This window comes from Tenrec ecaudatus, assembly GCF_050624435.1.
Source record: "Tenrec ecaudatus isolate mTenEca1 chromosome 1 unlocalized genomic scaffold, mTenEca1.hap1 SUPER_1_unloc_14, whole genome shotgun sequence".
Taxonomy (NCBI): Eukaryota; Metazoa; Chordata; class Mammalia; order Afrosoricida; family Tenrecidae; genus Tenrec; species Tenrec ecaudatus.
In genome coordinates, this window is record NW_027457554.1 from 1304122 (window position 1) to 1375102 (window position 70981).

General features: G+C 51.0%; 1 protein-coding gene and 1 pseudogene across 1 annotated transcript; both read left to right on the plus strand.

Moving 5' to 3' along the window:
- The first annotated feature begins 21645 nt into the window (after positions 1–21645).
- On the plus strand, positions 21646–43559 carry LOC142435772 (bifunctional peptidase and (3S)-lysyl hydroxylase JMJD7-like; annotated as a pseudogene).
- Positions 43560–44774: 1215 nt separating this feature from the next.
- LOC142435773 (cytosolic phospholipase A2 beta-like) lies at positions 44775–52969 on the plus strand. The gene is made up of 14 exons (XM_075539915.1): positions 44775–44780; positions 45933–46005; positions 46235–46371; positions 46464–46595; positions 48136–48190; positions 48475–48605; positions 48709–48770; positions 49712–49811; positions 50594–50730; positions 51016–51238; positions 51362–51479; positions 51774–51866; positions 52264–52443; positions 52767–52969. Exons 1-14 carry the CDS (start codon positions 44775–44777, stop codon positions 52967–52969), a joined length of 1650 nt encoding a protein of 549 aa, XP_075396030.1.
- The last annotated feature ends 18012 nt before the right edge of the window (positions 52970–70981 follow it).

Below are 70981 nucleotides of genomic sequence, written 5' to 3' on the forward strand. Positions count from 1 at the left end.
ATAGCATGGTAAGAGGCCTGGTCAGGAATGTGCTCATTGTTTCCATCCCCTTCTCCGGGAAGCCAATGCTCTAGGGAGAAAAGGCAGGCCCAGAGACAGGGAAGGGCTAGGGAAGAGGGAGCGATAGGAGAGCAATAGAAAAGACAGGTTACTCTCCCTCATTCCCAGTATAGCTCCTCAAACCTCAGGTAAAGCCTCTGATTCTGAGGCTTATAATAGGATCAGACTGAACATTTAATCCCTCAAGCTGCCTGGAAAGTGTGGGAGCTGATTAAGATGGCAAGAGATGAAGAAGGAAGGAATCTACTGGTTACAGAGGTGAAAGCATCTGTTAGTGAAGCCTTCTCAGTTTCTTATTGCCTTATCAATGTCATCAGTCCACTTAATGTACTCACTTTCCAAACGCCTATTAACCAATTGTACATACCTTGAGTTCTTTCTAGGAGGCAATATTAATATTCTCATTTCCGAGTTGAGGCCACAGAAGTTTGGACAACTTCTGGTTGTTGTTGTTGCTGGCAGGTGCTCATCAAGTTGGTTCCAACTCATAGCAACCCCCGTGCATACCAGAAGGGAGCATGGCCCCGTCCTGTGTCCCCCTCTCTGGAGGGCACTTGCCTCAAATCTTTAAATTCAAAGCTTCATGTTTTGTCAAATGAAATCATTTCTTCAGTCAATCTCAGAAATCTTTATGTAAAAACGTTGGAAACGCCTTTCACTCAAGGTCTAGGGAGGCTGAGTAAGGTGGGAGAGGCTCCAGGACAGATGGTGGGAATCACTCCTGCAGGTGGGTGGTAGGTTGGCGAGGCCAGTCTGACTTGCCTCCCTGGTGACTGACCTCAACCAGCAATGGGCAGCTGGACACATGGCATGAAGTGACCTCTGGTCTTCGTGGCAGTGGATGCCAGTACACCGTCAGGTATGGGAGACCCATGAGAAAATAGGTTACTTTTCTCTTTCTCTCCAAGTTTCTCTGTGATCTCTTTATGCTGCCTGAGCCCGCATGCATACTGACAAAGGCAGACATGTGCACACACATGGCAAAGTAAATAGAGACGCCCACATTCACAGACGTATCCATCCATGTGCAAATAGGCACATATGTGCACATGCATGCCAAAGCAGACACAGGCATCCATGAATGCACATGTATTCGTGAAAGCCGATTTTCATGGGGAAAAAGATCAGCTCTATCACTGTCAAGTCCACTCCAACTCAAAGCAACTGTAGAGCACAGAGGACAACTGCCCCATTGGGTTTCCAAAGCTGTCATCTTGTCAGACACAGTCAGCCACCACTTTCTCCTGCAGAGCAGCTGGGGTTTTCCAACTGCCGACCTTTCACTTAGCAGCCGAGCACTTGCTGATTTTCATAGGAGTCTGGAAATCAGTTTCATTTCCTGCTAGTCACACCTCCTCTGTGAGTTAGCACAGCCTGGTAAGCTTGGAAGGAGAAAAATCTTCCTTCCCGAGGTAGTTGAGTGGTTTTCCCCTGAGGAAATGGTTCAGAAAAAGATTTCCTTCAAGAAATCAGAACACTCTTGAAGAGAAATTTCCTGCCAAAACATTTGTTTGCTTGACACTGAGACAAGTGAAGCAGCCCCTTGACTTCCCCCTTGGGTCCTCTTTCTCATCATGACTGCTCTGCTTAGCTACAAGGCTCCAGGACCTGGGAGCAAGTGTGCCCTTCTATTTGGAACCTCACAGGGCTCTACTGTGAGTCAGGGAAAGACCTGGAAACTTGAGCATCCTGAAACGGGGCCTGCATAGCAATATCATCTGTCATCAGGCTCATCTTTTCTCTCATTTTTAGTAAGATCATTGAGCCCTTGGAAACCTGAGAAGTTCTCTCAGAGGAAGCCATCCTCCTCCCATGAATCCAAGAGGGACTACTTAAAGATTGTTGTCTTCTACTTACAGGAATACCAGCAACCAATTGCCATTGAGTCAACTCGGACTCATGGAGAGCCCAAGTGTGTTAGAGAAGTCTGGTCCCTAGAATTTTCCATGGCTGGCGTGAGTTTTTTTCCAGAGGCATATCACCAGGCCCTTCTTGGTAGGCACCTCTGGGTGAACTCAAACCTTTAACTCATAGTTCGCAGCCTAGCTTATGAACAATACCATTCAAGGACGGTACAGTTACTTGCTAATGGTCACCTGCAGTAGATGAACCAAGGTCAAGTAACTGCCTGAGAAACATCAACCAGAGGAAAGCAGAGTGAACCCCAGGGTTCTTGGGAAGAGGGCCAGAGAGAGAAAAAGGAGAAAACAGCTTTCTCGGGACATCAGAAAGGAAAGGACTCCACTTTGTGGATGCCATAGAACAATCCCAAGCCAAGCATGGGTGAGAAACAGACCCCACCCAAACCCAGCGGGCTGGATTCTGTCGCCAAGTGTTGAACACCAGACATGGATATGACAGAGCCGCTAGTCGTCCGTGGAAAGAAACTGTTTGCCCATTGTCTGGTAGTTTTGCAGCATTTGAACAACCAGGCCTCTGCTGCCTCTTCTGGCCTGAAATATAATTGCAGCCATAACCCCCCAGTGTTTCAATGGGTAGAACTCCCTGGGGAGGGCTAACTACCCAAATCATTTGGGAGATCATTTTAGGATTGTCCAGGAGATCTTTGGCTGTGTCTATTATATGAACGATGGTGTCTTTGTTTTAAAAAAAGAAACTTTTTATTGTAAGGTGGGTTAAGATTTACAGAGAAAATCAGCTTTGCACGTAACAATTTATACACGTTTTGTTATGTGACATTGATGACAATCTCCTGCAATGTAATATCACTCATGCCATTGAAACTCTGCTTCCTGTTTTCATTCACCCTTCTCCCCTAACCTTGCCTGCCTTTTGAATTTGGCCTTGGGCAAATACTGCCTATTTGCTTTTGAATGGTTGATGGTTCTGAGGAATGTGTGCTCCTCAGTGCTATGATTCATTTTGGTGTAGTTGTTCTTATCAGATGCCATTGAGCCAGTTGCAACCCACATTGACCCTATGCCAAACAGAAAGAAACACTACCTAGCCCTGAATTATTCTCCTAATTGTTCCCAAGCTTGAGCCCCTTGTTTCAGTCACTGTCAATCCATCTCCTTAAGGGGCTTCCTCTCTTTCACTGTCCCTCTACTTCACCTGGCATAATGTCCTTCTCCAGGGACTAGTCTCTCTTAATAACATGACCAAAATATGTGAGAGGAAGTCTCACCATCCTTGCCTTTAAGGAGCCCTCTGACCATACTTCTTCTAAGACAAGTCTGTTTGTTCCCTTGGCAGTCCATGTTACTTTCAATATTCTTCACCAGCACCACAATTCAAACATATCAATTCTTCTTCAGCCTTCCTTATTCAATGTCTAACTTTCACATACTTATGAGGCAATTTAAATTACTATGGCTTGGGTAAGGTGCACCTTAGTCCTCAAAGTAACATCCTTGCTTTTTAGCACTCTACAGACATATTGTGAACCAAATGTATCCATATGCAATGCGTCATTTGATCTCATGATTGCAGCTTCCAAGAACATTGATTATAGACCTCATCAAGACAAAAATCCGTGACAACTTCAACAAATAACAACAAATAAAAAAACAACAAACTTCTCCATTTTTCATGGTACCTATTGATCAAGTTGTAAGGATGTGTGTCTTCTTGACATTGAGTTGTAATTCATACTGAGGGCTGCAATCTTTGATTCTCATAAGGTTCACTTTATAACTTGTCTATTTTTCAGGGGGTTGAATTCAGTTCCAGACCTGAACGGTGATGAAGGACCACTAGTCTATCTAACCAATAAACCTCATCTTTTATCATCATTATTATTATTACTATTGGTAGTAGTAGTATGACTTTCAGTTTGCTTACATATTACTCCCCACTCTATCTGGGATCATGTACCATGATCCCTTTCAGAGCAGCTGTTTGTGATAGGCAGGCACCATTTAGTTCTTCTGACCTTAGCATCATAGAGGCTGAGGTACGCATAGTCCATTACTGATTTGGACTAATTGTTGCCAGGCATCTTGATATTCTTCACTGTTATTTGCTCCAGACAGGGTGCAATAGTTTATTGTGCCAGCCTGGCCGATAAACACAAGTAGGATTAATCGAAGGGCAGAGGGATAAATGGCTTCGTGAGCCTCGCCTTGCTTGTTCTGTGCCTCAATTTAAAGGGGTACACTACCTGTGGGATGCCTAACTTGTGGACTGTGTCGCTGTAAGTTGAGGTCCATTTAATCCCCCAGGATTGGAATGTTCGTCTCTGGATCTGGGGACCGACAGTTGGTGACAGTTGGTGACTTACCTTGCTGTTTGCTGCCTGTGTATATATAGCCCAGCTCTCTCTACAGAAAGGGACTGGCAACTGGCGGCTCTCAAGCCTTAAAGGACTGCTAGTATCTCACTCTTTTATAATTTAACTGTTAGTTTCTTGTGTTATCTATCTGTATATAATTTAGTGGTTCATTTCTTGTATTGTATATCTAGCTTTATAAATATATTTATCTATAATTACTAGCAATATGGTTTTGTCTCTCTAGAGAACCCTGTCCAACACATAGGGTGAGACCAAGAACCAACTTTTAGTTTGCTACTCACTAGCTTTTGAAGACCCCAGTCACTTCCCTGATGGATACAGAACATTGTCTTTGTGAGCTAGTTTGTACCAATTGATCTTGAGGTCTCTCGGAGCTATGTTCCTGATCCCCCATATTTAGGACACGCTCCCTCAAGGGGTTTTGTTATAGCTAAGACATTTTCATAACTATGCCTCCTGGATGCACTATTATATTCATGGACATATTTGTAGTATATGCTAATATGTATATAGAACTATTCTCTGGCAAACCTATATTTATTCATGGGGCTAGTCCCATTCTTCCCCCAACTGCTCAGATTTTGTGGTTTTTCTATCTATCTATTTATCTCTCTAGCTATCCTTGTATGTTATTGTTATTATTGGAGTATTTATCTCTGTTGCCTTTAATGCTTGTAGTCTACTGAGAAAGGATAGTGTTTTGATGTTCCAAATGTTTCCCCATTTTCTGGGTTACATGACACAAACCAATAGAAGAAGAGAAAAGAAAAAAATTTAACCCAAGTAATAACACCAACAATAAAACCAATTTAGTCTTTTGGTTAAGAATTAGTCAGACTTTCCCACTCCTAGGCTAACCCTTGAAAGAAAAAGAATGAGATAAAAGACCATAGGGAGGAAGAAAGGAGAGTGGGAGGCAAGGGAATAAAGAAAGAAGGTGGCAGGGTTGTGTGAACAATTTATGTGGACCTTCTTTGATGTGTGTTGAAAATAATATTGACTGGTTTTTTCAATACTCACCAAAATTATTTATATCAATCAAGAAAACCTCACTACCCTGGAATCAATTCTGACATATAGCAACCCTTTGGACAGAGTATAGAACTGCCCCTGTAGGTTTCCAAGGCTGTAAATCTTTACAGGAGTAGAAAATCTCATCTTTCTCTTGTGGAGTGGGGGTGGGGGGAGTTTCGATCTTCTGATCTTGCAGTTAGAAGTCCAACTCATAATCTACTTCACCAACAGGGCTCATCCTTTCATCATTAATCTAGACTGTTTGACCTTCTTGGCTTACTGGATTTTATTTTCTCGCTTTAGAAGACGTGGTATCAAAATACACACCATTTCCTAGCCCCCCAAAAAAATCAAAAGTAAGCAAAAACAAAACAGGAAAAACTAGCAACCCAATCCAAACCAACTAACCTATTTAGCCATATAGATAAAGGATACTTGTAGCCAACCTCTGTGTTGGGGGCAATAGGGATGGATGGGGACTGTGATTAACAGGCACGTGTCAGCTCATCCACAGGGGACATTCAAATTCTAGCTCCAGACTGTTGTTGCCTTGGGGAAATGCAAGGATTTTAAGGCCTGATTTTCTGTTTGTAACTGAGATGCTGAGAATATAAAATTCGATGTGAAATCAACTTTTCAAATATTGGATCACATTAGTTAACAGCACTTTTCAGGCTGCTCATCATCATACTAGCACATCATTAGGCTAAAATCATATAAAAGACATCTGGTTTGTCCCCTGTGCCCTTTAAGGACAACTGAAACATAAGGACGGGAATGTGACATCCATTCTTCCTCTAGTCCCTCACCCTTTGCCTCCATCGGCTGGCGTTCATAGAAGAGGCAGACGGTTTTGTTCAACTTCAGCATAATCAGAGTCCTGAGAGTTAAACACAATACATATATAATTTCATACTAGTCGTTTTAATATTAGCCCAAACAAAACCAACAAAAACCCAACCCGTTGCTGTTATGTTGGTTCTGGCTCCCGAGGACCCCCTGGGTGCCAGGGAGAAACTACACATCACAGGATTCTCAAGCCTGTGGGCTTCTAGAAGCAGGCCATTAGTTATTTCTTCTGAGGGGTGCAACTGCCCACCTCTTGATACGTTGAGTCCTTAACCATTTGTGCCACCCAGGGTCTCCCAGTCTTTGTATGTGACCCCCAAATTCCTTGACAGGCTACCTATAGGAAGGTAGAGTCTATGCCCTTTCCCCTTAAATTGGGATGTTTCATGACCTCTGTGACCAATAGATTATGGAGAAGATGACACTGCGACATCTAGTTTGGGCAACCGCCTTCCCTCCCCCAAAGTGCTTCACAGCTTCTGAAAAATCCCTTCAAAGACTTCTTCTTGAGTACTCACCCTTAGAATGTCCAGCCTCCACGTGCTACCTCTCAGGACACTTCTCAGCACCCGGACACTATGCTGAAAGAAGCCTGAGCCACCTGGAAAGGCCATGTGGAGACACTCCAACCAACAACCCAGCTAAGCACCCAGCTAACGGCCAGCTTCAGCTGCCAGCCCTCTGAGTGCACGTGTAGGCACTGGAGTCACCAGAGGCCCCTGCCCCAGCTCCCATGTGACTGCCAACTCATGGGAGACTCCAAGCACGACCCAGTGGCCTCCCAGCAACCACACGATGATGGTCCTTGTTTGAAGCCACTGCGTTTGGGGAGGGGGCGTTTCTTGCCCAGCCACAGGGATGAGAACCTGCATCTCAACAACATGCAGGTGGGTGAGGGGGCCGTCTCTCAAGCAAGGAAGCCTCACCTTCTTGTCAACTCCTGGGGATTTTTGTTGTTCTTGCCACTGCTGCCCCAATTCCCCAGGAGCTAGAGGAAGGCAGGCAGCAGGCCTCAGGTGGCGAGGAGGCAGGAGCCTCTGTGGGATGCAGTTACAATGGGAGACATAACCTTAAAGGCAGGAGCCTGACTTTACCTTTGCCTCTTGGAGATTTGGGATGCAGAACACCTGTCAAATCCCATGTTCTGTCCAACCCTGATCATATGTCTGTCTTATGTTTGCACACAGGACGCAGACTTGTGAACACCCAAAGAACAGGGTCTGGCGCCAAGAAACCAGCGCCACAAGGAACTGATGTTTCTCCAGCAATGGGGAGGGGTGGGATGAGAGGAAGAAAGGAATACGAATCACTGGATGAAAACAAGGTGGGGAAAGGAAGGAGCAAAGGGAGAGAGTGAAGGAGGGAGACTGGGAGGCTGAAGGGAAAAGGCAGGGAAGGAAAGGAGAAAGGTGGGGTTGGGGAGAGAGGAGCGAAGAAGAAATGGATGAGTGCGGGAGGGAAGATGGAAGGTGAAGGCAGGCAGGAAGACGGGAGCAAAGGGAGTGAAGGAAGAAAAGAGAAAGAGAAGGGCAAGAAGAAGAAAGGAAGGTAGGGAAGAAAGGAAGAAAACGAGAAACCTAATGTCAATGGCACCCTCTATGTTTTTATTTCCTGTTTTTCTGAGGTAGCCTCTTCAGCAGAAGCAAATGGGCTGAATTGCCTCAAACTCCACCTAGGTAGAAAGCACGGGTTTCATTTCGCCAGGGCCTGTGAAAATGTTTGAACTGAGCAGCATTAACACAGAGACAGCGATTACCCCACGTGGCTGTTGCGCTCTGATGATACCAAGGCAACGGGAATGGGGGCTCATTATTTCACCAGGTGACAAAAAAAATTGTATTTTGACGTTTCACCCTGAACGTGGGGAAGGGGGGCATGGGGGAGGAAGCAGGGGCCCTTTGTGGGGTCTCCTCTTGCCATTGTGATGCCCCTTGGCCTGCCAACAACCTAAGTCCTGCACGCTGCCAGTGAGGGGCTTGGCTGCAGGCCCTAGCCCAGCATTTCTTATCAGATTTACTGTGACAAGTGATGGGAGAAAAGCAAGATGCTGTTAAGAGCGCATCCGTTCAGACCCTGCTATTTAGAAATTTGGATTTATATTTTGTCAGAGAGAAGTAGCACTGATGTTAATCTTTGTACTACCATGGAAAAAAGTCATTCATAATCTTATAACAATAATCCATAGTATTTGTGGAGCTCTGAGAAACAAGGGATGGTCAGAAGCATTTTTAGACAGATGTCTCATTTCATCTTCAAAGCAACCCAGTGAGGAATAAGAAAAGTTGGCTTATGACTTCCCTTTTGGAAAGTGAGTCTTTGGAAGCACAGAGAGGTCCAGGTTTGCCCAAGGTCACATAGTCAATAAGTTAGCATTTTTAGACAGATCTCTCATTTCATCTTCAAAGCAACCCAGTGAGGAATAAGAAAAGTTGGCTTATGACTTCCCTTTTGGAAAGTGAGTCTTTGGAAGCACAGAAAGGTCTAGGTTTGCCCAAGGTCACATAGTCAATACATTAGAGAGCCTGGATTTGAACCTGAGCGGTCTGCTGCCAGAGGTACTTTTTTTGCTCATGTTTATTAAGGCAACTTGCAGCTCTGGCAAGGATTCAGATAGAATTGAGGATAATTTTTTTAAACAATTTATTAGGGGCTCATACAACTGTTATCACAGTTCATACATATACATACATCAATTATATAAAGCACATCTGTACAGTCTTTGCCCTAATCACTTTTTCTCCTCTTTTCTTTTTTTTACATTTTATTAGGGACTCATACAACTCTTATCACAATCCATACATATTCATACAACAATTGTATAAAGCACATCCATACATTCCCTACCCAAATCATTCTCAAAGCATTTGCTCTCCACTTAAGCCCTTTGCATCAGGTCCTCTTTTTTTTCCCCTCCCTCTTCATCGCCCCCCTGCCTCATGTGCCCTTGATAATTTATACATCGTTATTTTGTCATATCTTGCCCTATCCGGAGTCTCCCTTCCCCGGTTCTCTGCTGTCCCTCTCCCAGGGAAGAGGTCACATGTGGATCCTTGTAATCAGTTCCTCCTTTCCAACCCACTCACCCTCCACTCTCCCAGCATCGCCCCTCACACCCTTGGTCCTGAAGGTATCGTCCACCCTGGATTCCCTGTACCTCCAGCCCTCATATGTACCAGTATACAGCCTCTGCCCTATCCAGCCCTAACAGTGCTTCTCTCTATCCTTGTGGAGCCCTGGTGATGGGCTGGGCTGCTAAGTAGTAGGTTAAACAGGCTTTCCCCTCCTGTGAAAAGTTACACTCTCGGGAAACTCACGGGTGCCAGTTCTTCCCTGTCCTCCAGGGTTGCTCTGAATCAAGGTCAACTCAATGGCAGTGAGTTTGGCTTTTTTAATGTCTCTCCCTGTTGTTGTTGTTGTTGTTGTTGATAGTTTGCCATCCAGTTGGTTCTGGTCCATGGCAAACCTATTCACAGCAGAATGTAACAATAACAGCTCCTCCTGCATCCACCCAAGTGTTCCTATGCTCAGTCCTCTTGTTGTAGTCACTGTGTCAATCCAGCTCTTCAAGGGCCTTCAACCTTTTTTTACAGCCCTTCCATTTTTCTAAGCATGATGCCTCTCCAGGGACTGGTCTCCACTGACAACATGTCCAAAGTCTCACCATCCTTACTTCTAATGAGAATTCTGGCCGTATTTCCAAGACAGATTATGTTTGTTCTTTTGGCAGTCCATGGTACTGTCAATATTCTTTGCCAGTACCATGGTTCAAATTCATACAGTTTACCTGGGTCTTCTTCACTCAATGGCAAGCTTTTCACATGCAGATGAGGCAAATGAAAATACCATGGTTTGGATCAGGTGCACTTCCTGCTTAAAGTAACATCCTAACTTTTCAACATTCTAAAGAGCTCTTATGCAGCAGATCTACCCAGTGCATTGTATCTTTTCATCTCTTGACTGCTGCTTCCAGGAGCATTGCTTGTGGATCCAGAGAAGACAAAATCCTTGACAACTTCAAGTTTTTCTCGATTTATCATCATGTTACCTATTGGTTCAGTAGTGAGGATTTTGGTTTTCTTTGTGTTGAGTTGTATCCCACATTGAAGGCTGCAATCCTTGATCTTCACCAGCAAGTGCTTCAAGTCCCCCATCATTGTCAGCAAGCCAAACTGTGTCGTCTGCATATTTTAGGTTGTTAATAATATTTCCTCCAAATCTGATTCTGTGTTCTTCTTCATATAATTTGGCTTCTCTGATTATTTGCTCACCATACAGATTGAAAAAGTGTAATAAGTGGGTGCAACCTGGATGCACACCTTTCTTGATTCTTAAACCATGCAATCTACCCTTGTTCTATTTGTGCTGCTGCTTCTTAATCCATGTACAAGTTTCACATGAGCAAGACAATGTGTTCTGGAATTCCCTTCTCAAAAGTATGCATGTTTTGTTATGATCCACACAGTCAGATACCTTGGGTGTTAATAAAACATAAGTAAACATCTTTTGGGTATTCACTGCTTTCAGGCAAGATCCATCTGATATCTATTATCCGTTGTTCCACATCCTCTTCTGAATCTGGCTTAAATCTCTGGGAAACCAAACTTACTGCCTTGTAGTTGATGACAACTCATCCTGACCCTATAGTATAGGGTAGAACTAACTGCCCCTGTGAGTTTCTGAGACTGTAACTCATTATGGGAGTAGAAAACTTGCCTTTCTCCCACGGAGTGACTGGTGGTTTTGAACTGCTAACCTTGGGGTTTGCAATCCAACCTGTAACCACTGTGCCACGATGGCTCTTGAATGCTGAATATGGTAACTTTCTGTCAATGAATTAATGCAACTGTTGTTGTATTAGCTTCAGTACAATTTGACTCACATGTGATGCCAATGATAGTGTTACATAATTTGACCATTCCGTTGGTCTCCCTTCTTTGGTATGTATACACATATGGATCTCTTCCAGTCTGTTAGCCAAGTAGCTGTATTCCAAATTTCCTGACACAGATGAGTGAGTGCTGCCAGTGCTTTATCAGCTTGTGGAAACATTTCAATAGATATTCCAGCAATTCCTGGCATCTTGTTTTGGGCTAGTGCTTTCCATGCATATTGTATTTCTTCTTTCCTGACCATTGGTTCTTGCTCATATGTTACCTCCTGAAATGGTTGAATGTTGGTCTATTCTTTTTGATACAGTGACTCCATATTGTTTCCATCTTCCTCAGATGTTTCCTTCATCATTCAATATTTTGCCCATAGAATTTTTTAATATTGCACTTCGAGACTTGACATTTTTCTTCAGTTCTTTCAGTTTAAGATATGCTGACTATGTTCTGTTTTGGTTTTCTAACTCTAGGCCTTTGCACATTTTGTGATAATATTTTACTTTGTATTCTCGAGTTGTCCTTTGAAATTTTCTATTTAGCTCTTTACTTCATCATTTCTTCCATTTGCCTTAGCTACTCTCTGATTAAGAGTAAGTTTCAGAGTCTCTTCTGACATGCACTTGTATTTTTTCTTTATTTCCTTTTTTTAAAAAATGACACTGTGCTTTATTCAGAGATGTTCTCAAAATTTGTTGGGTTATTATCAAGGTTGTATATTGACTCTCGTGTACTTGTTTGCATTTTCTTGAACTTCAACTTGAGCTCACATATGAACAATTGCTGATCTGTTCCACATTCAGCCCCTGGACTTGTTTCAGTTGCTGATATTGAGCTTCTTTTATTGTCTCTTCCCACAGGTGTAGTCAATTTGATTTCTGTGTATTCCATCTGGAGAAGTCCACATTTATGGTCACCTTTTTTGTTGTTGATCATATGTTTGAAGAAATCTTTAATCATGCAAAATTCTAACATACAATCAAGATAAATTGGTAATTATTGGTGATTGGAGTGCAAATGTTGGAACCAAAGAGGAAAGAACAGAAGTTGGAAAACATAGTATATGCTATCAGCAATTTATTGGTCTTGCAAACTCTGTCATGCGATCTCCAGCTTGGTTTCTATCACCAAGACCATATGTTTCAACTACTGATCCTTCCTCTTTGTTTTCAACTTTTGCATTCCAATAGCATTTTGATAGCAAGTCTGACAAATTTGGGACTGAATATGGTGGTAGAATTATTCAGTTTCTGCATCACCAGCTTTGGGTGGCTGGTGCATAAATTTGAACAATAGTTGTATTGATTGGTTCTCCTTGAAGGGGGCTAGATAGCATCCTATCAAAGATAGCATTGTACATTAAAATAGATCTTAAAATGTCCTTTTGATGATGAATGCAATGTTGTTTCTCTTGATTGTGTCATTTCCAGCAGAGTAAACCATAAGATTTTCTGTTTCAAAATGGTCAATATCAGTCCCTTTCAGCTAACTAATGCTTACAATATCAATCTTTATGTATTCCATTTCCTTTTTAATGACTTCCAATGTCCCTAGATTCATATTTCATACATCCCAAGTTTCAATTATTAATGACGATATGAACTGTTTCTCCTCATTTTGAGTTGTGGCCCATCAGCAAATGAAGGTCCTGATGGCTATCCTCGATTTGCATCATTATGGTCGACTTGCCTATGAAAAGTCAGCTCTTCCTCTTCCTCAGCCGTATTTTGAGTACTTTCCAAGTTGAAGAGCTCATCTTCTGGCACACGTTCTGACAATGTTCTTCTGTTGTTCATGGGGGGTCTAGTAACTGACAGTGTTGCTGCTATCCATAGGGTTTTCAATGGCTCATTTTTCCCACGCGGGCAGCCAATTCCTTCTTCATTGTCTGTTCTTTGTCTGGAAGCTCTTTGGGTGACCCTGCTGGTATATGAAATGCCAATCACATAGCTCCCAGTATCACACAAAACAAAAGTCACCACAGTACCACAAAATGCCAGACAAGTGATGGACCTCTATTCTTAGTGAGGCGTGGCCTGGTGGGAGGAGTGGGCCCTTAGGTGGTTCTGATCCACTTACTGGAACAAATACTGTTAGTTCTTATTTCATAAATGTGAAATACATAAAAGAAACCCCCCAAAATATCCTCCAATTCAGACTTTCTGCCTTTTAAAAGAGGATAACCCACTCTGATTCAAAGTCATTGAGGTGTTTTGTTTTCCCCTCCCTCTGAGGCTACAGAGACTAGACTAATCACAGCTGAGGTGGAGCGACTGAAATGACTTAAAGCACCAGCTACAGTCAACAGCTACAGACTGACAGAGCTGCTCAGCCAAGAGCTGAGGGTTCTCAACTCCCACTTCTACTGATGGGCACAGCCAGTGGCCTCTGGGAGTTGACTGGAACCCAGCAGCCAGCTGTGAGGAGCAAGCTAATTCATCTCAGCCTGGCCCAGGTCATCAAGTCACTGAAGGAGTATCGGGAAAGAGGGAAGAAATTTGGGGTCCCACATTTGGCCACAGACAAAAGTTGTTCTGTGTTTAGACAGTAGTTCTGGGCCTGAGTTTGGGGCAGGTGTGATGAAGGAAAGTCAGCTCCCTCCCTGCATCTGGGAACAGATGGTGGGGCTGCCCTGGAAACAGCAGGCCAGTCAGCTGGAGCAAAAAAGGCTTGGACTCTAAAGCCCTGGCAGGGCAGATTGAAGCTACCTGGAATGTTTTTTCTTAACCCAATGGCTCCTGATACCCTCACCACCCCCAACTAGGTAAAAGGGAAGAAAGATGCATTTTCTTTACAGAGGCAACTTTCTAGAAAGGAGACCAGCCCACCAGCTGTGAAAGGTCCCCTTAAAACATTTTACTTTGAGCAGGAGGAAGAAATGTTGAGATTACCATAGCCACTTGGAATTGTGGATCCTCTAGTTTAGGTTCCAGTGATGCCAGATCAATTTTTCTAAAGAATGTCAAAATTCCTATTTTCTTAAAAACCTCCTGATTTTTTCAATGGCGATTCAATAACATTGGATAGAAGCCAGGTAGGCCAAAGAGCCTTGATGGCACGGTGGGTTATGTGTTGTGCAGCTAACTAGAAGGTCAGTAGTTTAAAACCACCAGTCACACTGGGGGAGCGGGGGGTGGGGGATAGCTGTGGGGGGGCTGTGCAGAGATGAGACTTTCTACTCCATATAGATTTTCAGCCTCGGAAAACCACAGGGGCAGTTCTGCTCGGTCTGTGAGTTGGAATCTTCTAGATGGCAGTGAATAAGCAGGCCAACCAGAGTCCACAAAGGTCCTCATTTGACCATGGGAGTCCCCAGTCTGTGACCCTCACAGAATCGACCTTTGTGTATCGATGTTACAAGTGAGATCCAGAGAAGGGAACGCCTGTCCCCTTGAGGAGCACCGAGTTGACCTTCCAGTCTCCAACCTGTAGTAGACACTCCCGGTGCTCCTTCTCTTCACTCCCAAATTCCTGATTCCATGTACTTGCCTCAGTCACCAAGGGACAGCTCTGAAGGTCCCTTTGCTGGTGCTGGCTGAATGTGCTGAGGAACATATGCCCCTGGGAACAGCCCTGACGAGGCCCCTCAGTCCTTGGATGGCAAAACTCTGAGAGGCGTGTGCTATACCTACCCCTGGAGACTTCCTAAGTGATTAAGCAGCAGGTTCCCAGGTTTGTAATTGGATTCACAATCTATTTGTTATCGGTGGCCTTCCCTCCACTGGCTCACAATGCCACTTCATTACCTGCATGCTCAGAGTTTCCTAAATAAGCTCATTGCCTTTAAGTCTTTGTCCAGGGTCTGCTTCAGTGAGAACCCAAACTAAGCCCAGGTCTGAATCATTATGTGTCCTTCCTGCCATCCAGTTGATGCCGACTCATGGCGACTCTATAGGATAGGGTAGAACTGCACCTGTGAGTTTCTGAGACTGGAACTCTTTTTTTAAAAAAACATTTTATTAGGGGCTCATACAACTCTTATTACAATCCATACATATACATACATAAATTGTATAAAGCATATCTGTACATTCTTTGCCCTAATCACTCTCAAAGCATTTGCTCTCCACTTAAGCCCTTTGCATCAGGTCCTCTTTTTTTTACCCTCCCTCCCGCTCCCCACTTCCTCATGAGCCCTTGATAATCCACAGATTGTTATTTTGTCATATCTTGCCCTATCCGGAGTCTCCCTCCCCCCCTTCTCTGTCGTCTGTCTTCCAGGGAGGAGGTTACATGGGGATCCTTGTAATCTGTTGCCCGTTTCCAACCCACTCACCCTCCACTCTCCCAGTATCGCCCCTCACACTCCTGGTCCTGAAGGTATCATCCACCATCGATTCCCTGTGCCTCCAGCTCCTATATGTACCTGTGTACAACCTCTGCCCTATCCAGTCCTGCAAAGTACAATACGGATCATGGTAGTTGGTGGGAGGAAGCATCCAGAATCTGGGGGAAAGCTGTGTTTTTCATTGGTACTACATCGCACCCTGACTGACCCATCTCCTCTCCTAAACCCCTCTGTGAGGGGATCTCCAGTGGCCAGCAAATGGGCTTTGGGTCGCCACTCTGCACTTCCCCCTTCATTCACAATTATGTATATATATATATATATATATATATATATATATATATATATATATATATACCATATATATACCATATATATGTTATATACATATTTTGCATAATGCCTTATACCTGGTCCCTTTGGCACCTTGTGATCGCACAGGCTGGTGTGCTTCTTCCATGTGGGCTTTTTTGCTTCTGAGCTAGAGGGCCGCTTGTTCACCTTCAAGCCTTTAAGACCCCAGACACTATCTCTTTTGATAGCCGGGCACCATCAGCTTTCTTCGCCACATTTGCTTATGCACCCGTTTGTCTTCGGCAATCGTATCATGGAGGTGTGCAGCCAATGCTGTGATTTTTTTGTTCTTTGATGCCTGATAACTGATCCCTTTGGGGCCTCATGATCACACAGGCTGGTGTGCTCTTCCATGTAGGCTTTGTTGCTTCTGAGCCAGATGGCTGCTTGTTTATCTTCAAGTCTTTAAGATCTCAGACACTATCTCTTTTGAAAGCCGGGCACCATCAGCTTTCTTCACCACATTTACTTGTTCACCAGCTTTGGCTTCAGCAGTTGTGTCGGGAGGATGAGCATTGTAGAGTGCCAATTGAATAAAAGAAAGTATTCATGCATTGAGGGAGTGCTTGCGTTAAGCCCCAAGGTCCTGCCGCCACCTTAACATTAAACCTATAAATATAGACCCATAGATCTATTTCCCCATCCATATATATATTTATTTATTTATTTATATATTTATATATATATATATATATATATATATATATATATATATATATATAATTTGCATGTACATGTCTTTGTCTAGACCTCTATAAATGCACTTTGACTCCTAGCTCTTTCCTCCATCTCCCTTGACTTTCCTCCTCTCCCACTACCATGCTCCGTCCCCACCTGGGTTATAGCTATACCTCTTCTTTACGTAACCTTACCCTTGAGCATTCCCTACCAGGCCTGCCACTTCCCCCTCAGTACCATTTTGAGTCCCATGTTGTTCCCTTGTCCCTGTGTTTGTTAACACCACTTCCTTACCTCCCCCGCACCTCCCCCTATCCCAAGTGCCCCCGGAACTGTCGGTCCTGTTGTTTTTCCTCCAGATAGTTCATCCAGCCTGTCTTATTTAGACAGACCTGTGGAGACACTAACATGCACGAAAACAAGACAGAGGAAAACAAAGCAACAGTATACAACCAGACAACAAAACAACAAAAACAAACCACTGACAAAGAACAAAACAAAACACATCAAGAAAGAAGAGCTTGTAGTTAGTTCAAGGATCATTTGTTGGACCTTAGGAGTGTTTTCCAATCCAGTCTGTTGAGGCACCACAACCTGGCCCCAAAGTCCACTTTCAGCATTCCCTGGGGACCTTGCCACTCCATTCCCTTGCTGTTCCACTGCACTCCACCACACTTTGCCTCGGTGTGGTGGAATCAGGTTAGGTGCCATTCGCACACTGTGTCTCCAGTGCTGTCCCCTGTATCACCCTTGGTCACTGAGGGGCATCATGTCTCATAGTGGGGCCAGCCATGTTGTTCTCTTTGTCTGCTCTGAGACTGGAACTCTTTAGGGAAGTAGAAAGCCTCATCTTTCTCCCTTGGAGTGGCTGGGGATTTCAAATTTGCCATTTCAGACATTGCGTTTAGCAGCCCAACACATAACCCCTATACCCCACCATAGCTACAGAAAACAATAAAGAAACAAAATCCAAGAACACTCATTGCCATTGGGTGCATAACAATCCTATCGAGAGAAAATACTCCGGCTTCCTGGGTTTCCAAGGCTATAACTCTTTGTAAAAATAAAAGTGTGTTATGTTTTCAGTGAAAGTTTACATAACCGATTAGATTTTCATTTAACAAATTCTCTACTTGTTTAGTGACATTAGTTACGTTTTTCAATAAAAAGGAAAGCAGAAAATTAAAAAAAGAACAAATGGAAAATGTGTTAAGAGTAAAGACAAATGATAAGATGTTAATTTTTAACCTAATCATATCTGCAACAATACACTTTCTGATGTACTGGCGATGAGCAGGGTTTAATCCCATCCCTGGTGAATGGTCCCAAGGGATTTAATGGAGGCTTATTCTCTGTGGAATCTCTGCCAATGCATTTTGAGTTTTTATACTCTTTATGGGAGAAGAAAGCCTCATCTTTCTCCCAAGGAGTGACTGGTGAATTCCAACTGCTGACCTTGCAGTTAATAGCCCAACACATAAACCATTATGCCACCAGAAGAGAGATTTGTCTCTAGGTGCCTTCCAATGGAAGCACTACAATTATGCAAGGAGGATATTTTTTTCTGTACTGGAGCCAGGTCAAGTCAGAACCAGTGTGTCCATGGTTTGCAGCGAAGTCAGAGGAAGAAGAGGGTAGACTGTCTATAACTTCTCATAGTCCAGGGAAATGCTAGGCCTGGAAGGGGGCATGCTGGCTCAACCATATTCAGAAAATCTGCACACTAACCTCCCCGGCTCAAATAATTACCAGCACCATGTCTCTGAATATCACCTAAAAGCAAAATAGTGAAAGCACCATTTCCATTTCATAATACTTTTACTAAAAGTAAAGTTCAATTCAGTGATGTGAAGAAGCTGGGAAAATTATCTTCTCATTTCTTTCTTTTTCTTTCCCTCCCTTTCCCCTTCTTCTCCACAGAACTTAGAGGCAGAAGGAATAAAGGCAGCATGGCACCAGCTGGAGGACACCGTGGGATCAGGGTCACCATTTAACTCATGCTTCTCCAGTTTGGAGGGGCAACTGGATGTCCTCGTTTGTGAATTTGCTTATTAATCTTTTTGAGTTAACAAGGTCATGGTAAAAAAGGATTGTTGGTGTTTTTGTTAGGAACCTTCTAGTCCAGTCCAACTCATAGTGACTCAATGCATCAGTGCAGAGCTCTCTAGACCAATGGTTCTCAACCTGTGGGACCCTTGCACAGGGTGACTGTAACAAAATTATAGTTATGAAGCAGCAATGAGAATATTTTTATGGTTGTGGAGGTCACCACAACATGAGGAACTGTATGAAAGGGTTGTGGCATTAGGAAGTTTGAGAACCACTGCTCTAGGCTTCTCTATGCTGTAATCTTTACAAGAATGGGTTGCCTGTTTTTTCTTCCAAGAACAGAGCAACTGGTGGGTTCAAACCTTCAACCTTTTGGATAGCAGCTGAGCACTTAACCATTGTGCCTCCAGGGCTCATTGATAAACTCTATTAGAGGGTCTTAACCATTGCAACCCCATGGATCCTTTTGGCATTTAGGAAAGGCTATGGAACACCTGCCCACTCCCCAGAATAATATTTCCAAATACCTCCAATGAAATACAGAATCACAAAGGCACAAATTGTATTGAAATGCAGTGATAAAAATAAAAGACATTGGATTTGTGGCAAATATACATGTTAATAAATACATTAAATATGATCTGATGGTGTGTCTAAAAAACCAAACCCACACCATTGAGTTGATCGTGACTCACTGTGACCCTATATAAAATTCCTCAGGCTAAATCTTTACAGGAGCAGATCATCTCACCTTCCTCTCAGAGAACAACTGGTGCCTTTGAACTGCCAACCTTGAGGTTACCTGCCTAATGGCTCACCCACAGCGTCACCGTGAGTTCTAGATAGTGATGAGCATGAACTGTACTCAACGATGGCTGCAACGACTAGCATGGGGTGTGAAAGCATGTAGAATTTCTCTCGGTGGTATTTACATGGCTCATCTGAACACAGCTGTGGACATGCTAAACTGCCCTGCAAGCTTAGGGAAACTAACTCAACCAGGATTGTCCCCCATCCAATTTTACATTGCTCCCCAGCCTGCTGGGGCTCAGTGGCTCAGTGTTAGGGTCCCTTGTCTAGATACCAGGGCTGGCATGGAGAAAGTCATTCCTCTGCTGCCTTCTAGTGTGTGGGGGAAGATATTAGTGTTATGCCTTGGCAGGAAATTGCTGGATTTTCCTGGCAGCCACATTCTTAATAACCATTTACTGGATACTTATTATATTCTGAGGGTAAATTGGTGGTTCAGTTGTAGAATTCTCCTTTTCCATGTGGGAGATCTGGGTTTGAGTCCAAGACAATGCAACTCATGTGCATCCAACACTCATTTGTCAGGGGGATGCTTGGTTATTGCTATGGTACCAAACTGATTTCTGTGTTGCTATGATACTGAAATGGCAGGGGTCGGTCCTAGGTCTTAGTCATCTTGGTGCTGTGAGGGGTGGGAGGGCAGCGGCCTTCCCACCTGGGGAAATGCGCAGGCTGGCCCTCCCATTTTCGAAGCCATTTGAAATTACTGCACGGATCAGCTAGCTCCCTGGGGTGGAGCATACACAGGGTATTCTGTGGGGTAGAGGTGAGAGGTGGGAGGGTCGTCAGTACCCTTCCGCAAAGGGGAGCTTCACTTCTACCTCCACTTCCCCTCCCAAACCAGCTGCACTCGCCTGGCTGCAGAGCAGTCCAGGGGTTCGCCCCAATTCTTCACAGCCCACTGACCCTCCGGGGCATTCCTTGCCTTTAGGAGGCCCCGGTTGGTATCAGGGCCCGAGCCTCCACATTCTACTCCCATGTCCCCTTAAGAGACCCCTAGCATTGTCTGTTACCGCCCCCCCTCCCCACCCCCACCCGCGCACACCTCAGCCAGCCCTGGTGCAACCACCTGTGGACATTGCTGCAGGACAGTAAGCCCTTGGCTGGGCAAACATAGCAGCCTGACCCCCTTTCCTCAGGCCTCCCCCTCTTCTCCCACCCTGGTCCCCACCAGGCTGCTGTAGTCTAGAGGCTACCTGCTCTCTGTATCCTGAGAGAAGCACAGTCAGAAGCTTGTGTGGGAATTTCCTTATGGTTTACAGGGCGCCGGCCCACCTTCTAAGGACCTTGGCTATGAGATGAAACCTTCCTACATGCAGACGCACACGTGCACACACACGCACACGCATGCACGTGGCTCCATGTTCTTTGCTTGAGTACTTGAATGGCTGCTGTGTGCTTGATTCTGCCTCACAACCTGCCCCAGCTTCACCACCTGGCTTGTGTACAATTCAATGATTGGCACAGAAGAGATGGGATACACCAAACCCAATTCTGGATTCTTGGTGTCCCGCCCTAGCTAGTGGGCGATGCTTCGGGGGAACCTGGTCTGGCAGGCAGGAGCCTGCCCAGGTGCTGGAGGTTGCATAAGAAGGCCTAGGGACCAAGAGAAACACTGGAAAGGTGGGAAGTGGGCCAGGTAAGTGGCAGAGGTGTGAGGCTAGATTAGTATTGAACGGGTGGGGCAGTGATTAGAATCAAGAGGGGACAGACGTGAAGTACGGTAGGCAGCAGAGAGAGACCAAGTAATGAGCATTGGTTGTCAGAGTTGGGTGAAGATTGTGTGTCTCTGGCCCCTGTGGCTTCCCTCTGCCCCCGAAAGGTCAGGGCAGCTTTAGCACAGCTTCAGGCTGCAGAGGCCACTCACCACCAGCTTGGATAGCCCTCCAGACCCTGCTGACTGCATAGGCGGAAGGGAACCGGGCACTGAAGGATGCCTGGCCCTGTCACATCAGCTGCTCTGCACCTGACAGATAAAAGCCTATGTCACCCCACTTTCTACCACCCCAGTCACCTGCATGGGCAAACTGCAATGAGGCCGCGGCCTCGGGCCCTCATAAAGGCCAAAGTGGTCCCTGCAGGGCTGCCCCTGCCAGCAGCCCTGTGAGGGTTGGTCATTCCTCAGCTCACAGCAGCCACATCCTACCCAAAGTACGGCTCTAGCCTCGCCCTCTGGGCTTGCCTTTCCCCATCCTCAGCCACCCTTCCCTGTGCAAGGAGGGGACTATGCTCATACAAAGGACTTGTTTTAGAAGGTGGGTTCCTTTCCCCTCCCCCTTGGCTAGGGTCAGGCTGGCGCCCATCCCCCTCTGAACGTCTGAGGCCCCTGGCAAGCGCCACCCCTTCCAGATTTGCCCCGCCCAGGATTGAGGGCCCTTACTTATAACTTCTCCTTCGTCCTGGCCATGGCGCTTTCCTCCTCCTCGGGCTCGTATGGGCTCCGGGCTGTTTTTAACGTGTCCGTTTGTATTGATGTATGGAATTGTCAATAAACACAATCATTTATTACTTTGGGATGCCGGCCTGTGAAGCAGAAGGAGGTCTTGCTCCCAGGGCGGCGCGGGGGCGGGGCCTTGGGGCGGGATGTCGCTGTGGGCGGGAGCTCGGTGATCTGGGGGCGTGGCCTTGTGGGGGCGTGGCGGGGCCTCGGGAGGGCCTTTCCGGACTCTTGGCGGCAGGGTCATGGCGGAGGCGGCTTTGGAAGCCCTGCGCAGGCAGTTACAGGAATTCCCGGCCGCGGCAAGGGGTGAGTGGACTCTTCGGAGCGCTCAACGTCCTCGCCTCGCCCGCGGAGCTGCTCCGGGCCGCGGGCGTGGCCTTAGGCTTAGTGGGGACCGGGCGCCAGAACCGGGTGCGCCCGTACCGCGACCTCAGCTCCCAGGCCACGCCCGCCTAGTCACTGGTTCCCCTGGTCCCTTCGCCACTTGCGCGGGCTGCTTGTGGCCCCACCCATCGCTTTTCGGGTGCGCTCTCCCTCCTGCCCCACATGTTCACAGTGGTTTCCGGGGGTGTGGACGTGTGTGTAGTGAAAATACCACAAAACCGTTTTCTACTTCAACAGTATGTGCTCAGTGACGCTAATTACATCCATTACACTCGGCGACCTTCACCACTATCTGTTTTGGAGGAAATTTCCACCACACTGCACAGCAGAGCTGTGAGGGACTTGGGGCCTGTTTTGAGCCCGGTTCTGTCCTGTTGTCGTTCTTGCCTTTCCTGGCCTTTCCTGACCTGAAAGCATGTCCGGTGCCTCTGAGTCGGTTCTTACTCTTAATGACCCTCCATGTACAACAGCATGAAACACTGCCCATCCCGGACCATCATTCAGATGCACCCAGGCTGCTTAGAACAGGCCTCCCTGTTCTGTGTCCAACTTTCACCTGCTCAGGAGGGGATTGAAAATAACACGGCTTGGGTCAGGTGCACGTCTGTCCTCAAAGTCACATTCTTGCTTTTCAACATTTGAGGGGTCTTGTGTAGCAGATATACCAATGCAATGCATCATTTGATTCAGAAATGCTGCTGCTTCCATGGGCATTGATTGTGGGTTTGAGCAAGGCGAACCCTTGACCTCTTCAACCCTTTCTTCATTGATCATGACGTTACCTATTGGTCAGTTTGTGAGGATTTTGATCTTTACATTGAGTAGTAATCCACCCTGAGGACTACAATCCTCGGTCTTCATCAGCAAGGGCTTCAGGTCTTCCTCACTTTCAGCAAGCAAGGTTGTGTGACCTGCATATCACAGGTTGTTGACAAGCCTTCTTCCAATCCCGATGCAGCTTTCTTCTTGTAATCCAGCATTTCTAATTACTTGCTTGACATACAGAATGTGTAATTATGGTGAGAGGATACAACGCTGACACACACCTTTTCGGAGTTTAAACCATGCAGTATTCCTTTTGTTCTGCCTCTTGACCCAAGTCCAAGTTAAGTTCTGCATGAGCTCAGGGAAGTGTTCTGAAATTACCCTTCTCAAGGATACCCGTAGGTTTTTTTTGAACCATTTTATTGGGAGCTCTTACAACTCTTGTTCCAAATGATACATCAATTGTATCTGACATATTTGTACATATATCCCATCGTTCTTTTCTAGACATTTACTTTCCATTGAGCCCTTGGGATCAGCTCCTCTTTTCCCTCCCTCCTCACCAACCCCCAACCCTGTGGCCCCTTGATAGATTATAGATTGTTAATTATTTTCAGACTATCCATACTTTTATATGATCCACACAGTCAAATGCATTTGGCATAGTCAATAAAACACCAGGAAACGGACTCGTCTGCTTTCAGAGAATCTGCACTGTTCCTCGTCCTTGTTCCAGGTCCTCTTCTGAGTAAGGCCTAACCCTCTGACAGCTTCCTGTCACAATGTACTGCTGCAACAGTCTTTAAATAATATTCAGCAAAATTTTACTTTCTTATGATATTAATGATACTGTTCTATAACTTGAGCATTCTGTTAGGTCACCTTTCTTTGGAATGAGTACCAGTAGGGATCTCTTGCAGTCAGTTGACCAAGTAGCTGTCTTCCAAAATATATTGACAAATTTTATTATGGTGAAAGATATATAACCCAAAATGCCATTTTTAAGAATACAGTTTGGTGACAGCAACATTCATCAGGTTATGCTATCACCACTATTCATTTAAAGTTTTAAGTTATTTCAAAATAGAAAATTGGTACCCCCCTCAACGGATTCCCTCCCTTACTTAAAAAGAAAACAACCCCAAACTAATTCACTGCTGTTATTCTCTTCAGAACACGGAGGACAAGCACCCCTTTGTGTTTCCGAGACTTGCACTCATGACGGGAGCAGACAGCCTCTTCTTTCTCACACAGAGCAATTAATGAACTTCGGTTTATGTGAATTTACCTAGTCTTGATAGGTCATATAATAACATCTAGCATCTTTGTCAGTTAACATGTTTTCAGAGTTCATCCATGTGATAGCATGTAGCAGGATGTCCCTTCTCTCTATGGCTGAATGTGCAGATGAGTGAATAAACAAGACATTTATTCATTTAATGGACATTTGAGTTGTTTTTGCATTTTGGCTCTCCTTTTTTAAAAATCATTTTATTGGGGGCTCATACAATTCTTATCACAATCCATACATCCATCCATTGTGTCAAGCACATTTGTACATTTGTTGCCATCATCAGTCTCAAAACATTGCTTTCTACTTAAGCCCTTGATATCAGCTCCTTATTTCCTCCCTCCATCCCGCTCATCCCTCCCTCATGAACCCTTGATAATTTATAAATTACTATTGTTTTGTCATATCTTCCACTGTCCAACATCTCCCCTCACCCACTTTTCTGTTGTCCATCCCCTGGGGTGGGGGGTTATATGTAGATCCTTATAATCAGTTCCCCCTTTCTACCCCACCTTCTTTCTACCCCACCTTCCCTCTACCCTCCCCGTATCGCCACTGTCACCACTGGTCCTGAAGGGATCATCTCTCTTGGATTCCCTGTGTTTCCGGTTCCTCTCTGTACTTTTGGCGCTTCTTAATACTAAAACAGGAATATTGGCAACACGTGTCTGTTTGAGTCCTTACTTTCAAGTGTCTAGGCTATGCTGTATACCTAGGAATGGACTCGCTGGGTCCATGTAACTTTTGAGGAACACAGAGGCCGTCCCATTTTACATTCCCACCGGCAGTACAAAAGGGTTTCAATTTCTCCATATCCTTACCAACACTTGTTAGTTGACATTTTTTCTTTCTTTCTTTTTTTAAAAATCATTTTATTGGGGGCTCGTACAATTCTTATCACAATCCATACATACATCCATTGTGTCAATAACATATGTACCTTTGTTGCCATCATCATTCTCAAAACATAGTTGACATTTTTTCCTGACCAGATCTATCCTAGTGGGTGTGATGCAATATCTCATTGTGGTTTTAATTTGAATTTCCCTAATGTCAATCTGTGCTGCATCTCGTTAAATAATTGAAAGGCTCCCATGCGATTTTGAGGACTAAAGTGTTCCTGACCCAAGTCAAGATGTTTCAGTCGCCTCCTATCCATGTGAAAGCAGGACCCTGAAAAGGAGGAAGACCCCAGAAGCATCTGCATTTGAACTTGGTGCTGGCCAAGCATATTGAAAGTGCCATGGACTGCCAAAATAAGCAAATAAGTATGTCTTGAAGGAAGTATAGCCCGAATGCTCCTTAGATTCAGGGATGGAGAAGCTTTGACCATGTCGTCAGGAGAGACTAGTCCTTGGGGAAGGGCACCCTGCTTGGGAAAGTAGAGGGGCAGAGAAAGAGAAGGCCTGCGACCAGATGGGTTGACACCGTGGCTGCCACCATGGGTTCAGACATGAGAACAATTGTGAGGCTGGTACCGGACTGGGCAATGTTTTTTTCTGTGGCACACGGGGTTGCTATGGGTTGGGACTGACTGGCTAGCCCAGCAGTGACTAATGAAGGAGCCTTGGTGACTGAAGAGGTTATGAATTGGGCTGCTAATTCCAGGGTCAGCAGTTTGAAATCACCAGCAGCTCTGTGGGAGAAAGATGAGGCTTTCCTCTCCTGTAAAGGGTTGCAGTCATGGAAGCCCACAGAGCCAGAATGTACTTGATGTCACTGTGCTCAATGACTGATAAAGGAGCCCTCATGTCGAAGTGGGTTAGGCCATTGGGCTGTGACCTGCAAGTTATGGTTCTAACCCACCAGCCACTCCTCCAGAGAAAACGGAGTTTTTCCAGTCCAGTAAAGAATTACAGTCTCAGAACCCCTTGGGCCATTCGACAATGTCTGATAGGGCGATAGGGTTGCTATGTTTGTGTTTATGAGTGACTTAGCGACCAGAGCCATGGTGGCATAGTGAGTTATGAGTTGTTCAGTGGTTCAAAACCACCAGCCTATCCAAGGGAGAAGCTTGAAGCTCTCTGCTCCCATGAGGGCTTAGAGCCCCTGAAGCCCACAGGGTTTCCAAGATGAAATCTACATGAGCGCCACCATGTCATCTTTGTCCGGTTTCAGAGCTGGTTGTTTCAAACCGCTGACCTTCCCTCCCCATTAGCTGCCAGGCTGTCTTGCCCCAAAGAGGGCAGCCGAGGAGACCCGACGGGGCAGTTCTGCTTCGTTCCATACCCACCCAAGCCCACTGCTGTCACCGCAGCTCCCACTCCGGCGACCCAGTGCGGGGTCTCCAAGATTGCTGGTCTTTATTTATTTTTATTTCAGTCCTATAAGATTTTCTTCTTTTTAAAATTTATTATTTTTATTTTTAAAATCATTTTATTGGGGGGCTCGTACACCTCTCATCACAATCCATCCATCCACTGTGCCGAGCACATTTGCACATGCGTTGCCATCATCATTCTCAAAACATTTTCCTTCTACTTGAGCCCTTGGTGTCAGGACTGTCAGTCTTTCCTGGAAGCCTCATCCTCGCCTGGAACAGGAGGTGGGTTTGAATTGTTGACTTGCAGGCAGTCCAATGCCTATTCCACAGCCACCAGGGCTCCTGAAAAAAGAAAGAAAGAATCAAACACAGCCATGGAGTCATTTCTGACTCATGGAGACCCTGTCGGACGGAACAGAACTGCTCCTGGAATCTGTACTCGAATACAAAGCCTCACCTTTCTCCCAACAAGTGGCTGGTGGTTTCAAACTGCTGACCTTGAGGTTAGCAGCCCAACGTGTGACCCCCTACATCAACAGGGCTCCTTAGAGTTGCCGTCAGTTTGCGTCGACTCCATGGCACACATAAAGAATACATGGTTCATGCTGTCGGTCAGCTCTCCACGTGCTGCTTGGCCATGTGTAGATAGCCTCTTGGTAGAAATCACAAGCTTGAGTCTTTGGCCGATTTTGACTGTGGGTGGATTGTCTTTGTTGTGAATTTGTAGGGATTCTTTATCTATTCTGGATATCAAACCCTTATCATTGGATACAAGATTTTCAAATGTTTTCTTCCTGTTCTACAGGTTGTTTAGGTTTCTTTCTGCTCTATAGGTTGATGAAATCTTTACTTTTTTCCTAACAGTTTTATTGGCATCTACTCACAGAAACAATGCAGTAAGTTCAATCACAGTTGTGCAATTATCACCACAGGTTTAGGGCATTTTCTTTAGTCTAGTACCCATCCTTATTAGCTCTCCATTTCCCACCACCCTCCCCTGCCATACCCCCAGGAACCATTAATCCAGTTACCATCTCTAGATTTACCTATCCTACATTTCTTATATAGAGAAACATTAAAAATCAAAAAAGCTAACAACAATAACAAAGTTATAAAACATATAAAAACCTCAATTGTAAATTAACAGGGATGTCTCTAAGGTGAGCCAGAGCCAATTGCAAACCATAGATCATGAATGGATTTTGGGTTCCCACTTAATCGTAGCTTCAACCTAAGAGCAATTAGTTCTTGCATCATGGCCCCGCTCAGTACTCACCCTCATGAAGGAAACACAGAAGACAGGAGTGCTATAGCAAAATTTCTGTGGTGCAGAAATTTGATGGTACCCGGCTATCAGATAGAACAGTGTCTGGGGTCTTCCAAGCAAACAGCCATCTAAGTGAGATATCTACTAAGCCCACCCGGAGGAAGCACACCAATATATGTGATCCTTGCAATGTAAATTATCGAATCCAAATCCAAAGAAGAAGAGAGTAGTATCCGAATTGAAATGGTGAGACCCTGACTTGCAGGAGGCTGTGGATGGCAGTGGAAGCCCCAGACACATTTGCAGGATCTACAATAGGGACTAAGCCTCCAGTGCTTGCCCTCTTGACCACCATGGAGACAGGGGGATGACCTGGTTACCTGACAGAGAGTGTTGGAGGAACGACTATAGTAGATTAAAATGATAAATTCAATTTGAACAGTTCAAACCTTGTCACTCGATCCCCTCTGTGATATATTTTGTGCTTGATGGTTTTTAATATTTTCTGGTGTTTTTTTCCCCCCATATTGGGATTTATCTCTGTTGTAGTTTGTTACTGTGGGTAGCAATCTTGGCTCTGTGTTTTTAACTGTTTTTCAGTATATGAAAAGACAGGATTGATGAGCTCATATCAAGGAGTTCAAGAAGGAAGAAAATGTTTTGAAACTAATTTTGGTAGCAATTTTACAATACTGCTTGATGTGACTGAACTACGGAATGGTTGTCTGGATTAGCTCTTAATAAAATGGTTTGAAAAGAAAAGATAAGAAGCTCAATTGAAAAGAAAGCAGAAGATATTAAAAACTAGAGTGAATTTACATGGATCATAAGGGAGATCAAATGATAGGGTGCTAGATTTTAGCCTGACTGCATCTGCAGCAGTCCACCTTCCAGTGCACCCTGCGTGCCAGCAGGCTGCTCACATCCCTGTTGCAGGCTCAGAGGGGATTATTCAGGGGCTTCATCCACATGTATTTCCTCTTCACTTAAAAATAGCAAACAAACAAATAGCTTTGAAATGGTGGACAGGGGATCAAATGATCAGAGTTTACATTTTAGCCTATGTACGTTGGCCATAACTGACTTTATAATGCTCTCTGGCTGATAATAGGGCTAATCATATCCCTTAACGGTGATAGAAGGATGTTTTCGGAAGCTTAATCTATGTGTGGACCCTGCAGAAGGAATTTGAGCTTTCACCGTCATCCATAGCCTTCTGCAAACCAGGTGTTCACAATTTAAGCTCTAATGCCAGTCCCTCTTTAGATGTGAATTCTATTATTGACAGTCCTTGGATCACACAGGCTGGTGTGTTTTCCATGTGGATTTAGTTGACACCCATTTCTTTACTTTCTTAATGAACTTTTTTTCTTTCATTTTGATGAAATCTAACATGTATTTTAAAAATCATTTTGTATTTTTTTATTTAGTAAGGATAAAACAATAGTAATGTAAAGATAAAAATACAAACAATGGGTAAGAAAGAAAAGACCATCACCAATATGTTAAAGGTCACGGAAGAAACTTTTGTCATGCAACAAGCAAGAGATCCTTGCACCTAGAACAAAATTCAGGTTGGGTCTAGACTCTCTAGATGGAGGTCAACTAGCCAGCTATCAAGTTTGACCCAGCACAATCAGCATTATAGTGTTCTATGTTTGATAGTAAGGCTGTTCCAGACCTTTGCCAGTGGCTAGAGGGGATCTGCCAGGGGCTTAATCTGACTAGACACTCTGCAGATGGGTTTGGAGTTCCCGCTGCCCTCCATAGCCTGCCACAAATTGAGTGTTCACAGTTTTAGCTCTGATAATTTTCCCTTCGTCATCTCTGGATCACACAGCTGGTGTGCTTCTTCCATGTGGATCTAGTTGACTCCTCACTTAGATGGCTGCTTGCTTGAATGTAAGCCTTTAAGACCCCAGACACTATTGCGATCGATAGCTGGGCACCATCTGCTTTCTTCACCACACTTTGCTGTAGCACCCTTATCTTCAGTGATCATTTCCTGAAGGCATGTATCCTGCCAGGCCATGTGATCAGAACTAACTGTTCTTGGATTGGGGCTAAGAGTTCAATGGGAGCCCAGAATCCATGTGCTCCCTCATGGGTTGGTTATACATGACTCTGGTTTATTTTGGAAGTTGTCTTATGACAAAATCAAAACACCAACAACAGCAGCAAATCCACTAGCAAACAAACAAAGGGGGAAACAAAACAGAACACTCAAAAAAAAATCCCCCAAACAAGAAACAAAAAACACTCAAGGTAAAGGCAGGAAAACAAAAACCCCAGTAAACAAAAAGTACATTGTCAATCATGCCCCTGGGGTGTAAGGCGATTGAACTGGCAACTAATTAATTTTCCCAATGACCCCCACTGTCGGTTTGAGGAGTCTGTGGGAGAACAGATCCACTCTGAGCTGCCATGAGTTCTTGCCTGGCAGTTCAACCCCCGTCTTGGTGTTAGGGGCAGCCTTCCTTGATCAGTTCTTCCAAGTGCAGGTCCCAACACAATAGATCCAAACCTGTCGTGCCACTGTTAGGGAGGCATCGAGGTACTAAATATGTGGTGTCCTTTTCCATTGGACATCTGACTGCTGCTTCCCCAGCCCAGGAGCAGCCCCTCTCCACTTCCTCTCCCACCAGAGTACCCTCATCCCTAGTCCAAGGGTGCAGGCAACTTGGAGGCAGAGCTCAGTTCATTCAGCAGGACCTCTATGTTAAGCCCCTCTGGTGCAGCCTCTGTGTTCTGCCGTGCTGCCTGCACGGTCGGCATCCAAGGTCATCATGGTGTTTAGTCCATGGTGTGGTTCACCGAGGGTTGGGTAGAAATGTATTTGTAGAGTCTACCCAGGAACAGGAAATCAGGTCCATTGTCCCCCTAACTTCTCTTCAATCTTTGTTTAGCATCCCTTCCCAATGTGAGTTGACTTCTCCCCAGTCACCCACCACACTCACCAACAGAGCTATCAGGGTCTCTTCCAAAATGTAGATGCTCCCTCCCCTGGTCTTCGTTTGCTTTTCGGACAGGAGTCTCCTCCCCTCCTGTGGGGCCCATTGGTTTGCCCCAGCCTTGTCTCGATGCTGTACAGCCTCCTGTGGATGGCCATCTCCCATCCCCCCTCTTCAGGGGGTCGACCCCAGACCATGTGAGGTCTCCTAGCTCCAGGTGGCTCTTGGGAAGTGCATGAAAGGGAGGTGATGTGTGGTTCGTGGCCGGTAGGTAGGTTTCTCCCCTTTTGCTCAGGAATTGGCTTCTAAGATTTGTTTAATTGGGTTTCTCCTTATATTAGTGGACTCATACAATGTTTGTCCTTTTGTGATTGGCTTACTTCACTCAGCACAATGGTTTCCAGGTCCTTCCATGTCATGTGGTGTTTCGTGCTTTCACCACCGTTTTTCAGGGGGGTGTAATATTCCATTGTGTGTCTGTACCATAGCGTCTCTATTCTTCCACTGTTGGGCATTTGGGCTGCTTCCAGTTTCTTGCTATTGTGAACTGTGCTGCAATGAACATGGGGGAGCATTCATCCACTCGTGTTGTGTCTGTATTTCTTTAGGGTATATGCCTAAAAGTGGTATCGCTGGATCACCTGGGATTTCAATTCCCAGTTGCTTTAAGTATCTCTATATCATTTTCCCCAGTAGCTGTATGTATTGACAAGTCCACCAACAGTGCACTCGAGGTCGAATCTCTCCATGTCCTCTCCAGCACTTGTTGTTTCTGGGTTTGTATTTTTTTTTAAATTGGGGCTAGTAGCTTATGTATTTTGAAAATTATGTGATTTTAGAATTTTGCCCAGTTATTTCATTAGCTCTGGCAGCGTTTTTGAAGGATCCCTGGTGGCGTAATGGTTAAGAGTGGGCTGCAAAGTGCAAGGTTAGCAGTTCAAAACCATCAGCTACCACTCAGGAGAAAGATGGGGCTTTCTACTCTTGTAAAGAATTACAGTCTCCGAAACTTCCCAGGGCAATTCTACCTTGTCCCATAGGATTGCTCTGAGTTGTCATTTGGATGATAGTGAGTTTGGATTTTTTTTAACCATAGTTTTATTGACATCTTACACAATCCAGTATATCCATTCATGTACAGTTCTGTGGTTCAACCCCATCATCAATGCTGTCAGCTCCCCATTCCCTCCCCACCCCTTCCCATACCCTCAGGGACTTGTTACTCCTATTAGCTGTTTCTGAAGAGTTATCTATCTTGACTTCCATGTCTGAACAATCTTAAATATGCAAATGGACATATGCAAATATAACAATTAATGAGGTAAAACAAATAAAAACCTTAGTAGCAAGGGGATAAAATCTTAACTAGAGGATAGTTATGTGGTTCATCATTGCCACACTGCTCTCTGGATTTCTCTTCCATTCCATGTGGCCCTTCTGAGAGAGCCTGTCCAATTCTTGGTGCATTTTGGGGTCTTCTACATCCATTCCCCCTTGACATCAATATGGTTGCATGTTTTTGAACTTCTGATACCTCTTGCTGTTGACACCTTATGATCACACAGGTTGGTGTGCTTTTCCCATATGGACTTTATTGCTTTCCTGCTAGATGGCTGCTTGTTTAACTACAGGCCTTTAAGACCCCAGACGCTCTGCCTTTTGATAGGTGGGTACCGTCAGCTTTCTTCACCCCATTAGCTTATGTACCCTCATCGTCTTCAGCAATCATGTCGGAAAGGTGAATATCATACAGTGCCAAATTATTAGAACCAACAGTTCTTGTACTGTAGCAAGATTCAAGTAGAGACCCAAAGTCCACCTGCTTCCTTGTTACGTGTGTATGTATATATGTATATATATATGTGTGTGTGTATATATATATATATATTTCCCCTCGCATCCAATTTTTTGGAGTAGCTGTTATGAATTCTTCAGAATTTTCTGTGTACACAAGCTCATGTCATATGCAAATGGAGATTATGTTTGTTCTATTCTGATTTAGATGCCTTTTATGTCATAGCTAAAAATTCATTGTCCAGAATAAGATCTTGAAGCTTTAGCTTTGCTTTCTTCTAAGGTTATATGATTTTAGTTTTACCTTCAGGTCATTGATCCATTTGATACATGTGGGGGGGAGGGCCAGCCTCCCACAACTAATGGTGGGTTCGATAAACGCAATTGTACAGTTAAAATAGATTAAGATTATAGTAAAGTCCTAGAGAACATGAGAGATAGAAGACAGATTGAAATAATGGAGTCAGACACATTTCATAGTAGCATGCTCACCTCAGCCTCACTTGGTGGTCCATGTGGAGATAGGGGGAGGGGGGGAGGACAAGGGGAAAGGGAACAGGGGAGCCAGAAAAGGGGAGAGGGAAAGGGAGAACTGAGGAGAGGCTAAGAAGGGAACCCAAGACAGCTCTTTATTGCTAACCCAGGCCTATATATCTTTGGGGGATGTGCAAGACCAGTAATTACAGGTAAAGACATACATCACAGGAAGGGGTTGCACTATAGGGTATACAGCAATGAGAGGGGGACAATCTAGGGATATACACAATAGGAAGAGGAGGGATTGGGGGCACACATGTGACAAGGGCGGATCCTAGATTCAGGATGGCAGCCTAACTTTGAATGTCACTGAGCTGGTTTGACCTGTTTTCTGGGTCTCCATAGAAACCATTATCAGTAGGGTGTAAACTATGGGAACCAAGCTAATGGTCACAAGCATTTAGGGAGAACTAGCCCATTGTCCTTAACAGCAGGGAGGGGGGGACCTCTACCTGCCCTGGGAGCAGGCAGTTGTCTGGCCAATGACTGCCTTCAGGGAGGATGTCTCCAAGCATCTGGCCTCCCACCATATGCTGGCAAATAGGCTCTAGTGTTTGACATGTCTTTGGGGAGACAAATCTGGGGAGAAGTCTCTTTATAATTCCACATACATGATGTAAGGTATCGGTCCATTTGCCTTCATTCCTTTGCATGTGGCGACTCAGTGGTCATAGCACTGTGTATTGAATAAGTGAGTCTTCCCCCATTCACATAATGGTCAAATCACAAGTTACCATAGGTGTACGGGTGTATTTCTTGATTCCCATTTCTACTCCTTGGCCTGCCCTCTTAGGAGTAACACACTATTTTGATGATTGTGGCTTTGTTAGATCTCTCGGGGGATCGAGTTGTACCTCATTAGAAAGAATTCATGCCGGAGCCTGGTTCATGATCCAAGTGAGTTTGATGAGAGGTAGAAGAAGTTTCAGGTTTTACACAGCACCCATAGGACTCCTCCCGACCATGCAGCCTGGCTGAAGCTGCTCAGCGTCACGCAAAGATCTCTCCTTCCCTGCGACTCTCTGTTAGATCTCTCTCTCTCTCTCTCTCTCTCTCTCTCCCTTCTCCCCCTCCTCCTCCCCCACCCCTCCCTTTTCGTGGATTCCAGGGGGAGGCGTGGTGGACGACCCCAGATGGACCCCATTGGCTGAATTGAATTCACCTGGCTCAGGTGGGCCGATCCAGGTTTAGCACCCACCCAATCCCACTGGTGGGAAACCTGAGCCTCTGAGCATGTGCAGTGTGCCGCTCTTTGTTCCCTTGCCTGGCTCTCTGGGCATGGCTTAAGGGACATCCCATCCCTGCGCTAGTCTGCCTAACAACGTTACAGTACATTTTTAAATTGGAAAGGATGAAACTTCCTATTTTTAAAAATTTATTTTTTATTTTATTTTGAAACCTCCTATTTTGTTCTTCTTTTTTTCAAGATCATTTTTACTATTTGAGGCCCTTTGCAATCATGTGAATTTGAGAATTGACTTTCCGTTCCCCTAAAAGGAACATAAAAGCTGTTGGAAATTTTATAGGGATTGCAGATCACTTTGGTCATATTGTCATCTTAACAATATTAAGCCTTCTAATTTATTTATGTCTTCTTTAAATTCCCTCAGAAGTATTTTTAGTAGTTGTCTCCCTCATTAAATATTCCTCAGTCCCATCTACATGTAACCTCCTTTCTGGGAAATGGGCAATGCGACGGTGGGTGAGGGGAGACGCGGGGCAGTGTAAGATAAGATAAAATAATAATTTATAAACTATTAAGGGTTCATGGGGGAGGGGGAGGGGGAGCGGAGAGGGAGGGGAGGGGAAAAAAAGGAAAAATGCTGATTCCAGGAACCCATGTGGAAGACGAATTTTGAGAATGATGAGGACAACGAATGTATAAGGGTGCTTTACTCAATTGATGTATGTATGGATTCTGATAAGAGTTGTATGAGCCCCAATAAAATGATTTATTAAAAAAATTATTCCTCATTCCTTTAGTTGTTTAGATGGTATTAGAAATGGAATTGTTCTCTTTCTTTCCTTTTCCGATTGTTTGCTGCTGGTGTATGGAAACACAACATATTTTTAAAGAATCTTTTTATTAGGGACTCATACAACTCCCATCACAATCCATATACACATCAATTATGTAAAGCACATCCGTACATTCATTGCCCTCATCGTTCTCAAAACATTTGCTCTCCACCTAAGCCCCTAGCATCAGGTCCTCATTTTTTCCCTCCCTCCCTGTTCCCCCCTCCCTCATGAACCCTTGATAATTTATAAATTATTATTTTGCCATATCTTTCCCTGTCCGATATCTCCCTTCACCCACCCCTCTGTTGTCCGTCCCCCAGAGAGGAGGTCACATGTAGATCCTTGTAATTGGTTCCCCGTTTCCAACCCATCCTCCCTCTACCCTCCCAGCATCACCACTGACACCACTGGTCCTGAAGGGATCATCTGCCCTTGATTCCCTGTGTTTCCAGTTCCCATCTGTACCAGTGTACATCCTCTGGTCTAGGCAGACTTGCAAGGTAGAATTGGGATCATGATAGTGGGGGAGGAGGAAGCATTTAGGAACTTAAGGAAAGTTGTATTTTTCATCATTGCTACATCGCACCCTGACTGGCTTGTCTCCTCCCCGAGACCCTTCTGTAAGGGGGTGTTGTCCAGTGGCCCACAAATGGAGTTTGGGTCTCCACTCTGCACTCCACCCCTCATTCACTATGATATAATTTTTTGTTCTGATGATGCCTGATACCTGATCCCTTCAACAGCTCGTGATCGCACAGGCTGGTGTGCTTTGTCCGTGTGGGCTTTTTTTGCTTCTGAGCTAGATGGCTGCTTGTTTACCTTCAAACCTTTAAGACCCCGACTCTATAGCCGGGCACCATCAGCTTTCTTCACCACATTTGCTTATGCACCCATTTGTCTTCAGCGATCAAATCAGGGAGGTGAGCACACAATGATATGAATTTTTGTTCTTTGATGCCTGATAAGTGATGGCTTCGACACCTCTTGATCACACAGGCTGGTGTGCTTCTTCCATGTGGGCTTTGTTGCTTCTGAGCTAGATGGCCGCTTGTTTACCTTCAAGCCTTTAAGATCTCAGATGCTATTATCTTTTGATAGGCGGGCACCATCAGCTTTCTTCACCACATTTGCCTATTCACCCGCTTTGTCTTCAGCAGTTGTATCAGGAAGGTGAGCCTCATAGAGTATCAATTTAAAAGAAGAGAGTATTCTTGCATTGAGGTAGTACTTGAGTGGAGGCCCAAAGTCCTTCTGCTACCTTAATACTAAACCTATAAATATATGCACATAGATCTGTAAGGTCTCTCTCTCCGGGACTAGATTTCAGCCTTGGTCCTTGGCTCCGCGCGAGAAAGATTTTACGCTGAAGCCGGCCTCGTGATCCAAGTGAATTTAATGAAAGTTCAAAGAAGCATCAGGTTTTACGCGGCACCCATAGGATTCCTTTGACCATGCGGCCTGGCAGAGACTGCTCCGGGACACGCAAGGATCTCTCCCCTCCCACGGAGATGACCAGACCCTCTCCCTCTCGATTCCTGCCTTCTTAAGGGTTCTTGGGGGAGGCGTGGTGAACGACCCCAGGTCGATCCCATTGGCTGATTTGTAGTAACCTGGCCCAGGTGGGCTGCTCCAGGTGTAACGCCCATCTCCACCCACTGGCGGGAAAATCCAGCTTTGTCCTTTGCTGGTTCTCCTGGGCATGCGTAAATGGACTTCCCAATTACCTAGGCTAAGCTACCTAACAGATCTATTTCCCCATCCTCATATATAAACATATTTGCCCATGTACATGCCTTTATCTAGACCTCTATAAATGCCCTTTGCCGCCCAGCTCTTTCCTCTATTTCCTTTTTTGACTTTCCTCCTTTCCCACTATCATGCTCAGTCCCCACCAGAGTTTCAGCAATTCCTCTTGGTTACATTACCCTTGATCATGCCCTACCAAGCCTCCCACACCCTCCTCACCACCGATTTGGGTCACTTGTTCCTTTGTCCCTGGGTTTGTTAACACCACTACCTTTCCCCCAACTTCTCCCTCTCCCATGTCCCCCCGGAACTGTTGGTTCCATTGTTTTCTCCTCCAGATTGTTCATCCAGCCTATCTTATTTAGACAGACCTGAGGAGGTAATAACATGCACAAAAACAAGACAGAGCAAAACCAAGAAACAATATACAGCAAAACAACAGCAAACCAATGACAAAAACCAAAACAAAACACAATAAGAAAAAAAAGCTTGTAGTTAGTTCAAGGATTGTTTTTTGGCCTTTAGGAGTGTTTTCCAGTCCAGTCTGTTGGGGCACTATGCTGGCTCCAAAGTCCACCTTCAGCATTCCCTGGGGACCTCGCCACTCCAATCCCTTGCTGTTGCACCCCTTTAGTGTTTTGCCTCAGTGTGGCAGGATCATATTGGGAGCAATTCCCACACTGTGTCTCCATTGTTGTCCCCTGTAGGGCTATGAGTCAATGAGGGGCGCCATGTCTCCTAGTTTGGCTGGCCATGTGGTCCTCTCTGTGAACTGGCTGTTCTAATTGGAAATATCGTCCCCATGGCCTGGTGGTCCAGGATGTGCTCCACTCTCCTCGTTCCCCTTCCTCTGCTCCCGTGTGCTCCGATCAGATATGTCCCTCTCCCGGAGCTTCAGATTCAATACCGCCCTTTGAAATAAATTCTTCTGGGGGGAGGGGCAGGTGTCCATTTAGTAGTTGGGATTGGGACCGGCCCCCCAAACCTCTCCACTGGTTCCCTACTGCATGCTGGCATGCTGCATTCACATCTTGGAGCATTGGGTTGAAGTCTGGTCCCTCTTTCCCTGTGGAGATAAAAATAATACCCGCTCCCCTTGGGTGGGTTAGTGAGGCTGAAATTCTTTAAGTGAGCAGACAGCGTCTATTTTCTCTTGAGGAGTGGCCGATGGGTTTGAACCACTGACCTTGCTGTTAGCAGCTACCGGGGTTCCTTACAGTTAGCCGTAGGCACACTAAATGAAGAGACAGTAGGTTAGAAGATAAATGTGGGGAAATCAGTTAAGTGCAATGAGGGGCTCCGGGATGGAGGTTCAATAGGGTGAGTAGAGCGGGCCTCAATGAGGAGGTGGCTCTTGGGCACAGACTCACGGGCGGGGAGGGAGGGAGTGTGCAGACACATGCGGGGGCAGTTCACGGAAGGCAAACACCCTGAGCCGGAGAGAGGATGGTGCGCTCGGGAGAGGGAAGCGTTTTGCCCATGTGTATTTTGGTTGGTTAAATTCCTAGCAGAGTAATTTTGGGGTCAAAGGAATTGTCTAGATTCAAATTCTCTCGTTTCAAAGCCCTTGGATAGAAGAGTGACCGTACCCCAGAAGAAATCTATTCAAATGCAAGAAAATCAAAATGGAAGAAGAGTAAAAAACATAAAGGGGCTAAAAATAGCAGTTACCACCTCTGTTAAGAATTTCTGTGAGAATGTCAGGGGTTTACTGAGCCTGAGTCATCTTCCGGGGTGCCTGTTACAGTGGGCTGGCACAGCTTGGCCACGTGTCACCCCTCCGCGTTCCTGTGTCTACTAGGCAGGATCCTTCTTGCCTCTTTGCCAGTGACTTTCAAGTACCAATCAGCTCTTCCCTTTCCACCTTCACAGGTCCCCTGGGACCTTCCTATTCAGCTCCAATTTCTGATCTAGCTAAAGACATCCCCACTTTCCCACTGACCGTGAGACTAATCGGATGACTTCACCGGAGGCGCGCGACCTTGTGGTTCAGGGGGAGGGCAGTGGCCTTGAAGCACAGGGGGGACCTTCCGCTCTACCCAAGGGAAAGAATGGAGGGAGCTGCAGGGCCAGGGTGCAGGGAGGGTGTGTGGTAAGGGGCCGGCTCCAGGCAGAGGCTAATCAGAGGAGAAGAATGGGTTGGGCCCCATTACCAAGGCCAGGCAGACTTTATTCTCCAAGTGGTAAGTCATCAAAGGAGGTTTGCTCAGAGTGACAACATGAGGCTGCCTTTCAAGAAGATGTCTGGAGCTGGTGTGATAAATGCTTTTGGAAGGAGGGGAGTTAAGCCAGGGGAACCAGTTAGTTCACTGTGGCAGGAGATATTGTAAGCCTTTAATCCAGTCATTAAGCCAGTGTGTACTGGGGATCATGGGCGTGCTGGGCACTGTGCTCCCTCCTGGGAAGGCGTAACCCACACCCCCACCCTCATGGAGATCACATTCTAGCCAGGGACAGAGACAGCTATCCAGTGGAAATCAATTGAGTAGATAGTATATTAACCTGTTTGCAAACCTGTCACTGGAGTCGTAGAACTGCCCCGTATTGTGTCTGAGGAAACAGATTGGCCACCACGTCTCTCTCCCGAGGGGCACCTGGTGGACTGAGATCAACCCCCTCCTGGTTAGCAGCCACGTGCTTAAGCACCGTGCCACCACCAGGGCCCATAGATAGTGTGCTTGACGGTGCAGGTGGTCAAGAGGACATGCACGCAGGAAGGGAACGAGGAGTTTTTCAGAGCCCCGGGGTGGTGTCCATGGTTAAGCATTTGTCTTACTAATGGGAAGGTTGGTGCACTTTGCCTCCTCCTAAAGGACCCCCAACAAAATGCAATCCTTTTCAGAAAAGTCAGGGCCACAAACTGTGGAGCAAAGGTCCATTCTGACATCCCGGGTCACCAGGAACCAGAATCGACTCAAGGGCAACACTTTTTGTTTACTAGAAATGGTTGTGGGCTGGGGCCGGCAGGGGGTGGGCGGTGGGTATTGTGGTTCACAAGTTCCTAAAGAAGAAGGATAGCCAGCTGGGGGAAGGAAGGCTCTTGAGGTGACTTGTGAGTGGAAGGGCCCCAAAGGAGGTGGCATGGGAGAGGGAGAAGGTGAGGGCGAGGGAGGTTGGGAGTGTTTGTAGGTAGACTCGGTGAGACGAGGAGCCAGCCAGGAGCACAACAGGGAGTCAGTGATGTTTATGAAGGGTGCGATGAAGGGCAGCAAGAGAAAGCCACCCAGGCAGCACACAGCACGGTACCATCATGGAAGACCCAGGGCGTTCAGGTTATAGGCATGTCTCCCCGATGAGGCTGTCAGCATCTTGAAAGGACCCATTCACACTGGCCAAGCCAAGTGCTGAGCACATTCCAAAATATTCAGTGAATATTCGCAGTTGGAAGGCATTCTTCCTTCATCTTGCTGCCCCCAGCCACGGGGAGCTTCCTGCGTGGTGCCTGAGGCTGCTTTTCTATACTTCGCAAGAGGTCCGCCACCGCAGCTAGGGAAGCTAACCAAGGGTCTGGCCCCAGGGAGGACTGGGGTTTGGGCCAAGCAGGAGTCCCGCTGTGTTAGCCCCAGTTGACCAGAGAAACAAATTCATAGCCACTTATATGTGTTTTTAAAGAGAACTTTATATCAAAGAAAAATTGTACATTAAGAAAACATCCCAGCCCAGTCCAGATCAAGTCCTTAAGTCTGATATTAGCCCATATGTCCGATACCAGTCTATAAATCCCTCTTCCTACTCACGAAACACAAGCAATGATGCTGATGCAGGAAGATCACAGGCCAGTGGGTGGAAAGCCTTGTGGACCCAGTGGTGGTAGAGGCATCCCAGCGCTAGCAGGGGTCTCCAAGTGAGCCCTGCGGCTCCTGGGCTCTAGTGTAGCTCTGTGTGTCTTGTCAGCAGGAATGTCTCACAGGAAGGGAGCTATTGATTTCCGTGGGCACCTCCAAATGAGGTCATCAAGCTGCAACCTGAATGACAGCTTAGACTCCACCCCTCCACAAGTTGACACCAGAGTATGTTGCTCACGTGCTCTTGGGCTGTGTGGCCCCTCCTGGAGTAGGCGTGCGGCAGCCTCCTCCTTGAAAATCCCCTTCTATTTCTGGTGGTCCAGAGTCTCTTGGTCCCTCCCCAGTGAGAACTGCCCAGTGATACCCTGTGGCCTGCCCAGAGAGGGCATCTCATCCGTAAGTGGCTGGGTGCTGTTTATGTCAACATCTACCTCCCACCCCACTTAAGAGCTTGGCGTGCCTCCAACCGTGCCCTACCTGGATGAGGCCCCGATGCCACTGCACTTCTACCGGGACTGGGTCTGCCCCAGCAGGCCCTGCATCGTGCGCAATGCCCTGCAGAAGTGGTCGCTCCCCTATCTGAGGTGGGTGCAGCCCTGGGCTGGTCTAGGGTGATGGGCGAGCTGTCTTGTGGCATGTGGGCATGCTCTTAGAGTCCCTTCCCCTAGGGCCACGGTGGGCGCCACGGAGGTGAGCGTAGCGGTGACCCCAGATGGCTATGCTGATTCCGTGCGCGGAGACCACTTCGTGATGCCACCCGAGCGCCTGCTGCCCCTGTGAGGTGTGTTGGATGTCCTGGAGGGCAGGGCCCGGCACCCTGGTGTGCTCTACGTGCAGAAGCAGTGCTCTAACCTGCTTACTGAGCTGCCCCAGCTGCTGCCTGACTTGGAGCCCCACATGCCCTGGGCCTCCGAGGCTCTGGGTGAGAGGGGGCGACTGGGGCAGAGGGCAGTCATTGAGAATACACAGAAGAAGTACACACCAAGCTTCTACACTGACAGCTCGGTGACATTGATTGTCTTGGCCCACACCCACCACCCCATGGCCAGGGTCAGGCCCTGCCGCCCTGGAAGCCTTGACTGTTGACCGACTGCAAAGGATTAGTGCTCTAACTTTTGCCTGTGGGGGGCTGGGCCCACTCCCCAAGCCCTCCAAACCATGGCCTCTTCGCCACTTTTCCCTGGGATGCCCCTTGCTCTCGCGCAGCACCCCTGCCCACATCCTGTTGGGTGTTATCCCAGACCCAACCTGCCAGGGACAACCGCTCCTAACTCTCCTCCTCTGTCCTGCAGGGAAGATGCCAGAGGCGGTGAACTTCTGGCTGGGGGAGGCGGCCGCAGTGACGTCCTGTAGGTGTCTCTGGGATGCAGGGACAGGGAGGAGCCAGGATGGGGCAAGGGTGGGAGGCTGGCCTGGAGGGTCGGTCTACAATTCTGCGAACAGAGGAGGAGTGGCGTGGCAGCGTGGTGGGTGGGATGACTTTGGTGTGGGGACGCACTAGACATCTCTCAGAGGGCACGTTGGCCCCGGAGGTGAACTTGGGAGAACCCTATGCGTGGATATTTACCTCTTTGGAGAGATGACCTGCATGGGGCGTGTGGTGTGTGCCAAGTCCCTGGTGGCTGGGATCTGGAATGCCCTCCACCCCAGCCCCCCCTGGGCATCTCCTGGAGTCTGGTTTGACTATGTCGTTGAGAATACACAGAGCAAAAGCAAACACCAAGCTTCTACGCTGACAGCTCAGTGACATTGATTCAGTCCCTCTAGTTGATTCAAACGTTCTCACCCTCCATTCCCGAGTTCTTCTCCCTGAGGGAAATGAGGGGGCTTCAGAAACTGTGTAGAAAATAATGGGATTCCCCCTCCCCCCTTATAAATTCATTGTCCTCCAGGATCCTGGCTGTTCTTTGAAGAGGCTGTTTTCAGTCTGAGCCCGAATGGAGTTTAAAAGAGTACCATGCTCATGGCAGAAGGATGGAGATCCTTTACTGGCTAAGTTGAACTAGTACTGGGCGTAAAGGAGACATCAGGGGACACTTTGGATGGAAGGTTGAAATCTTTATTCGCAGGACTTTCTCGTTTTTACACCCCTGGCTGTCTTGAGGCGCAAGGCTCTGGGTGGGCAGGTTCTGCCTCTCATGTGCCCTGCTCCACCAAATCTGCCCAGGACCTTCTTTGTGTTGGCAGTGCACAAGGACCACTACGAAAACCTCTACTGTGTCCTCTCTGGAGAGAAACATTTCCTGTTACACCAGCCCAGCGACCGACCCTTCATCCCCTATGGTAGGGCTGGGGCCTGCCTTACGCATGGGCCCCAAACCAGAGGAAGGGTAGCGAGGATTCCCTGCCTGTGTCCCTGGGGCCAGGCAGCCAACAGGAGAGGCTGGGAGGAGGTGTGAGGGGCTGAGAGCACTCTTTGCTGAGCTCCCCCTTTTTCTCTGGCATCAGAGCTGTACACCCCAGCAACCTACCGACTCACTGAGGCGGGCACCTTTGAGGTGGTGGATGAAGAGGCCATGGAGAAGGTGTCCATCTTGGCCCTGGGCCTCAGGGAGGGGCGAGCTCATCCATCTCCGAGGAGCAAGCGGGCCCCAAAGGTCTTGGGAAGGTGGCCCCTTCCTCCGTAAGGTCCCGCCTTCTGGGACTGGCTTCCCAGGGCGGATGGAGGGGGACCTTTGGCCCTTACCGTTGGCAAGGCCAAAGGCCGAGTTCCCCGGTCCTGCTCCGTCCCCAGGTGCCCTGGCTTCCACTGGATCCCCTGACACCAGATCTGTCCCGGTACCCACAGTACCATGGGGCCCAGGCCCTCCGCTGCACCATGCAGGCCGGCGAGATTCTCTACCTGCCGGCCTTGTGGTTCCACCATATGCAGTAGTCCCAGGGCTGCATTGCTGGTGAGGAGCTGCTGGCCTCGGCCAGCGGGTGGGCTGGGGAGGCTCTGGGTCAGAGCTGGGCCACCCACTCCTGTGCTTGCTCTCCCCACAGTGAACTTCTGGTACGACATGGAGTATGACCTCAAGTACAGTTACTTCCAACTGCTCGACACCCTCACCAAGGCCTCAGGCCTGGACTAGTGGAGCCCCCAGGGAACGTGCCCCCCCACAGCTCAGGGGGCACTCTGGCTCCTCCCCAGATGGGCCCCCACAGAGACACCCTGCAATCTGTCTGACCCAGAACCCCGTTTGGGTTGGGACCGACCCTGTAGACTATCGTGGGTGATAGGAGGAGGACCAGGAAGTGCCAGGCAGGTGTCTAGTCAGGGTTCCCAGAAAGCTGCCACGCAGGTGAAGCAGCCCCGTGGGTGGAGGCCAGCTGCAGCGTCCTCCCTCCTCTGTAAAGCTGTGAAGTGGATATAATGATGGTCCCTACCTTTCTGGCTGCCCTGGGGAGTGGAGAGGGTTTCTGTAAGGGCCCGCTTGCTCGCTCAAAGGACATGCTCAATAAAGCCGGGGAGGCTCCATGTGGTACCTGCTCCTTGTGGCTTTCTGTGTCTCCAGGAGGGCGGGGAGGGTTAAGATGGAAACGTCAGAGAGAGGAGCTAGCTCCCTGTCTGTCCAGGGACCACAGCTTGTACTCCGGTCTGGCCGGCAGGCCAACCCTGTTTTAACTCTCTGCCAGGGCTCATTGACTGGGACTCTGGTTTACTTTGCGATGGGGTTGGTTGCCTGGAGACGAGCCTGTGTCTCCTAACCAGCACAGGGACCAGGGGACAGAAACTGCCCCACCCCCACCCCTGGGCTGCTCCTCTGCAGAAGGAACTGGCTTTCTCATGCTGCCCCCACAAAAGGGGAGATGAGCCCCCTTCCCCTGGGTGCCCACCTGGAGCTCCAGTCCTGGCCATCTCTGGGGACCCAGGTGGCCCAGGCCCTGGCTTTGAAGAGCTGTTTTTAGTAACAGCCACTCCCCTGCTGTGATGATAGGCTCCGGATACACCCCTCCTCCGGGTCTGCTTCAGTGGAGACTGGGCATTCCTGTCCTACTGGTACCTGGATGTTTCTACAAGCCTTGTTGGTGGGGACTCTGCCCTTGCCCTACCTCTGGCGGCTGCCCAGACCTGTGGCCCCTCCAAGCCATGCCTTCCTGTCCTGCTCACACGGGTGGTTGGTGAGCTGTCCTGGAAGCAGGACCCAGCTGGGCAGGCCCAGGTGGTGTCTGCTGGGGGCAGTGGGTTTTCCAGGAACCCAGCAGGGGTGGGGGACCTTGAGCCCATGGGAGGGTGTCAGAAGCCCCAGTATAGGCTGAGGTGCCTCATTTCTTGGGCAGGGTGTGGGGCTTGGGCGGAGCGGAAGATGCAGGTGGGAGGGGCTAGGGAGGCCAGTTGGGACATACTTGGATTTTGGCTTAAAACCCCACAGTCCTCGGCCCAGTGGTTACTGCTGCCTTTGCTCGCCTCGCCTGGGACCCCCAGCCTCATGGCTCTGGTAAGACTGGCATGGCACTGGAGCCCACTCTGACCCTTGCTCCCCACCTGAGTCCTGGCTAATGCTTTCTCTGGAGGGCTGTGGCCGCGGTGGTCTTCAGTTGTAGGGGGCGTGTTTGCCAGCTTTGGGTAGGGGCATGGCAGGGCTGGGGATCCACAGAGCTTCTAGGCAGGGAGAGGCTCCTGGCTGCTCCCCTGCTCCCTCTGAGTCAGTTGCCTGGGCTGTCGGGTCCTGAGACTGATGAGATGGGTGACTTTCCCGGGTTCTTCCTCTGCCAGGAACCCCTGGGCGCATGCAGCTGGGACTTCCAATGGCAGCTGGGAGGCCAGTGAAAGGGTGTGCTGACACACGCTCCCTGGCCCCAGCGCACCTGGCAGGGCTTCAGCCCAGAGCCCGGGGTGGTTTGGGATGGAGTCCTGGGGTCCTTTGTTTCTCTGCCCTCGGAGAACCTGGAGGGTGCAGGGCTTGGCGCCCATGGTCTGCCTGGCCTGGTAACCTCCCACCTGCCCCAGCACAGAGGTGGCTTCCAGAACTGCCCCCTGACCAGGGGTGGGATGCACAGGGAGGAGCGAGTGAGCAAGCAGGAGCTTAGTCCTAGCAGGCCGCTCCCTCCATGCCCTTCTGTATGCCCACCCAGAGCTTTGTAAGCGAGGGCATGGGCTGGGGCAGACAGGTGGCAAGATGGGAGCCTGCTGGTTCCAGGAGAGGGAAGCGGAGAGCACAGCGATCCTGCCTCTGGGTCTCCGGCCAGTTGCTGGGTCACCTCTCCATGCCTCCGCCTCCTCGTGAGGCAGCGTAGTAGTCGGCTGAGTTAATGTATGGATAGCCCTTGGGACAGACCTGTCATGGGCATTGTGTAAGTTCCTATGGACGTGCCCTGTCTCTTCTAGACTCGGGGTTCTGGGTGGCCTTGGCCCTGTTGGTACAGGGTGAGCCCTCACAGGTGCCCCAACCTCCCTTCCATCGCCTGCGGCCTTTGGTCATGTCATCCCACAGCAAGCTTGTCCCCTCCCCGCTGCTCTGCAGGCCAAGTTGCCCGGGACCTGCCTGCACACCATTCATGTGCTGCAGGCCCACAGCCTGCCTGCCAGGGATGAGGGTGAGTTGACCGAGAGAGAAGGGAACTGAGGTTGCAATTGGAGCAGGGCAGGGACGGTGGGAGGTGACAGGAGGGCTGGGCCTGCGAGGTCCTGGGAGGAGGGCCTGCAAAGAGTGACGGGCAAGGGCTGGTGATGGAGGGTGGGGCTTGGTGCGTCCCCAGGGATCCCTCTGGTGGTGAACTCTGCGTGGCTTGGGGAAGAATTGGCCCTCATTTCTTCTCCTCCAAGGGACCCACCCTGACTTCTGTGTGACCCTGTGGCTGCCCATGGCCTGCAACCACCGGCTCCAGACGCGCACTGTCAACAACTACAGAAACCCTGTCTGGAACCAGAGCTTCCACTTCCGGGTGCACAGCCAGATCAAGGTGGGCCTGCCTCAGCCCGGTCCTGCGTACCCCCAGTGTCACCCCCACCCCACCCCCCAAGCCATGGCCCTGTCCCGCTGCTCCCCTTCCAGAACATGGTTGAGCTGAAAGTCTTTGACCAGGACCTGCTGACCAGCGACGACCCCGTGCTGTCAGTGCTGTTTGACGTGGGCACTCTGCTTCCTGGGGAGTTCCGGCGCCAGAGCTTCTTGCTGAGCCTGCAGGCAAGACTCCACATGGGCGGCCACCCTCGGTACCACCAACGGGATGCTGCTTAAATGCCCCTCTTCAAAGAACTTGTTTACAGACAATGAGGTCAGGTTTCCCTGGTGCCCGAGGCCCTTGTCAACCAGGACCTGCTTCCCGAGGAGCGGCCCCCTCCTCGGGGCTACATTATGGACAGCAGCCCTCCCCGCATTGGCACCACTGGCTGGCATCTGGGTTGGAATCTGCACATACCCACACTGACACACACACTCACATTCATACCCACACGCAGCCTCACACACATACACAGGTACACTCACACGCAAGCACACGCACTCAACCACTGCCACACTCACACATGCACAGCCATGTGGATACACATGCACACACACTCACATGTGCACACAACCAATCACATGCATGCCCACATACATGCACACGTCTTACCTTTATAACTTGCTTTTTCAGGGTGGGGAGCGGTTTGACGTTGAATTCCGCCTGCGGAGTGTGTGAGTTGGGGGTTGCGGGGGTCAGGGGAGTTGGGGGTTGCAAGGTAGGGAGAGGGACTCTGGGTCAAATCTGTCCCTTCTGGAAGGAGACAGCCTCGTGCGCTCAGGGTTGGTGTCCTTCCCCGGGGACCCTCTGTGGTTGGAAGGACTGCCTAGGCTTCCTTGGGGGCAAGAACCTGACCCCCGCTCATGGCTTTTCCCAGGACAGACTGTGCGGAGCAGCTCACCAGCAACGGTGTCCTAGTGGTGAGTCAGATCATTGTAGTGATTGATTCAGGATCATAGTAGTGATTCGGGATCATAGTGGTGACTTGCGATGGTAATGGTGACTTAGGATCATGGTACTAATTCGGGATCATAGTAGTGATTCGGGATCATAGTAGTGCTGTGTGATCATAGTAGTGATTTGGGATCATAGTAGTGATTTGGGATCATAGTAGTGCTTTGGGGTCATAGTAGTGCTTTGTGATCATAGTAGTGCTTTGTGATCATAGTAGTGATTTGGGATCATAGTAGTGCTTTGTGATCATAGTAGTGCTTTGGGATCATAGTAGTGATTTGTGATCATAGTAGTGCTTTGTGATCATAGTAGTGCTTTGTGATCATAGTAGTGATTTGGGATCATAGTAGTGCTTTGTGATCATAGTAGTGCTTTGGGATCATAGTAGTGCTTTGTGATCATAGTAGTGCTTTGTGATCATAGTAGTGCTTTGTGATCATATTAGTGCTTTGGGATCATAGTAGTGCTTTATGATCATAGTAGTGATTTGGGATCATAGTAGTGATTTGGGATCACAGTAGTGATTTGGGATCATAGTAGTGCTTTGGGATTGTAGTGGTGAGTGACACACCCTCCCTCAGGCCATCTGCTCACCTGCCCTCCTGGCTGCAAGTCTGTCTGGACCAGGAAAGAGCAAAGTGGGAGGGGCTATGATTTCCAGAGGACATGGGACTGAGGAGCAGGAACCGCGGGCTGCAGGGGAAAGGGTAGTGGTGAGGTATCCTTGCGTGGGAGGGGCGGCATATGAATCTTCTCTTCCCAACACAGGCCCGTGAGCTTTCCCGCTTGCATGTGCGGCTGGAGGAGGCCGGGGACCAGAAGGGTGAGTCTCCCAGGTCACCATGACAGCCCTGGCCCTCAGCCTATGTCTTCCCCCTTCCTCAGCTACCCATCCTGGAAGAAGCTGCCAGCCACCTTTAGCCTCCGAAGGCTAGGGGCTGGGGGTGAAACTGCCCGGGCTTACCAAGACCAGGTCTTTTCCCATGACCCTGCTCCGAGGAGGATGGGCTGGGGGTAACTCCTCCCAGCCTCTGCCAGCCACAGGGGCGGGAGACACCTCACGGGCAGGGTACCCCCTCCCACCCCTACCTCGGTTCCTTTCTCCAGAGTCAAAGGGAAAAGTCCAGCTTGTGGTCCTCGGGTCCTATGAGGGATCTCAGGAGGCCACCGTAGGCAGCGACTCCTTCCGTTTCCACTTCCCCACCTGCTGGGAGCAGGAGCTGAGTATCCACCTGCAGGTAGGGTGTTCCCCCACTGACCCCCTGGAATTCAGGCCCACAGGGCCGGGTGGTACCCCTGCTCTGAGACTCGGGTAAGTGTACAGTTTTTGTCCCCTTGCAGAATGCCTCCCAGGAGCAACTGAAGGTGCCACTCAGGGCCCTGCCATCAGACCAGCTCGTGAGGCTGGTCTTCCCTACGTCCCAGGTACTCTTCACTCAGAGGAAGAGACCTTGATGTAGGGGTGGGACAGGACCTCAGGCCAGTGCGGGGGTGGGGGCAGGGGGTGACTCCTTCTCTCCCTTTTCTTTTGGGCCAAGGCCCTGGGCTGGGCTGTGGGGGTGCATCCCTGTGGAGATGACTGGGGCATCCCAGGGCCGAAGTTGGGGTGGAGGTGCCAGCCTTTCTGAGTGGTGTTTTGCTGGTTTGCAGGAGCCTCTGATGACGGTGGAGCTGAGAAAAGAAGAAAGGTGAGAGGCTGGGCTGGGGGAGAGCAGCCGGGGGAGGGAGGGCGCTACATGCAGCTGGGTGGCCTGGAAGACCGGAAGCAAGCGGGTGGCTGCAGCAGGGAGCTCCCAGTCTTGGGAAGGTGCTCAGAGCAGAGAGGGTCCTTCCTCAGCCTTGTAGTCTGCATGTGGCCTCACTGGGTGGGAGAGAGGTGGGGGCTGAGGAGAGTAACACGCCTGGTTTGAGGAGCACAAAGACCAGAAGGAAGCAACCTTTTGGGTAGAAGCAACGTGGCTGGGCCTTCAAGAACTTTTGCTGGCCCTCAGTGTCTAGGAGCATAAGCAGCCCCAACTTAAAGACCTTTGTTCCTTCTCAGCCCCTGTGCCCCCTTCCCTGTGTAGCCCTGGTCCAGCGTTGCAGGGGAGGGAGAAGCTGAGACTCAGGGCCACCTTTGGCCACAGGGACACCCTCATCTGCCAGCTGGCCTTGCTGTCATGCCGGGCGTGTTGGTGTGGCTCTGGGCCCACCATCCCCACCTCACTCTCCAAGCTTCAGCACGCAGGCTGAAGGGAGAGAAGAGATAGACGTGGATCTTGCAGGGAGATGGGCCCAGTGTCCTCTTTTCTGACGAGGATGAGCACTGCCTCACTGTCCGTCCATCCCCCCACCCCACCCCCAGACCAGGGGAGCTGGCCGTGCGCCTGGGCTTCGAGCTGTATGCTGAGGAGCAGGTCTTCCTGAGCAGGAGGAAGCAGGTGGTGGCCAAGGCCCTGCAGCAGGCCTGCAGCTGGAGGGAGACCTGGAGGAGGACGAGGTCTGTCAGGCTTCGCAGGAGTGTGGGGGTCTCAGGCCGAGTGTTGAGCTGAGTGGGCCTCCACACTTCCATTGCCCGACCAGGGTTGGTTGTAAGGCGGACTTGTGTTTGCCTCTCGTCTGCCCACCTACCCCCCTTGTACTTCCCAGAGCTTTCTTGATGTTATCTTGGGCCCGTTGCGGCTGAGCAGTGTCAGAACCACGGGCCCCACCAGGAGTAGCTACCCTTCTCTGGGCGTTGGCCCTTGTCCTGGAGCTGCTTTTAAGACTGGGCCTCTCAGACAACTCGGTGGACATCTGGCCAGGCCTCTCTGCTGGTTGGGCTGGCTCCTAAGGAAATGAGCTCCTTGCAAGGGGAGAGGGACGCTGATTTGGGGGTTTTGAGGTGAGCCTGCGTCTTTTAAGAAGTGACCGCCGTACTCCTCAGGCTGGGGATGGGGAGATAAGGCCTGTGGCCTGTACGCTCCCTGGAGTTTTCAAAACCCGAAAGGACCCACCCTGCTGAAGGAGGTTATCCTGACATGACTCTCCTCAGCTGCTCTGACTCAGACCCGCTCCATGGGTCCCCACCAGACTCTGACCTACGCTAACTTGGTGGTGGGGCCAGGGGCAGGGGACTGAGTGGCCACTTGACTTGCTGTGTTCTCCTCCTGTGGTTTTTACTGCCCGGCGCACCCTGACCTCCCCTCCACCAACTGGAAGTCCCCGCAGGGCCTCCCTTGAGCCCAGCTGTACTCTGCCCTTCCAGGTCCCAGTGGTGGCAATCATGGCTACTGGTGGAGGGGTCCGGGCAATGACTTCCCTGTATGGGCAGCTGACCGGCCTCAGGGAGCTGGGCCTCTTGGACTGCTTCTTCTACATCACAGGGGCCTCGGGTTCCACTTGGTGAGCAGGCTGAGTGTGGGATCTGGGGGTGAGTGGGCAGAGGCAGGGGTGCCTGTGGTAAGGCTTCTCCAGTGCCCCCTTGGCCTCCATGACTAGATTGGAAGGTCTGCGAGGAGGCAGGTGGCAGGTGCGATATGCCCAAGGTGCCCCATGGGCTTCGGCTGTCTCCATGGAGCTGGAAGGCACCTGCGGGCTGCTGCCCTGGGAGAGAAGGTCCGAAGGGGTGTGAGGTCTCGGGGGACTCTTAGAGGTACCTGTCTGCCCCCGACCTCTGGCTTTGCCTAGGACCTTAGAAAACCTCTACAAGGATCAAGAGTGGTTGCAGAAGGACCTGGGGGGCGCCACCGTACTGCTGAAGACGCAGGTGACCAAGAACAAGCTGGGCATGTTAGCTCCCAGCCAGCTGCAATGGTACGACCAGGAGCTGGAGGAGCGCGCTCACCTGGGACACCCGGCCTGCTTCAAGAACCTCTGGGCCCTCATCAATGAGGCCATGCGACATGATTGGGTACAGAAGGGCGGCCCACGGGGAAGGGCCTAGACCTGGAGGCAGCCCTGCTGGGTAGCAGGGCGAGGGGAGATCTCCAGAGACCAGGCAGCAATGGTTTTACACGGAGGTATCTCCCTACAGCCTGATGACCACAAGCTCTCGGAGCAGCGACAGGCTCTGAGGCAGGGCCAGAAACCTCTCCCCATGTACTATGCCCTCAACACTAAGGGGCACGGCCTGTCCACCTTCGAATTTGGAGGCAGGTCGAGGCAGCTGGTTGAGGCCCCGGGCGGCCAGGGGTCGGGGAAGGGGTGGTTGGGATGGTGTGGGGAGGCAGTTTTTCATGCCCTTCTCCTTACACTCTGGTCCGGGACCCGAGTGAATCCAGACACCCATGACCCCAGAGTCACTTGGACTGGAGGGGAGTCGCCCTGTCCTTTGTGGCTGCCCTGCGTGGGTTCGGGTGGGCAGGAGGGTGGTGGCCAACAGCGGTCCCTTCCCAACGCAGAGTGGTGTGATTTCTCCCCCTACGAGCTCGGTTTCTCCAAGTAAGGTGCCTTCATCCCCTCCGAGCTCTTCGGCTCCGAGTTCTTCATGGGGCGGCTGATGAAGAGGATGCCTGAGTCCCGCATCTGCTTCCTGGAAGGTGAGGGGGTCTTGGAGAGAGAATGGGGGAGGGGAGGATGTTTCTGGGGGAGCCCCATCACTGAGGCGGGCAGCAGGGAAGGGTCAGGCTGTGACAGGAATGGGGGCTCTCGTCCCCTTGTATCTGCGCTCCCAGGTATCTGGACCAACCTATATGCAGCCAGCCTCCAAGACAGCTAATACTGGTCCTCGGAGCCCACTCCGTTCTGGGATCGCTGGGCTCAGACCCTGACCAGCTTGGGTAGGTGCCCAGGCTCCGGGGCTGGTGCTGGAGGTGGGCATGTGTCTCCCAGCTCTGTGTGTGTGGAGGTGGGGGCACTGGTCTCAGCTCTTTCCCTCTCCGGGGTCACTGCCCTCAGACTGGGCTAGCACCCACGCCCCACTCCCTGGCTGTGCAGACAAGGAGCAGGTCCCAGTGCTGAAGATGGAAGTGCCACCCAGCCTGGCTGGGAGGATCAGGGAGTTGTTCTCTGGCCTCCTGACGTGGCGCCCGCTTGCCCAGGCCACCCACAACTTTCTGCGTGGTCTCCAGTTCCACAAAGACTATTTCCAGCACCCTCACTTCTCCTCCTGGAAAGGTAGCTTCTCCCACCGGGGTCCAGCCCCCTGATGTCTTCCCAGAGCTGTGGGCCTTGGCTCCAGGCCCCTCCTGGGCCCCTCACCTCACGCCTTGGCTCCAGGCCTTCCATGTGTGGCACCACAGGATGTGGGGAGTAGAGTTTCCTGCCTTCTCCTTCAGCTTGGGCTGGAGGTTGCTTCAGGGCTGGGGCCAGGTGGGTGGGGCCTGAGGGCGGAGTCTTTTTCCAGGAGCAGCCAGTGACTGCCACTGACCAGGGGAGCAAGCGTGGTGTCCTCAGCACCCGTGCTCAAGGCTGCCCTCCCACCCTGCCCACCTCTCCAGACACCAAACTGGATGGACACCCTAACCAGCTTACCCCTGGGCAGCCCCGCCTGTGCCTGCTGGACGTGGGCTACTTTGTCAACACCAGCTGCCCGCCCCTCCTGCAGCCCACCCGGGACATGGACCTCATCCTGTCACTGGACTACAATTTAAATGCCGCCTTTCTGGTGGGGGAGCTGATGAGTGGCACCCGAGGATGCTAGGGCGGCTTCACAGTGTGTGCCTTGCTGGCTTCCTCCCAACCCTACGAGATAGGGACCCACATGCTATGGGCTGAGCAGCAACACTCCTCTGTGTAAAAAGAAAGAGCTTTAGATCAAGAAATCATTTTAGATCAGCAAGGCATCCCAGCCCAGTGCGATTCAAGACCATGCTAGTCAGAACCTTCCTCAGCCTCTGTGTAGCTGCAGGCAGATAATGTCCAGGCTGGCGTGAACACGGCCGAGTCGGCGGCTCTCCAGGTTGGTGGCCCCATGGGGCCGTCCCTGGAGACAGAATCCCAGAGAGGAGGAAGAGGCTCATAGCATCTCTCCTTCCTTCCAAGGAGGGATCACCAGGCTTCCACCTGAGTGACAGGTGGGACTCCACCCCTGCACTTTCACGCAGGTCCAAGTGGACATAATATCTAACCACCACACCATGTCAAAAGAACCAAACCAGGATCCCCACCATGGAGTCCATGCTGACTCACCGGGTCCCCCTTGGTGTGTTTCCGAGATCGAAATGCTTACGGGAGTAAAAATGCCCACGGAGCAGTTTGTCACAGGAAACCAGCCTCTAACAACCAATGGGTCAGTAGACACAATTGTATGGCGATAAAATAGTAAAGGTCTAGTAAAGTCATAGAGGCTAGGAGAGATAGGGGAGCGAGAGTACAATAAAGGAGTCAGGCACGTTTTATGATAGCATGCTCACCTCAGCTCCTCTTGATGGACCACTTGGAAGTGGGGGAAGAGAGAGCATCTGTATTATCTTGGGGTAGTTACAGGTAGCCTTAAGACATGCATATTCAGTAGTTACATATGCCACAAGGTGGGTGGGATCAACAGTAACGTCCTGAGCTCACAAGTGAGGAAACCTAACAGCTGCATTGGGGGAAGCTAAGAGGGGGGCTGGGCGACAGCAGGAAGAGAGAGCCAGAGGATGTCTGCCTCTGTAGGGAGATCAGACCAGCCATGTGCTCACTTGAAGGCAGCATGGCTGTTAAGGGAGAGTCTGTGGCTACCAATGTGGAGGCACAAGTTCAGGAACGTGGTGCTCGGCCCTCTCTCCATGGAGCAGCGGGTGGTTTCCCAGTGCTGACCCTGCAGAACCTCGTCCAGCACATAACTGCTTCACCACCAGCGCTCCCTGTGAAAAGAACTGGGGTTTCATTCACGCTCCTTCAGGGGGCTTTCTCCGCAATGGAGAGAGGATGTGATGGTGAATCTGGTTGGCTGCACCTGCACCCCAGCTGGTTGCAGACCGTCGACACCCCAGCGTTTAGTTTCTGTGTTAATTTAGTGAGAGGTGTGTGCCCTTCATGGCTGGCCTCAGCGATGGCTACAGTCCGTTTGGTGGAGCTCTGAGGGGCTGCGGCACGGCTGTCCCATCCGACTGATGCTTGGTCCTGTGTGACGTCAGTGTCCAGGACCAAGGGAGCCCGAGGCTAGCCCTCTCCTGCCCTCTGTGCCCCTGCAGCAGCTGCAGTTGGTGGGCCGCATGTGCCAAGAGCAGGGCATCCCGTTCCTGCCCATCTCTCCCAGCCCCGAGGAGGAGCGCCAGCCTCGGGAGTGCCACAAGTTCTCCGACCCCGGCCGGCCTGAGGCCCCAATCATTCTGCACTTCCCCCTGGTCAACGACTTCTTCCGGGACCACTCGGCCCCTGGTGAGCCAGCTCGCCGCCACCCCCTTCCTGGTGTCCCAGCTTCCCCGACCCAGCAGACCCGCCCTCCACCCCAGCACCCTGCCCCTCCATGCCCAAGATGTGTTCTCTCTGCACAGGGGTCCCGAGGACGCCTGAGGAGCAGGAGGCCGGCCAGGTGAACCTGTCTCCGTCTGACTCCCCCTACCACTACTCGAAAGTGACCTATAGCCAGGAGGACTTGGACAAGCTTCTGGGCCTGGCCCACTACAACATCTGCAACAACCAGGAGCCGCTGATGGCTGCCCTGCGCGAGGCCGTGCGGAGGAGGAGGCAGCGCTGACAGCCCGCCCCAAGTGACGCCATGGAGGGACAGCGCTGCAGCTCTGCCCCGCCATGCCTCAGCCTCAGAGAGCCATCCACCAGTGTTCTGGGGCCTCGGAGGGCCTGGTTGGCCCCTGCGGCACCCTTCCTAGCCTTGGGTGTATGCCCTGGTACCCCAGACGGGGCAGGAGCTGACAGCACCTCAGAGGGCCATCTGCACTGTGAACCGAAGCTGTGACTGCGGGCTTGCCACAGCTCAGCAGCTGCTCTGGTCCTGGGCCCTGGGCCCTGGAGGAGGCCACAGTGGGCCTCTTCTCCAAGCACCGGGAGAGGTGGGGTGCAGAGGTGCTGTGGCAGCTGGGGTGCAAATGGGGTGGGGTTGGGGTTCTGGGTGGCTGGGCCCGGTGTAGAGTGCTGGTACTGGGGGGAGAGTCCCAGGCTCCCCCGCCCTGCTGCTCTGAATGCTGTACGCAGGGACTCGGGGGCTGCACACATTACAGGACTCGTCCCACCAACGGTGTCATTGCTGCTACGAATGGGGAGACCTTTGGTACCACCATCAAAGACCAGTTTAGGAAACAAGACAAGGACACATCTCCCTGGCCCCGCAAAGAGTTGCCAGCCTCTTGGTGCTGTGCCACCCTTTCCCAGCAGGAAGCCCCGTAGGAGGTGTCTGCTTCGGGCACCCCTGCCCCACCCTCCCAGCCAGTAGCTGCCCTCTTTGCCGGGTGGGGGTCAGAGCACCTTGAGGAAGAGCCTAGGAAGGTGTGACCTCGGAAGGGCTGCCTCTTACCAGGAGCTGCCCGTTCCCAGGGTGCTGCGTGGTGGCCTGGCTAGACTGTGGTGAGCCTGCATGGGCAGTCTGTGGCTGGTTCCATGTGGTGACCTGGATGGAGCACGTCCTCACCTACAGCCCCAGGGTCACTTCTGGGCCCACCCACTCACCTACAGCCCCAGGGTCACTTCTGGCCCCACCCACCCCTGTGGAGGAGCAGCGAGGCCCAGTGAATGAATGTTGGGTCCCTGGGCCACACCTGCCCCACCACCACCTCCCTGACAATACCCCACGTTCCTCTAGCATTAGTAACCACGTGGATTCCCATGACACTCCCCTTCCCCCTTCCCCCCAATGCATGGCTGAGTGACTCCCAGGTTGGGCACAGAGTGAGAGTCAGGGCAGGAGTGACTGCTCAGTACCCCTGTGTCCAGGATGAGGCTTCACACCAGCCATTCATCCCATTCATCCCATTCATGAACTGGACCCCATGGGAGAGTGCGTGGAGGTGGGCAATTACAGCAGAGATGGTGCCCCAGGATGTCTCCACTGGTGGAGGGTGGTGGGCTCAGGGGTGCTGCACATTCTGGGGGGTGGGAGTAGGGGGGAACAGTGGCTCCTGCTTGCACATGTGAGAGAGAGAGAGCCTTGCCCTGCCCTGCCTTCTCTGCCTCCACCTTCTGACCCCTGACTAGATTCTCTTTTCCCCTTGGAGGGCGACGGGGCCTGTGCCTTGGGAGAGCTGCAGGGGACTGTGACAGCAAGGGACGGGGAGGCAGCAGGCTGCCCATGAGCCGAGGTTGGTTTGGAGAGGGAAGAGGAGAAGGCAGGCCAAAGGGCACAGTTGCAAGAGGCCAAGTCCAGGCAAGCTTGCTGGGACTATGCCAAGAGAGGCTGCCCTAACCCCGTGCTGCTCCAGTAGGCAAGGCGTTCCGAGAGGGCCTGCTCTTCTCCGCAGACCAGCCAGCAGCAGGAAGCTGAAGAATCGCACGGGTCTGCAGATGTGTGTGTGTGCCCATGGACTCACACCACACAGACACACACACATGGATGGACATACCACAGGCACGTATACCATAAACACACCTGGATGAACACACACCACACCGATGACACGCATCTACCAAAAACACGTGAACATCTATCACAGGTGCGCCCGCACACACACATGCACACATGGACAGGCATGAGTGCAGAGGGCTGAGCCCGTGGGTGGGACAGCCGTCAAGTCTGGGGAAGGGAGTGACATGGTCCAGAAGCTGCCCGGGGACCATGGATTGCCCTGGCGGGTGGGGGTGAGGCTTCTCTTGGTCCCAGGGCAGTGGGCATCTGGTGCGGGAGGTGCAGAGCAGATGGGGACCCTGCTCCAGGAGCCCCGAGCGGGCGATGCGGGCATGTCCACATCCAGTCACACCACCACTGTCCTGAGAGGTGAACTGGCTTTCTGTGTGCCCACATTAGGGGCCCGGGCCACGTGTTCCAGGGAGCAACTTGTGCAGACTGGAGCTTGGGACCGCTTACTTAATCTGAGAGGCCCTGTCGGAAGACCTTCAGCAAAGCTCAGCCTTTGAGTTCTGGGCTTCTGGCTTCAGGGCACGGTAAGGGCAGGTGCTGGTTCTGGCCCAGCTGCAAGCAGCCTCGCTGTACCTGGCCCTTCTGGGGACTCCAGATAGCACTGGGGAAACTGGGTGCACCGAGAGGCTGGGTTACTTGCTAGAGACCACAGTTAATTAGCAGTGGAGTTGAGACCCGATATGGCCCTCACCGTAAAAAGGAAGTGTTTTCTGCCCTGGTGACCCTTGGCCTTCCCTGAGGTCAAGGGTGACCATAGCAGCCACATGAAGAGTGTCAGAAGCAGGGCACAGTGACTGCCTCAACCTCCCCACTCTCCCCCCGCCGGGGCTCTTCCAGTCTTGGCCTAGTGCCTCTATTGCTGGGGAGCAGGCTGGAGAGTCCCCCACCCCTGCAGGGCCCACAACCTTCCTAGCAGTGCCAGCGGATCTGAGAAGGCACAGCCTGGCAGTGTGTGGCCAGGCTCCCTGGAAATGGTCCCATTGAAGATCTGGAGAGCAGACCGATTGTTTTCCTTTGATTGTGTTAGAGACACCTTACAGGAGAGAAGGACGTTTATAGATCACTGTCTACAGTTTCTGACCTTCAAAGCACTCAAATCATTGCAATCAAGTCAATTTCTATCATATAGGCCCTGTAGGACAGCACACGATGGCCCCTGCGGCTCTCTGAGGCTGTCACTACGGGAGCAGACAGCCGAGCCGCGTCTTTCTGATGGGTTTCCGACCACTGACCTTGCCACGAGCAGCAGCCCGGGGCATGCCTTTTTCTGACCTTGGGTTTGAGTAATATATATATACACACATATAATTCACATATATATATGAATTTTAATATAGAGGGTTTTTGTTTTAAGTGGAAACATGCAGAGCAGTTTAACAATTTATACACATTTTGTTTGCAGCCCTCATAATATAACACAGCACTCTTCTTGCCTCCTCCCTGGCCCCTCCCTCCCTCCTGAACTTTGAGGGCAAATCCTCCCCTTTGCTCTGGGAAGCAAGTGCCTCACAGGTGCCATGCGTTCACTTTATCAGCTCGACTGTTGCTTGGGCAGGAGTGATTCCCGGAGCTGGGCTCTGTTTTGGATTTGAAGGGCCCTGGTCTCAGGGTTCCAGCAGTCCCTGTCAAACTTGTAATGCCCTTTCTTCATGAAGTCAACTTCCATTGGCTTTCAAGCTGTGCACAAGTTGCCAGTTTGAGCTCAACCAGAGCAGTTTGATGCGGTGGCTGGACACCATCTAACTCTCCTGGTCTCCAGGACAAGGATGGAGGGCTGTGGTCTTGGTGGTCCGTTAGTCCTGTGGACTGCTTTGCTTCAGTTTTTGATTTTCTTCACTCGTCTGCTCCAGATGGGGAGAGAGGGGATTCTAGTTGCTAGAGGTGGCTTTGCAATGGAGACAAACATTTTATACTAAAGTGAGATTCTTACATGACATTTGTGTGACTGCAGAGCCCCTGCTCATCTTCCTCCGTGCTCACCCTAGCTGACCACCTTCCTGCATCAGAGGATGGGGCACTCCCTCTGCCCGTCCACCCTCAGGTCCTCACTTTCAGTCCCACAGGATCCTGTGGTATCAACCCCCCCCCTATCAGCCCCGCCCCCAGCCTACACAAGGATTACAAACCGTCGCTCCACTCAGACTCTCTGTATCTAGTGTCACCTCCCCTGTGTTCCTCAGAGTGTGCTCTGCACCCATGAGATTATTGATTGGTTTCCACCCATAGTGACCCTCTGTGTCCCACAGGGCTTGCTCTGGGGGCAACTATCAGAGGGGGAAACCAGGAGGAGGAGGGGAGGGAGCGTTGGGGCAGAAGAAGCTGTGATGGACCCCACAGAGCCAGACTGCCCACGGAGGACAGGACCCTGCGGCTGTTTCCTCGAAGGGGAGCCCCTCAGGGCAGATCAATTCTCTGGAGACCCCACCGCAGGTGGAGGCCCCTCGACTCCTCCTCAGTCCCGCCCTCCACACCCTCACCTACATCTGGACCTGGGTGAGCTTCTCCTGGGCCGCCAGCTGCCTTTCCAAGTCCTGGTGCCAGGCATGTGGCCCTCTAAGGGGTGGATCCCTGCTCACCCCACAGTCAGGGTCTAGCAGGAGGTCCTCTCAGGAGGCCAGCCAGACCTCAGCCTGACCCAGCATTCCCCGAAGCTCCTCCTGGTCCTGGCTCACCAGGCAGTGCTCCTGGTGAAGGGCCCAGGTCTTCCGGAGCTCCTGCAGCTGCCTGTTCAGCTCCCGGAGACGCTGTGACCTGGGGGGCAGAGGGCTGTTGGGAGGGGCGCAGGGTGTCGCCTGGGTGGGGCAGGACTGGGTTACCGTGGAGCAGGGAGAAGCAGGAAAGGGGGCTCTGGCCACGCGCCACCCTGGCCCTAGCCCTCAGCACGCACATCTCTGGGGCTATGACGTGGCTGGTGTCCAGCAGCTGCTACCCCGCCGGCCACACTGCCTGGGCTCTCAGGCAGAGCTCCTGCCCCAGTGTCTCCTTGGCCCCAGCTGGCCCTTCTGAGGATATAGACTAGCGCCTGCTCCTCTTGAGCCCGAGTGCTGGGTGGGGGACAGGGCATGGGAACAGGTCTTAGGGCCAGGAGGGCAGAACAGGGAGGAGGCACGGAAGAGCTGGGTGCCCCCATCCGCATGGAACAGAGCGAGCCCCCATCCAGGTGGGGTGGCACATACAGCAGTTCTTGGCAGTGCCTGAGGAAGGCGTGGCCATGGGCTGCCCACTCCAGCTGCCGGCCCTGCTCCAAGGCCTTCATGTCCAGGTGGCGCAGGCCTCCTGCACCTCAGCCATCTGCCCGCCCAGGCCCTCCTGGACCGCAGGGTGTACCTGAATGGCCTCCATCCCCATCTGAACCACCACCTCGTCCACAGCCACCAGCTCCCTCTGCAGCTGGCAAAGAGCAGGCTGAATGCTTCTCCACCCAGGACTCTGCAGGCCATCCTGACTGTACCCCAGCCTAGGTCAAGCCCAGGCTCGTCACCCCCCATCGCAGAGGGGGCAGGGGCAGGCTGCAGTCCTGCCTGTGGTCAGCTGGGGGTGAGGGCTCCTCATCCATCCATTGCCTACAAAGAGGGGTTGCCGCGGGGCGGGGGGGGACTGGGGCCCTCCCATGCAGGAGGCGGTGCTGGTGCTGCAGGACCTCCACAGACGCCAGGTCGTGGCCAAGGACAGCATCCTCCACCAGGACCACCTTCTGCATGTGGCCCCACAGCTCGAGCGCCGCCTTGTGGAAGTCGAGGGCACAGCGGGAAGGAGGGCCAGCAACTTTCTCCCTGAGAACAGGGCCACTTCCTTTTGAGCAAAGACTGTGGCTGGGGGATTTGTGGGGCGTTAACAAGGAGGGAAATAGGATGAAGATTCTATTCCCTAACTTATAACAGTGAGAATCTGGAAAGCTGGTGTTCCACGGTAGGAAAGCGTCTACTTTGGTAAGTTAGAGGTAAAGTCCAAGTACATTATCCTACTTTAAAAATCATTCCCACGGATTCTCCGTTAACAGCTAGGCTGCCTTAATGTGAGCACATGGCTGATTGTATCTCTGTGTAGAAGCAGATATGATCCTTTTGCCCTCTCTTCCCACCGTGACACCCAGCCCCCTTTGTAGCTTCCCCCAATGCAGGTATTAGCTTTCCTCACCTTGGTGAGCTCAAGTACAGGGGCCTTACGATAGATACCGCCCACCTTGTGACCCATGTCACTACTGAAGAGGTGTGTCTCCAGGCTCCCTATACACGTCCCAAGATAGCAAAGGTTCCACTTCTCCCAGTTCCACGTGGTCCATCAAGAGGAGCTGAAGTGAGGATGTTTAATAAAACATGTCTGACTCTGTATTGTATTCTCTCACCCCTGTCTTTCCTGTCCTCTGTGACTTTACCGTGACCTTTACCTATTATCATTGCTGTACATTCACGCCTTCTGGCCCTTTGGTGGTTAGAAGATGGTTTCCTCTGATCACAGCCGGTTCCTGATGAGGCCCGGGGGCCACAGGCAGGGCCCGAGGGAGGAAAGGGTCTTGACACGCATGTTGGGTGGAAGGCAAAAAGATGGGGAGCCCTGAGCACATGAGGACGGCGGCTCATGGAGCGAGTGAGCTGCCTGTCAGGGGGTCTGCCTGTAGCACCTCCAACATTCAGTGAGGAGAGGGCTGACCCCGGGGCCACCCAGCCCCAGGATTTCGGTTGCAGGACCTGTCAGGTGCTCAGTGCACTGAGACACCAGATCCCGAGAAAGGAGGGTGTGGGGAGGGGAGGCAGGGAGCTCTAAGAGTGGCGGTCAGCAAGAAGACCAGCAGGGCCTGTGCCCCCAACGAAACTGCGGCCCGTGCTCAGGGAGCATTGGGAGAGTCCACTTCGTGCTCCTGCCACAAGGGGTGACCTGCGCTGAAGGACTCCAAACTGGGGGCAGGAAGGAGTGTGGTCGGACGGGGAAGGCTGATTGATGCTGGGAGCTGGAGTCAGCCATGCCCCTTCATACACACATGCACACACGAGAATACACACAGAAGTACGCATGCACACACCTACATGCCCACCCCTACACATGAGCACACACACACACGCACACAAGCACACACATCTGGGTAGGCCCCTGTGTCCCGAGCCCCTTGGCTGTCGCTGGCCTGTCCCACTAAGGAACCCACCTCTGTGCGGGCATTCATTGCCTTGTCCAGCCTCACCCCTGTGGCCTCAACGCAGCTCCTGTGGACTTGACTCTGGGCCATGCAGCTGGGGGAGGCGAGTTCCAGGGCACCTGCCAGCTCCCTCAGAGCCTGCACCCTGGCAGCCCCACACTCTGCCCTTTCTCCCGGAAGACCTTGAACTTCTGTGCCAGCATCTGCCAAAGGTGGGGCTGGAGAGGGTCAATGTGGATAGGGTTCAGGCAGCTCCTAAAACTCACGAAAGGGCCAGCTGGCCCCAACAGCTCCCACATCCCTCAACCCTGGTTCTAGAACTCCGCAGGGCATCTCCTGCCCCCTCAGCCCACCCAGCATCTACCCTACCCTCCGTTCCTCCATCCACTTTCCCGGCACGACTCACTTCCACACCCTCCAAGTCCTGCCCACAGTCCTGGGACTCGGCAGTGGCCACCTTGCTGTACAGCCAGGCGTGGAGGAGCAGGGCTTCTCCCTCCAGTTGGCACTACCCCTGGGCCTCCGCTGCCCATAGTTGTACTGCGTGGACCTCCCTCACCGCCCACAGCTGGACAGCACTGTGGGGCTGCATCAGGAAAGTCACAGGGGATTGCTGCCCTCTCCTCTCTGGCTGCCCACCCCCTGCTCCCTAGGTTTCCCACCACCTGCCAACCTGTCTGAGTTCTGCAAATCCTCCAGGTGCCCGCAGAACCCTTTCAGCTCGCTCTGGGTGGCCTCCAACCATGGTATCAGGGTGCACGAGGCCCGTGTTCATGCCGTCCAGGGCACAGCCCTGCTCTGCCAGCCAGGATTCTACCTCCAGGAGCTGGGGTGACAGCCGGGCGGGCCATTGCCTCCAGCCTGGGTTTGCAGCCTTGAGAAGGAGTGCACCGGCCCACCTGGCTGCTCTTTAGAAGCCCGCCCCCTGTTTCTTTTTTATTTCCCACAGTTTACTCTGAAGGCAGTCTTGGTTCTCAGGAAGCAAGACAGCTCCTTCCCCGAGGTCCCCTGCAGCCCTGTGGCCTTTTCTTTTCCCTTTCCCACGAAGTTCTCCAGTGTCACAAGAACACGGTGGTTCCGGCCAGACGGTTGTCCAGAGTGGCTTATCTGTTTCACCACTGGACCTGGGTGTGCTGCACCTCCCCGCGGGGTTGGCAGGAGAGCTTTAAAAGGTGCTTCTGCCTAGGCCCCACCCCTGTAGATTCAGATTTTGTCTTGATTGGAGGCTGCATGTCCGTATCTTTTCAAAGTTCCAGGACATTCGAATGCAATAACCGACTGAGAAGAGCCACCGGCTTAGAAGACACCCCCACACCCACTGCCATTGGGTCCATTCTGCCTCTGTAGGAAAGCAAAGCTAAAGGACCCAGTGGGTCTCATCTCTGGACACGTGTGGAAGAGAGGCCTTGGAACAAGAGAGCGCTTAGAGGAGTTGCTAGGCACATCGAGAGTCTGGGTCCCCCATAGGAGTCCCCTTGAGCCCTGGACACCGGGCAGATCCCCACTTTTCGTGCCCCTCATCTCTATCTATCTGCAGCTGCTGGGCCTCCTGAGCCTGCTGTAGCCTCAGCCTCCTCTACTCTGCCTCGGCACACAGGCAGCGCATAGCGCTCTCCAGCTGCTGCACCTCAGCTGCCACCTCTTGGGTGGCAAAGTGCTGTCCTGCAGCGTGTGCCCTGTGTCCTCCACCATCCTGGCCAGGACCGGCTGTGCAGCTCTTGCTCCAAGTTCTGTGGAGTAAGCAAGGTCTCCAGGGCTGCTATGTGAACAGGCCATTCCTTGGGGGACTCCCTTGAAGCCTTATGGGGCCCCATAGACATGGACCCTGTCTCCATGGTCAGCAAAGAGCCAGGATGTCCCAAAGCCTGCTGAGGCAGAAGCTCCTCCTTGGGCCCCACATTGTGTCTTCTCGTAGTCTCCAGTGGTCACTCAGGGCCCTGTGCTTGCTCCCTGCTGGGGCAGACACCCTCCCCTCTGATCCTGGGGTGGGCTGGCACCTGGTGCTACTGCTGCAGGTGCTGCACCTCGCTCAGACTCTGGCCGTTGTCATGGGCTGTGGCCAGGGCCAGTTTTTCCTGCACCCAGGCCAGTTCCTCATCAGTGTCCCTACAAAACTGGGAAAGGAGGCTCCGGGCCTCAGGGCTCCCGCAGGCTCTCTAGCTTGCTGTCAGTGCAGGGGTGGGGGTGAGGGGTGGGGGTGGGGAGGGTCACGGGGTGGTGGTGGTGCAGGGTTGACAGTCTTAAGGTGAGCTCCTCATGCTGGTCACAGGAGCGCTGGGAGTGGGTGTGCTGGGGACAGGGGTGGGATTCCTGCAGGGAAGGAGGAGGGGGCACAGGCAGATCTACTTCTGAAGCAGCAGCCGGGCAGGCTCCTCCACGTTGAGGCTGAGCCCTTCAGGAATGAAGGCCCAGGCCCGGGCCAGCAGGCTCCGGGCTCTTTGAGCATGCTCAGCCACTGCTGCCTCCACGTCTGCCTGTGCCCCCAGGAGCCCATCAACCCCAGGACTGTCCTATCCACTGCCAGGGACTTGCAGCTCCTCCTCCACAGGATGTAGCCAGCTCTCCAGCTCCCAGATGCTCCCCCGTATGCAGGGCCTGGGGCAGGACGTGGGGTGAGCAGTGGGCACTGGGCAGCCTGGAGTCCCATCCAACCTGGCCCAGGGTGTGCACAGTCCCACCTTGCAGGTCTCCTGGAGCGTGGCCTCTTTCCTCCTACAGTTGGCCCTCAGCTCGCCCCAGAGCTGCTGCAGTTCCTGTAGCCTCGCCTAGAAGGTCTCTGAGGCCCAGTGGCCCCCCTGCAGGCCCCTCTGTCCCTCCTGCAGCCACAGTGGGCACACAGACCTCCTCCAGCCACCAGCCTTGTGGGTGTCGGTTCTGGGCACTAGCTTGTAAGCTTCGTTCCCCCCTCTATGTAATGGGCACAACAATGGATTATATTGTTTCAAAGAGAGAAACCATATACAGTCCTGAGTGGGGTCCATCTTTTGTAGATGGGAATAGAGACACTTAAAAAAGAAGGGGAAAAAAGGATTGACCTCCAGTACCTTCACGGGCAGGGGCAAATGCTCTGGTCTCACTGTGTCCCCAAAAAACATCATGTCAAAATGCTTTCTTTTAAATTATGGACATCACTGCATTATAGTTACGACAGCCAAAGGTGGAAGCCGCCTTTGAGTCCGTGGACAGATGGCTGGACCAAGTCAGTGAGTTCGAGTTCTAGAACAGAGTGGTGTCCTTTCATTAAAATAGGGGGATAAATGTCAGGTCACAAATTAACCTTGAAAAGACATGCTGGGAATTAAATAAATAAAATTCCCAACTCACTGCCATCCAGTCAACTCTGACTCATGGTAACCTTAAAGGGCAGAGTGGAACTGCCCCCACGGGTCCCGGGGATGGTAACTCTTTTACAGACATAGAAAGCTACATCTTTCTCACAAGGCGCAGCTGGTGGACTTGAACTGCTGGTCTTGCAGATCACAGTCTAATTCCTAACCACTACGCCAGCAGGGCTGCTGGTAATGACATAAGCCAGACACAAAAAACAGGTGTAGGACCAAGCCAAGTAGAGAAAGGGTGAGCACAGGCAAAGGCACAGAGGCAGGCAGATCGGAGATATACGGGTTCATGGTGGCACCCTTGAGCGGGTTAGTGCCCTGTGACCCCGCTACCCATTTATTTATTATTATTATTACTTTTCTTTCCCCGCCTCTTTTTATCTGTCTACCATGTGTATCCCTGAATTTGGTCTGGTCCCTGCCATATTACCTGGTCCTCACCCCAGGAATGTTCATACAGTACCTTTCCCCTATGTCCCTTTTGCATTTTTTTAAAGCTTACTTCCGTGGACACAATGTGTACTTGTCCTTTTGTGCTTGGTTTACTTCGCTTAGCATGCTTTCCTCCAGTTCTTCCCATGCAGTGATGTGCTTCATAAGTTCATCACTACTTTTTAGTGATGCGTAGTACTCCATTGTATGTGTGTACCACAGTTTTTTCCCCCCACTGAAAAAGAAGTTTTTATTCTGATCCCACCAGCTGTACCATCTGTTATGCGCCTTCCTCCTTGGCAATCCGGTCTTTCTTGAGTGGTCCCATGAAAGCTTTTTTCTCTTCCACGGTCTGGAAATGGCCATGGCCCAACTTGGAGGTGGTGTCGATGAACTTGAGGTCGATCTTCTCCAGGGCACGGCGCCTGGTCTGCACCAGCAGGGACTTGTGCAGAGTGAGCACTCGCTTCTTGGTGCCCACCATGCAGCCCTTCAGCATTACGAAGTCATTGATCACTTCCCCGTAGTGGACAAAGTCGCCCAGGGGGTTGATGCTCTTGTCAGAGTGATCTTAGTCGGTGGAAGCGTTGTTCTTGATAAGCTTGCCGTCCTGGACGAGGTAGCCCTGGCCAATCTTATAAATCTTCTTGTTGATCTCTGTGCAGTGGTGGTAGCCTTTCTGCCCAGCGCGGGCCATCGAGAATGCCACGCGGGAGGGATGCCATGCCCCGATACAAGCCACCTTGCGCAACCCTCGGTGGGTCTTTCGGGGCAGCTTCTTGGTGTACCAACGACTGGTGACCCCTTTGTAGCCTTTGCCCTTGGTCACCCCCGTGACGTCGATCATTTCATCCTGCCCGAACACCTGGTTCTCTGGCACCAGCTTCTCTCGGGCCCAGTCCAGCTTCTCAGCCACAGAGCCCCCGTTCACCTGCATCTCCGTCAGGTGCGCCTTCTCCTGGTGCAGGGGGAGCAGGCGCGTCTGGGTGTGGGCGTTGGCACACATAACCGGGCAGGACTTCTTCATGCTGCTAAAGTCTTTCTCGAGCTGCTTCTTACTCTTGTCATCCTGCCACTTCTTGCAGTACTTGGTGAAAGCCTTCTTCTTTGACTTGTGCCAGTTCTTGTAGAACCACCGCTTGCACTCGTCGTCACTGATGTGTTCCGCAAAGACCGTCTTGAAGGTCCGGAGGCCGCGAGGTGTCTCCACATAGCCCACGATGCCCACCACCACCATGGGAGGGGTCTCCACGATGGTCACGGCCTCCACCACTTCCTTCTTGTTCACCTTGGAGCCTGGCCTGTTGACCTCGCGCACAATGTGGGTCAAGCCGGCCTTGTAGCCCAGGAAGGCCGTCAGGTGGACCGGCTTGGAGGCGTCATCCTTGGGGAAGCTCTTCACCTTCCCGCCATGCCGGCTGGTGCGCTTCCGTGGCAGGAAGCCCAGAGAGCCATGCTGGGGCGCCGAGAACTTCCGGTGTGACATTACATCGTTGATCCCCGCTGGTAGAGGTACCCCAGCTTTTTAATCCAATTGTCAGGTGATGGAAATTTGGGTTGTTTCCAATTCCTTGCAATTGTGAACTGTGCCACAATGAACATTGGAGCACAGATGTCTGACCTTGGTTTTTTTCTTGCCCAGTAAGGGTGGTGGGGTTGCTGGGTCATATGGTAACTGTATTTCCATCTGTTTTAGATATCGCCAGTAGACCTCTTTCTTACACACATATGAGTCTCCCTGGATTTGTTTCACGTATGATGTGTCTGGGTCACTGTGTGGTCGTGGTCTCTTTTAAGACTTGATCGATGTTTTCTTTACATTGTTTGTCCTGAAGGTCTCTTTTGTACCCTAAAACAAGGAGTCAAGAAGATGCATGGGACTTGATTGCTGAAGGGGGTGAGGAGTGAAGAAATGGACCCAAAGGGTGTCCATACCACTTCTGGGCTCTGCTCTGGAGCTGTTGCCAGCTGTCCATAAACTGTTGGCATCTGTGGCCGAGGCTGCGGGCTGACCCCAGGGTTCTCTAGCAGAGGAGGGCTGCCTTCTGCTCTGGGATATGGGGGATGTCCTGAGGCTGAGGAAGGGGATCATGTTGTGCTCAAGAGGCCACTGGCATGGGAGTATACTGGCTCAGCTCTTCCTCTGCAGGGTCCCACAGAAGAGGTCCCCTGGTCTGGACCCAATGCTAGACCCAGTGGCATACTTGCCCCTGAACTTGGAGGAGGCCCATCTCCTGCTCCAAGGCCTCGTGTCTGTGCAGCAGCCTCTCCATGCTCTCCAATTCCTTCCCAAGGTCCAGGACTCTAGCAAGGGCACCCTGTGGAGGACGGGCACATTACAGGCTTGGCCTCTGCCCTTCTGCCCAGGGTTCTCTTCGATCCTTTCTTCCTGGCTGGTCTTGGCCTTGGCCTCGGGCAGGTGACAGAGTCTGATTAGTGTCTGCACAGTGACACTGCGGGTGTTGGGGACAAGGCTGCTGGATGGAAAACCAGTACCTAGCAGGGGTCCCAGGCCTTCCTGTCAATTCCCTTCCTGCCTCCCTTCCATGGGGTCTCTGTCTCATAGGTCAGGTGTTTCTGAAACCACATCAGCTTCTCTTTGTGGTCCCCAAGAGGGACAGGCTATTCCAGCTGCTGGCCCCACCCCTGGATCCAGTCGCCGTCCTGTGGGATGGTGGGGACATGAGTGCCCTGATGTTCATACTGCCTTGGCCCCAAGCGGTGACCCCGTCTACCCCTCAGGCTGTGCCAAGGAGTGAAATGCTCACCAGGCTCAGGGACAGCACAATAATTTTTCTTTCACTCAAGATGACAGGGCCCAGGCCCATCAGTCTTCAGATCTAGGAAGTAGCTGGGCAGGGGCCATGGGTGGGTTCTCATATGGAGGGTGCCCCTCACCCACCCCTGGGGCCCTGTCTACTCTGCCCATCAGGATGACAGGTGTCCACACGGGTCTGAGAATCAAGGGCCATGGGCTCCAGTCCTAGCTTTGCCCCTGGAAAAGCCATTAAACTCTCCACATCCCGTTCCTCGCAGGCCGCCCCTTGGCCCCTAGTGGGGCTGAAGGTCACTTGTAAAGGTATAATGGGGTTCAGGTGGGGTGCCCTCTGACCTGGCTAGCAGCCCTGAGAAAGCCGGCAGTAATCAGAGAGGTGTGAAGCTTGTGTCGCTGACCTTCTCCCAGGGCTTCCACTCAAGCCGGCCGCTCTCGTATCGTGCCCAGCAGGCCCTGAACCCAGGGTCCTGGCAGCACCCTGGCCTGCTCTCTCAGCGCAGCCTCCTGCGTAGTGGGAGGTGGGAGGTGGGAGGTGGACCCAGCCCTGAGTACCGAGTGTACTCCTGCTGGGGCTGGCTCACAGCCCATAGCCCTCACTATAAGTCCCGGGGGCCTCCCCTCAGCTGTGCAGTTGAGGGTTGGCCAGGCTCCCGGGCAGAAGGAAGCAGGGGCCATGTGATATGTGCAGATCCAAATGCCCTCTGTGGTCCCCAGTTTGTGGCCTAACCCATCCCCATGCGCTTCTGGGTGCTTAGGCACCTCGGCTTGGTCACCAGCCCTGGATTGGAGCCCCTGGCTCCTTGGTAATCCCTCACCCACCAGCACAGGTTCGGTGTGCATACACAATTCACCCGTGTGCCCCCAACAGTCTGGATACCCGGGCCTTATCAGGGACATGCGCATGACCGTCCCGGCCATCACCTCCGTGTCCTGTGTGCTCAGCACCTCTGGAAGGTGCCATGCTTCTGGATCAGCCGCTCCACCTCTTCCACAGAGCCCTACAGGGAACTGGCTTCCTGCGAGACCTGGGGCTGCCATGGAGGTGACCCAGAGGTGGGGGGGGGGGATCAGGGGCACAGATGGTGGTTCAAAGGGAACCCTAGACAGCAACATCTGCCAGAACCTTGGTTTACAGCCTGGGCTCTCTGGGGGTGCATCAAGGGGCCTGCGGCTGGGGGTGGGGAGGTGGGTGCTGAGCAGGAGGGGAAGGAACCTGAGGAAGAAGAGCACTCCAACCTGGGGGCCGTTAGGAACATCCCAACTTCTGTCAAGGTGGGGAGGAGCCCCATCAATTTCCAACCAAACTGCGTAAGGCTTGGCTGGCCGGGGCCAGGTGTGGGGAGGAGATGGCCCTGAGTGACCTGAGGCTCAGGTGTCCCCTTGGCCACTTGGGAAGACACACTATCTAGCTCCGTATCAGAATAGCAGCCAGTGATCCAGGAAGCAAGGGAGATTGGGGTGGTACCACAGGAGGACTGGAGGTCCTCGTGTCAGTGTGCCTGTGTGTGGTGAGGAGAGCTGTCTCCTGGGCCTGCAGGATCTTGTCCAGATGCCACACTGTCTGAGGAAGAGCTGCTTGTGGTGCATGGCCTGCCGTCTCCCTTGCTTCTGTTCCCAGGCCTGAAAGACCTGCTCCCAAGCATCCTGCAGGGCGCATAGCCTTTCCTGGACCTGGGCATGGGCATGGACACAACCGAAGGTGGTGCTGAGGGAAGCCCCAGAGAAAAGGTGCCTGACTGTCCCACCCAAGGGGAGGGTAATTTTTGTGTTTCCACAGGGAAAGAGGGACCAGATATAAAGCCAGTGCCAGATGAATGTAGTGTGCCCGCAAGGATTGGGGAGCCAGTGGAGGTGCCTGAGGGCTGGGCTCCCATACCAGCTATGTGGACAACTGCCCCTACCCCCAGAAGAATTTACTTCAGAGGACAGCACTGATGCTGCATCTAGGAGAGAGGGGCATGTTTGATCAGAGCAAATGGGAGCAAAGAAAGGGGAGGAAGAGAGAGTGGAGCACATCCTGGCCCATCAGGCCTGGAGGATGATATCCCAGCTCTGAACAGCCAATGGACAGAGTGGACAATGTGGCTGAACCCACTATGAGACACACCGTCCATTGATGGCCCAGGGCCCTAAGGGGGACAACACTGGAGACTCAGGGTTAGAACTGGCCCAAACAGATCCTATGACACTGAGGCAAACCACTAAAAGTGTGTGGCAGAGCAACCGTGGGAGAAGAGCAGGGAGACCCTGAGGTAGTACAAAGGACAGACTCTGGGGCCAAAGCATGGACCTGACTGAAGGACACGCCTAGAGATTAAAAATAAGACCTTCATCTATGTATAGGTTTTTCTTTCTTTAAATTTGTTTTCTTTTATTTTATTCTTTAAAAAGCATTTTATTAGGGACTCATACAACTCTTATCACAATCCATACATACATCAGTTGTATAAAGCACATCTGTACATTCTTTGCCCTCATCATTTTCAAAGCATTTGCCTTCCAAAATTAATTTATTCTTCTAT

Bases quoted from the DNA above. Each gene is read 5' to 3' on its own strand.
- LOC142435773 (XM_075539915.1), top strand. The intron at 50,731-51,015 runs GTGAGCAGGCTG...GGCTTTGCCTAG, and splicing joins GGGGCCTCGGGTTCCACTTG to GACCTTAGAAAACCTCTACA. The intron at 51,480-51,773 runs GCAGGTCGAGGC...TCTCCAAGTAAG, and splicing joins GTCCACCTTCGAATTTGGAG to GTGCCTTCATCCCCTCCGAG.